This window comes from Salmo salar, chromosome 12 (assembly GCF_965601325.2).
Source record: "Salmo salar chromosome 12, fSalSal1, whole genome shotgun sequence".
NCBI lineage: Eukaryota > Metazoa > Chordata > Actinopteri > Salmoniformes > Salmonidae > Salmo > Salmo salar.
Window position 1 is genome coordinate 21,513,702 of NC_138302.1, and position 71,370 is coordinate 21,585,071.

A 71,370-nucleotide genomic window follows, 5' to 3' on the forward strand; every position below is an offset into this window, starting at 1 on the left:
CGTACTAAATCAGCAGGGGATCAAATACTTTTTCCCCCCACTGTAATAATTTTCAATTGGTTGTATTGCTACCTCATTTGCTACCTCAAAATTAGTCTACCTCTGTAAATGTTCTTTCTGTCTTTCTTTCTTTCTCTTTCTCTCTCTCTCTCTCTTTCTTTCTTTCTCTCTTTTCTTCTTTCTTTCTTTCTTTCTCTCTTTCTTTCTTTCTTTCTCTCTTTCTTTCTTTCTCTCTTTCTCTCTTTCTTTCTTTCTCTCTTTCTCTCTTTCTTTCTTTCTTTCTTTCTTTCTTTCTCTCTTTCTTTCTTTCTTTCTTTCTTTCTTTCTCTCTCTTTCTTTCGATGTATTTTCTATCTATGTTTACTTTCCCCTTCTTCCTGTCTGTCCTCCAGGACACCCTGCGTGAGTGCCCTCCAGGTCCAAGTGACTACCCGTGCCACGCTGGACTCCAGTTCATCTCTCCCATGTACTTTGTCTCCTTCGTCCTCACCGCCCAGTTTGTCCTCATCAACGTGGTGGTGGCCGTGCTCATGAAGGTACTGTATGGGGGACACGCAGCGCAGACCAGTCCGTCCTCATAAAACACACACACACACACACACCACTGTGCAATACTGTGGAACTGAATGTCTAAACGTAGAACAAGATTCCAAATATCACTGGAAGGATTAATAGGATGCTCAAAGACGCTGAGATGGCAGAAGAGTCAATTAACATGTTGGATAACTAAAGTCATATTATCTGTTTTCCTTGAAGCACCTGGACGACTCAAACAAAGAGGCCCAGGAGGATGCTGAGATGGATGCAGAGATTGAGCTGGAGCTTGCCCAGGGACAACTCCAACTACCCACCTGCTGCATGGGGGGGCTGGGCACTGGGCTGGTCGTGGCTGGGGCCTCTGGAGCGCCTGGATGTAGGGGTGATTTGATTAGATTTTTTCAATTAATATTAATATGATTTATTTATTTTATCTACCTGCCCTGGGACCACTAGCTAGCCTGCTAAATCTGACACATTTACAGATATGTTGATTGATGTGCATTGTCGCTGTCAAATAAATGTAACAAATTTAATGAAAATTGGACAATTTAAAAACACATCTCAACCAATCATGTGGATACAATGCATTTTAAAATCATTAATGAGAACACAAACATTGTTTATTGTTTATTTCCATTGTGGCCCCCTTCTATCCATTGTGGTCCTCTTCTATCCATTGTGGTCCTCTTCTATCCATTGTGGTCCTCTTCTATCCATTGTGGTCCTCTTCTATCCATTGTGGACCCCTTCTATCCATTGTGCCCCCCTTCTATCCATTGTGGTCCTCTTCTATCCATTGTGGTCTTCTTCTATCCATTGTGGTCCTCTTCTATCCATTGTGGTCCCCTTCTATCCATTGTGGTCCCCTTCTATCCATTGTGGTCTTCTTCTATCCATTGTGGTCCTCTTCTATCCATTGTGGTCCTCTCCTATCCATTGTGGTCCTCTTCTATCCATTGTGGTCCCCCTCTTTCCATTGTGGTCCTCTCCTATCCATTGTGGTCCCCTTCTATCCATTGTGGTCCCCTTCTTTCCATTGTGGTCCGCTTCTATCCATTGTGGTCCGCTTCTATCCATTGTGGTCCGCTTCTATCCATTGTGGTCCCCTTCTATCCATTGTGGTCCCCTTCTTCCCATTGTGGTCCCCTTCTATCCATTGTGGTCCTCTCCTATCCATTGTGGTCCTCTCCTATCCATGTGGTCCTCTCCTATCAATTGTGGTCCTCTCCTATCCATTGTGGGTCCTCTTCTATCAATTGTGGTCCTCTTCTATCCATTGTGGTCTTCTTCTTTGCATTGTGGTCCCCTTCTATCCATTGTGGTCCCCTTCTATCCATTGTGGTCCCCTTCTATCCATTGTGGTCCTCTTCTATCCATTGTGGTCCTCTCCTATCCATTGTGGCCCTCTCCTATCCATTGTGGCCCTCTTCTATCCATTGTGGTTCCTCTTCTATCCATTGTGGTCCTCTCCTATCCATTGTGGTCCTCTTCTATCCATTGTGGTCTTCTTCTTTCCATTGTGGTCCCCTTCTATCCATTGTGGTCCTCTTCTATCCATTGTGGTCCCCTTCTATCCATTGTGGTCTTCTTCTATCCATTGTGGTCCTCTTCTATCCATTGTGGTCCTCTCCTATCCATTGGGGGTCCTCTTCTATCCATTGTGGTCCCCTTCTTTCCATTGTGGTCCTCTCCTATCCATTGTGGTCCCCTTCTTTCCATTGTGGTCCTCTCCTATCCATTGTGGTCCCCTTCTATCCATTGTGGTCCCCTTCTATCCATTGTTGTCCCCTTCTATCCATTGTGGTCCTCTCCTATCCATTGTGGTCCCCTTCTATCCATTGTGGTCCTCTCCTATCCATTGTGGTCCCCTTCTATCCATTGTTGTCCCCTTCTTTCCATTGTGGTAATCTCCTCTCCATTGTGGTCCCCTTCTATCCATTGTGGTCCCCTTCTATCCATTGTGGTCCCCTTCTATCCATTGTGGTCCCCTTCTATCCATTGTGGTCCCCTTCTATCCATTGTGGTCCTCTTCTATCCATTGTGGTCCCCTTCTATCCATTGTGGTCCCCTTCTATCCATTGTGGTCCCCTTCTATCCATTGTGGTCCTCTCCTATCCATTGTGGTCCTCTCCTATCCATTGTGGTCCTCTTCTATCCATTGTGGTCCCCTTCTATCCATTGTGGTCCCCTTCTATCCATTGTGGTCCTCTCCTATCCATTGTGGCCCTCTTCTATCCATTGTGGCCCTCTTCTATCCATTGTGGTCCTCTTCTATCCATTGTGGTCCTCTCCTATCCATTGTGGTCCCCTTCTATCCATTGTGGTCCTCTCCTATCCATTGTGGTCCTCTCCTATCCATTGTGGTCCTCTTCTATCCATTGTGGTCCTCTCCTATCCATTGTGGCCCTCTTCTATCCATTGTGGTCCTCTTCTATCCATTGTGGTCCTCTTCTATCCATTGTGGTCTTCTTCTTTCCATTGTGGTCCTCTCCTATCCATTGTGGTCCCCTTCTATCCATTGTGGTCCCCTTCTATCCATTGTGGTTCCTCTTCTTTCCATTGTGCTCCCCTTCTTTCCATTGTGGTCCTCTCCTATCCATTGTGGTCCTCTCCTATCCATTGTGGTCCTCTCCTATCCATTGTGGTCCCCTTCTTTCCATTGTGGTTCCTCTTCTATCCATTGTGGTCCTCTCCTATCCATTGTGGTCTTCTTCTATCCATTGTGGTCTTCTTCTATCCATTGTGGTCTTCTTCTATCCATTGTGGTCCTCTTCTATCCGTTGCGGTCCTCTTCTTTCCATTGTGGTCTTCTTCTTTCCATTGTGGTCTTCTTTCCATTGTGGTCTTCTTTCCATTGTGGTCTTCTATCCATTGTGGTCTTCTTTCCATTGTGGTCTTCTTTCCATTGTGGTCTTCTTTCCATTGTGGTCCTCTCCTATCCATTGTGGTCCCCTTCTTTCCATTGTGGTTCCTCTTCTATCCATTGTGGTCCTCTCCTATCCATTGTGGTCTTCTTCTATCCATTGTGGTCTTCTTCTATCCATTGTGGTCTTCTTCTATCCATTGTGGTCCTCTTCTATCCGTTGCGGTCCTCTTCTTTCCATTGTGGTCTTCTTCTTTCCATTGTGGTCTTCTTTCCATTGTGGTCTTCTTTCCATTGTGGTCTTCTATCCATTGTGGTCTTCTTTCCATTGTGGTCTTCTTCTATCCATTGTGGTCTTCTTTCCATTGTGGTCCTCTTCTATCCATTGTGGTCTTCTTTCCATTGTGGTCTTCAGGTGGAGGTGGAGGGTTGGAAGGCGGGACCAGGCCGGGTCAGGGGGTAGGGCTGATGACAGGGGCCGTAGTGGATCACAGTGGAGTGACCCCTCCCCATAGAGGAGCAGAAAGACATGAGGGACACAGACGGCATCACAGACAGAAGCTGTACTCACCTGCACAGGTTTGTGCACAGGTTAGTGTACTGGGATTCTGTTCTGTTCTATTTAGGTTTTACTCTACTATACTCCACTCGAATCTGCTCTACTTTACTGTAATCTAATCTACTCTACGATAATGTACTTTAATCTAATCTGCTCTACTTTACTGTAATCTAATCTACTCTACTATAATGTATTTTAATCTAATCTGCTCTACTTTACTGTAATCTAATCTACTCTACTCTACTGTAATCTAATCTACTCTACTTTACTGTAATCTATTCTACTCTTTACTTTACTATACTATACTCTACTGTAATATACTATACTCTACTCTACTACACTGTAATCTAATATACTATACTAAACCTACAGAGGTGTAAATCTATAGATATGTTCCATCTGAGTCCACTTACTAGTTGCTTACGGTATACACAAGTACACACTGCCAATAATAGTGTTCTCCAAACACAACCTTTCATACACACACACATCACCACTCCTCTCCTCATCCCCTTTCCTCTGTCTAAAAAGAACCATCTGTTTTAAACACAGGACCATCAGCAAGTCCAATCTAGTCTTGCTATCAGTGTTAGCTACGTAATTAAAACACCTAGAGACAAGAACACACACACTTACTTATAGAACTAAAGCCTGCCTGAGCAAAATGTCATTTCCTAAGCCGAGAGAGAGAGAGAGAGAGAGAGAGAGAGAGAGAGAGAGAGAGAGAGAGAGAGAGAGAGAGAGAGAGAGAGAGACTACTTAGGATGTAGAATGACAGTGGGTGGTGATATACTGTCTAGATTATTGTCTCTCAGCCCACTGGTATTTTTAAACTGGAGGAGGAGGAGAAAAAAGGGAGAGAATCTCTCCATCTTCCTGTATCTCTCTCCAGCATCTCTTTATTTCTCAGTACCTTTCCCTGTAGCTCTATCTTTCCTATCTGTCTCTGAGATATCGCTCTCTCTCTCTGTCTCTCTCTCTGAGATATCTCTCTCACTCTCTCACTCACTCACTCACTGTCTCTCTGTCTGTCTGTCTGTCTGTCTGTCTGTCTGTCTGTTCTGTTCTGTTTGTCTGTCTCTCTGTTCTGTTTGTCTGTCTCTCACTCTGTCTGTCTCTCTCTCTGTCTGTCTCTCTCTCTGTCTGTCTCTCTCTCTGTTCTGTCTCTCTCTCTGTTCTGTGTCTGTCACGTAGAGTAGGCCAGAAGGCTAAACTGGAAAACCTAACCTCTATCAAAATAAAAAGATGGCGGAGCCGCAAAAGTTCTTCTGTGCTTCTGGGTGTTTATTTACATAGTGATTCCGGAACAAAAACAACAGTACTGCCATCAAACGTATACCTTATGGGACAGCTAAAAACAATGCTGCCCCACCCACAGCTCAATCCAAAATGCCTCTCCTTGAACTGAAAGAGAGGCTCCTTTTGTAGGGGTAGCCCCTCCCCTCAGAACAATTAACACTAATTAATTAAGCAATTACCTATTCAAACCTACATTTTCCATTCAACTAAACATACTAAAGTATATACATTGCAACACGTTTTTTTATGAAACAATATCACAACATAACATTTACAAAATTACATCACTGACAGTGTCTTTCAATATGCCCATTTACATTAATGAGCCATTCGGGACAGGCACTACAAAGTAAGCCCAATTCCCTTAGCTCGGGTCCTTATCCAACATACACGGAAGCTACAGCGATGGAGAGAGAGAGGAACAGAACAAACAAACAACGCACTCATCCATAACATCTAAGTATAATAAATATTGCTTATATTAAATATGAACACTTGTCTGTTTATTTCTTTATACCATAACCGGGTTACTGACGTAAGTGTGGAATGTATGTGCTAAGATAGAGAAGTTAACTTGTGTGTCGACCCACATTGTTAACTTATCTGATAACGGAGCAGGGAGGAGTGATGAATGTGTGCGTGCCTTAAAGTACCAAATTCTACCCACGGCCAGTGACGGACTTCTACGTCACAGTCTCTCTCTCTGTTCTGTCTGTTCTGTCTGTTCTGTCTCTCTGTCTCTGTCTCTCGCTCTGTTCTGTCTCTGTCTCTGTCTCTGTCTCTCTGTCTCTGTCTGTGCATGTGTGTTTGAGTAAGAGAAGACTTCCCAGGCCCCAGAGTACATGTTATTGTTTGAAGCAGTATTTGAGACAGTTGGACTATTGAACCAACCAATAGGGGGTTCATAGTAGACTCGGGGGGGGGTAACAGTGGGGTGTGATTGGCTATGGTGCAGTGGTGGATGGGAGGCCAGCTGGGAGGGCAGCCAATCAAATGAGGTCAGCGCCAACACTTACCCACCCAGGACCTCCGAGCTAGCCAATCGTTGAGCCCCTGCTGAGTTGTATGCCCGCCTGTAACCTTTCTGTGTGTATCGGTGTGTGTGTGTGCGTGTCTCTCTGTGTGTGTCCATCTCTCTGAGGGTAGTGGAGAGAGTGAGGTGAGGAGGGCAGACTGCCAGTCAATAGCTGGAGCTTGGCAGTGCCCACAGAGAAAGACAGCAGACAGGACCACACACACACTCTCACACGGACACACAAACACCAGCTCTTATCTAATTGAAACTCCAACCTCTACTTGACAGACTTGCTATTTTAGTTAGAAACAGAACCTCTCGATGCAGCACATTGAATATAGAATATCTGTACAATATCCATTCACTGGAATTCTATTCAATGGAATATCTTGTTGAATGAAAGTTGCCAATGCTCATTAGCTCTCAAAACACCCCAAAAATGTAATTAGGTAGCATTTGTCTTGGATCTCCCCTGCCTTGTGCCATGGAGTCTATATGGGGAAGGGTGTGTATGTATGTATGTATGTATGTGTGTGTGTGTGTGTGTGTGTGCGTGCGTGTGCGTGCGTGGCTTTACCTATGAGAGTTAGAAATAACAGGACGCGTACCAGATAATGTTTAATTGAACAACAGAACAGAATGAATCATCTTCACTATGGGTTATGAAAAGAAGAAGCATGACGAGGGAATGAGAGAGATGAGAGGGAGATGGCTTGGGAGAGAGTGTGAAAGAGAGAGAAAGCGAGAAAGCCCTGTAATACCATAGAAACGGCCAGTCCTAGAATGAGAATCTCTGTAGGAGGGCTGACTACAGGAAGTGGAGTGCCAAGATGTTGAGTTTGACAGACAGGAAATCAAACACACTGACAGGGACAGGCCCCGGGGTTAGACGTCACACACACAAACACACACACACACACACACACACACACACACACACACACAGAGAGAGATCAACGAGGTGTGTTAACACCGTGTGTGTTCATACAGAGCGCTAGACGATGTCTGGATCTTCTGTCTTCAGGCTTGATGATGTGAATCACCATCACACTGAGAAGCTAAAACACACAGCAGGAATGATCATCACAGGCTGCTTCTGTCAAACCACCAACGCTTTCTTTATGAAGGGCAGAGTTTGGTCTTGTTAAACCTAGTCTGGTTAAACCTAGTCTGGTTAAACCTAGTCAAAATGTTAATTTGCTTCAGATGTAAGAAGGTTTTATAGAGTGGATCTTCATATTTCTTACTGGCGTTCACCAAAGTCCCAAGTACAGTATGTACCCTTGTGTGAGGAACGGCCCACAGCAACAGGAGCCTACTTCCTGTTTCTGTAGCGTGAGGCAGCTTGATGTACAAGTACGCCCCCTGGATAGGACACTAGACTACGTGTCTCAGGGCCTTACTCCCAATCTATTTCCTTAATGCTGAGTGCCAAGCAGTATGCCTTAGCTGTGCATAGGATGCCTCAACCAGGGACCAAACTTCCAACCTTTCAATCTCCAGGCGCACGCTCTAACCACAAGTCCACTGTATTGTAGGTAAATGTATGAGTTGGTCTATAATGAGTTGTATACAGTACCAGTCAAAAGTTTGGACACACCTACTCATTCAATGGTTTTTCTTTATTTTTACTATTTTCTACATTGAAGAATAATAGTGAAGACATCAAAACTATGAAATAACACATATGGAATCATGTAGTAACCCAAAAAAGTGTATTTTATATTTGAGATTCTTCAAAGCAGCCACCCTTTTCCTTGATGACAGCTTTGCACACTCTTGGCATTCTCTCCACCAGCTTCATGAGGTAGTCACCTGGAATGCATTTCAATTAACAGGTGTGCCTTGTTAAAAGTTCATTTGTAGAATTTATTTCCTTTGAGCCAATCAGTTGTATTGTCAAATCAAATCAAATTGTATTGGTCACATACACATGGTTAGCAGATGTTATTGTGAGTGTAGTGAAATGTTTATGCTTCTAGATCTGACAGTGCAGCAGTATCTAACAGGTAATATTTAACAATTCCATAACAAAACCTAATACACACAATCTAGTAAAGGAATGGGATGAGAATATATACACTACTGTTCAAAAGTTTGGGGTCACTTAGAAATGTCTGTGTTTTTTAAAGAAAAGCTACTTTTTGTCCAGTAAAATAACATCAAATTGATCAGAAATACATTGTAGACATTGTTACTGTTGTAAATTACTATTGTAGCTGGAAACAGCTGATTTTTAATGGAATATCTACATAGGCGTACAGAGGCCCATTATCAGCAACCATCACACCTGTGTTCCGATGGCACGTTGTGTTAGCTAATCCAAGTTTCTAATTTTAAAAGGCTAATTGATCATTAGAAAAACCTTTTTTTAATTATGTTAGCACAGCTGAAAACTGTTGTTCTGATTAAAGAAGCAATAAAACTGGCCTTCTGTAGACTAGTTGAGTATCTGGAGCATCAGCATTTGTGGGTTTTATTACAGGCTCAAAATGGCCAGAAACAATGAACTTTCTTCTGAAACTCGTCAGTCTATTCTTGTTCTGAGAAATTAAGGCGAGAAATTGCCATGCGAGAAATTGCCAAGAAACTGAAGAACTCGCACAATGCTGTGTACTGCTCCCTTCACAGAACAGCGCAAACTGTCTCTAACCAGAATAGAAAGAGGAGTGGGAGGTCCCGGTGCACAACTGAGCAAGAGGACAAGTACATTAGTGTCTAGTTTGAGAAACAGACGCCTCACAAGTCCTCAACTGGCAGCTTCGTTAAATAGCACCCGCGAAACACCAGTCTCAATGTCAACAGTGAAGAGGCGACACCGGGATGCTGGCCTTCTAGGCAGAGTTGCAAAGAAAAAGCCATATCTCAGATTGGCCAATTAAAAATAAAAATGAAGATGGGCAAAAGAACACAGACACTGGACAGAGGAACTCTGCATAGAAGGCCAGCATCCCGGAGTCGCCTCTTCATTGTTGACGTTGAGACTGGTGTTTCGCGGGTACTATTTAATGAAGCTGCCAGTTTTCTAATGATCAATTAGCCTTTTAAAATGATAAACTTGGATTAGCTAACACAACGTGCCATTGGAACACAGGAGTGATGGTTGCTGATAATGGGCCTCTGTACGCCTATGTAGCTATTCCATTAAAAATCAGCCGTTTCCAGCTACAATAGTCATTTACAACATTAACGATGTCTACACAGTATTTCTGATCAATTTTATGTTATTTTAATGGACAGAAAAAAATGTTTTTCTTTCATAAACAAGGAAAATTCTAAGTGAACCCAAACTATTGAACTGTAGTGTAAGTATAAAATATATGGATGAGCAGTGACAGAGCAGCTAAGATGCAATAGATAGTAAAGAATAGAGAGTGAAGGATACAGTATACATTATATACATATGAGATGAGTAATGCGAGATTTCGAAACATTCTTAAAGTGGCATTATTAAAGTGACTAGTGATCCATTTATTAAAGTGGCCAATGATATCAAGTCTGTAGGTAGGTAGCCGCCTTTCTGTGCTAGTGGTGGCTGTTTAACAATCTGATGGCCTTGAGATAGAAACTGTTTTTCAATCTCTCTGTCCCTGCTTTGATGCACCTGTACTGACCTTGCCTTCTGGATGGTAGCGGGGTGAACAGGCAGTGGCTCGGGTGGTTGTTGTCCTTGATGATCTTTTGGCCTTCTTGTGACATCAGGTGCTGTAGGTGTCCTGGAGGGCAGGTATTTTGCCCCCGGTGATGCGTTGTGCAGACCGCACCACCCTCTGGAGAGCCTTGCGGTTGTGGGCAGTGCAGTTGCCATACCAGGCGGTGATACAGCCCGACACGATGCTCTCAATTGTGCACCTGTAAAAGTTAGTGAGGGTTTTCGGTGACAAGCCACATTTTTTCAGGATCCTACACTGTCTGTGTGCGTGGAGCATTTCAGTTTGTCGGTGATATGTACACCGAGGAACTTAAAACTTTCCACCTTCTCCACTGCTGTCCCGTCAATGTGGATAGGGGGGTGCTCTGTTTGCTGTTTCCTGAAGTCCATGATCATCTCTTCAGTTTTCTGCTGACATTGAGTGAGAGGTTATTTTCCTGACACCACACCTCCTCCCTGTAGGCCGTCTCGTCGTTGTTGGTAATCAAGCCTACCACTGTAGTGTCGTCTGCAAACTTGATGAGTTGGAGGCGTGCATGGCCATGTAGTCGTGGGTGAACAGGGTGTACAGGAGAGGGCTGAGAATGCACCCTTGTGGGGCCCCAGTGTTGAGGATCAGCAGAGTGGAGATGTTGTTTCCTACCTTCACCACCTTGGGGTGGTCCTTCAGGAAGTCCAGGACCCAGTTACACAGGGCGGGGTTGAGACCCACGGTCTCAAGCTGTGACAAGGTAGGGGTGGTACACAGAATATAGCCCTATTTGGTAAAAGACCAAGTCCATATTATGGCAAGAACAGCTCAAATAAGCAAAGAGAAATGACAGTCCATCATTACATTTTAAGACCTGAAGGTCAGTCAATCCGGAAAATGTCAAGAACTTTGAAAGTTTCTTCAAGTGCAGTAGAAAAAAACATCAAGCGCTATGATAAAACTGGCTCTCATGAGGACCGCCACAGGAAGGAAGACCCAGAGTTACCTCTGCTGCAGAGGATAAGTTCATTAGAGTTACCAGCATCAGAAAATGCAGGCCAAATAAATGCTTCACAGAGTTCAGACACATGTGAACATCAACTGTTCAGAGGAGACTGCGTGAACCAAGTCTTCATGGTCAAATTGCTTCAAAGAAACCACTACTAAAGGACTCCAATAAGAAGAAGAGACTTGCTTGGGCCAAGAAACATGAGACTGGTGGAAATCTGTCCTTTGGTGTGATGAGTCCAAATTAGAATTTTTTGGTTCCAACTGCCGTGTCTTTGTGAGGCGCAGAATATGTGAACGGATGACCTCTGCATGTGTGGTTCCCACCAGGAAGTATGGAGGAGGAGGTGTGATGGTGTAGGGGTGCCTTGTTGGTGACACTGTCATTAATTTATTTAGAATTCAAGGCACACTTAACCAGCATGGCTACCACAGCATTCTGCAGCGATACGCCGTCCCATCTGGTTTGCCCTTAGTGGGACTATCATTTGTTTTTCAACAGGACAAAAACCCAGCACACCTCCAGGCTGTGTAAGGGCTATTTGACCAAGAATGAGAGTGACAGAGTGCTACATCAGATGACCTGGCCTCCACAATAACCCAACCTCAACCCAATTGAGATGGTTTGGGACCACAGAGTGAAGGAAAAGCAGCCAAGAAGTGCTCAGCATATGTGGGAACTCCTTCAAGACTATTGGAAAAGCATTCCAGGTGAAGCTGGTTGAGAGAATGCCAAGAGTGTGCAAAGCTGTCATCAAGGCAAATGGGGCCTACATTGAAGAATCTAAAATAAAAAAATATATTTTGATTTGTTTAACACTTTTTTGGTTACTACATGATTCCAAACATTTTACTTCATAGTTTTGATGTCTTCACTATTATTCTACAATGTAGAAAATAGTAAAAATAAAGAAAAACCCTTGAATGAGGTGTGTCCAAACTTTTGACTGGTACTGCATATATCCTCTGTGGGTCTCCAGGAGAGTCAGTGGACAGTGTTTAATGTATATATCCTCTGTGTGTCTCCAGGAGAGTAAGTGGACAGTGTTTAATGTATATATCCTCTGTGGGTCTCCAGGAGAGTCAGTGGACAGTGTTTAATGTATATATCCTCTGTGGGTCTCCAGGAGAGTAAGTGGACAGTGTTTAATGTATATATCCTCTGTGGGTCTCCAGGAGAGTCAGTGGACAGTGTTTAATGTATATATCCTCTGTGGGTCTCCAGGAGAGTAAGTGGACAGTGTTTAATGTATATATCCTCTGTGGGTCTCCAGGAGAGTAAGTGGACAGTGTTTAATGTATATATCCTCTGTGGGTCTCCAGGAGAGTCAGTGGACAGTGTTTAATGTATATATCCTCTGTGGGTCTCCGGAGAGTCAAATGGGTCAGGGGAGAAATGGGTCAGGGGAGAAAGAGAGAATGTCCACTTGGGAGAGATGAGGATTCTCGCATACCCCAGATTCTCTCGGGGTATGCGAGAACACGTGGGCAGACGAGGAGAGAGCAGAAGGAGTAGCAGTGTTATCTGTGGTAATCCATGTTTCCGTCAGCGCCAAGAAGTCAAGGGACTGGAGGGTAGCATAGGCTGAGATGAACTCTGCCTTGTTGGCCGCAGACCGGCAGTTCCAGAGGCTGCCGGAGACCTGTAACTCCACGTGGGTCGTGCGCGCTGGGACCACCAGGTTAGAGTGGCAGCGGCCACGCGGTGTGAAGCGTTTGTATGGCCTGTGCAGAGGGGAGAGAACAGGGATAGACCGACACATAGTTGACAGGCTACAGAAGAGGTTACGCTAATGCAAAGGAGATTGGAATGACAAGTGGACTACACGTCTCGATAGTTCAGAAAGTTAAGCTTACGTTGCAAAAATCTTATTGACTAAAAAGACTAAAATGACACAGTACTGCTGGCTGGTGAAGTAGGCTAGCTAGCAGTGGCTGCGTTGTTGACTTTGTTTGAAAGTGTAGCTGGCTAGGTAACCTCGATAGTTTCAGTACTACACCATTATCATGATACAAAGGCAACTATGTAGCTAGCTAACATAACACTAATCAAGACGTTCCTTTGTAATGTATTTAGTTTCTACAATGCTGCTCGTCGGTAATAGTTGGCTAGGTTTGGAAGATGGTGTCGCGGGGGACGAAAATAGCTGGCTAGCTAACCTCGATAATTACTCTAAACTACACAATTATCAAACTATGACAAAGACAACTATGTAGCTAGCTAACACTACACTAGTCAAATCGTTCCGTTGTAATGTATTAGTTTCTACAGTGCTGTTAGTCGGTAAAGGTTGGCTAGCTAGCAGTTGGTTTGATGATGACTAGGTGTGTTGACTAAGTCTGGAGAACGGCGTCGCGTCGCGGCGGACGAAAATAGCTGGCTAGCTAACCTCGATAATTACTCTAAACTACACAATTATCTTAGATACAAAGACAGCAAAGACAACTATGTAGCTAGCTAACACTACTCTAATCAAATCGTTTCGTTGTAATGTATTAGTTTCTACAGTGCTGCTAGTCGGTAGAAGTTGGCTAGCTAGCAGTGTTGACTGAGTGTGTCTCCAGGAGAGTCAGTGGACAGTGTTTAATGTATATATCCTCTGTGTGTCTCCAGGAGAGTCAGTGGACAGTGTTTAACCTGTCTGGGAACGTGGGACGGTTGCGTCCCACCCTAGTCAACAGCCAGTGGAATCGCATTGCACGAAATACAAATACCTCTATATGCTATAACTTCAATTTCTCAAACATATTACTATTTTACACCATTTTATAGATACACCTCTCCTGAATCGAACCACGTTGTCCGATTTCAAAAAGGCTTTACAGCAAAAGCAAAACATTAGATTATGTTAGGAGAGTACCCTGCTAAAAACAATCACACTGCCATTTTCAAAGCAACTAGCATGCATCACAAATACCCAAAACACAGCTAAATGCAGCACTAACCTTTGACAATCTTCATCAGATGACACTCCTAGGACATCATGTTACACAATGCATGCATTTTTTGTTCGATAAAGTTCATATTTATATATAAAAACAGCATTTTACATCGGCGCGTGACGTTCAGAAAATATTTTCCCTCAAATGCTTCCGGTGAATCAGCACTACAATTTACAAAATTACTATGTAATATTGTCATTCAAAGAATTATAGATGAACATCTCGTGAATGCAACCGCATTGCCATATTTAAAAATAACTTTACTAGGAAATCGATAAACGACGTGGTATGCTCAGAAAAATAGGCTAGGTGATATATGTTAGCGCCATCTTGGAATCATCTAAAATCAAATATACTACTGTAAATATTCCCTTACCTTTGATTATCTTCATCAGAAGGCACTTCCAGTAATCCCAGGTCCACAACAAATGTAGTTTTGTTTGAAAAAGTTAATAATTTATGTCCCAATAGTTCCTTCTTGTTAGCGCGTTCCGAAGGCTACTCATAATGTACTGAAGCACGCGGGACTTGTTGTCACTAATGTGCAAAAAATATATATTTACGTTCATTCAAACATGTCAAACGTTGTATAACATAAATCTTTAGGGCCTTTTTCAACCAGAGCTTCAATAATATTCAAGGCGGACGATTGCATTGTTTTACTAAACGTTTCGGAACAAACGGGTTCCCATGGGCGCCCGTGTCATAGTAGTAATGGCCCTCCCCCTGTGACCAACTTCCCAAGCCTCTCTTTGGGTCAGTTTCTACCATAGAAGACTCAAACCACTTTGTAAAGACTGTTGACATCTAGTGGAAGCCTTAGGAAGTGCTAAATGATTAATAAGTCCCTGTGTGTTTCAATGGCAAAGGCTTGAAAGTGATTTCACACATCAGATTTCCACTTCCTGTTAGGATTTGTCTCAGGGTTTTGACTGCCATATGAGTTCTGTTATACTCACAGACACCATTCAAACAGTTTTAGAAACTTTAGAGTGTTTTCTATCCAAATCTACTAATTATATGCATATTCTAGTTACTGGGCAGGAGTAGTAACCAGATTAAATCGGGTAAGTTTTTTATCTGGCCGTGCAAATACTGCCCCCTATCCCCAACAGGTTAATGTATATATCCTCTGTGTGTCTCCAGGAGAGTCAGTGGACAGTGTTTAATGTATATATCCTCTGTGGGTCACCAGGAGAGTCAGTGGACAGTGTTTAACCTCTCTGGGCTAGGTGGGACGAATTCGTCCCACCTACGCAACAGCCAGTTGAATCCCGTGGCGCGATTTTCAAATACCTTAGAAATGCTATTACTTCAATTTCTCAAACATATGACTATTTTACAGCATTTTAAAGACAAGACTCTCGTTAATCTAACCACACTGTCCGATTTCAAAAAGGCTTTACAACGAAAGCAAAACATTAGATTATGTCAGCAGAGTACCCAGCCAGAAATAATCAGACACCCATTTTTCAAGCTAGCATATAATGTCACATAAACCCAAACCACAGCTAAATGCAGCACTAACCTTTGATGATCTTCATCAGATGACACACCTAAGACATTATGTTATACAATACATGCATGTTTTGTTCAATCAAGTTCATATTTATATCAAAAACCAGCTTTTTACATTAGCATGTGACGTTCAGAACTAGCATACCCCCCGCAAACTTCCAGGGAAATTACTAACAATTTACTAAATTACTCACGATAAACGTTCACAAAAAACATAACAATTATTTTAAGAATTATAGATACAGAACTCCTTTGTGCAATCGAGGTGTCCGATTTTAAAATAGCTTTTCGGTGAAAGCACATTTTGCAATATTCTCAGTAGATAGCCCAGCCTTCACGGCTAGCCATTTAGACATCCACCAAGTTTAGCCCTGACCAAAGTCAGATTTACTATTACAAAAGTTTGATTACCTTTGTTGTCTTCGTCAGAATGCACTCCCAGGACTGCTACTTCTATAACAAATGTTGGTTTGGTCCAAAATAATCCATCGTTATATCCAAATAGCGGCGTTTTGTTCGTGCGTTCCAGACACTATCCGAAATGGTACATCAGGGTCACGAGCATTGCGCAATTCGTGACAAAATAATTCTAAATATTCCATTACCGTACTTCGAAGCATGTCAACCGCTGTTTAAAATCAATTTTTATGCCATTTTTCTCGTAAAAAAGCGATAATATTCCGACCGGGAATCTCCGTTTAGGTAAACAGAGGAAAGAAAACAAAGCATTCGGTCGACGCGGGCACGCGCCTGAGTCTCACAGTACTGTAACCAGCCACTACCCAAACGCGCACCTTTTTTTCAGCCAGAGCCTGCAAAGCCACGATTCAGCTTTTTGCCGCCTTCTGAGAGACCATGTGAGCCGTAGGAAGTGTCACGTAACAGCAGAGATCCTTTGTAATGGATAGAGATGGCAAAGAAGGCCAAGAAATGGTCAGACAGGGTACTTCCTGTACAGAACCTTCTCAGGTTTTGACCTGCCATTTGAGTTCTGTTATACTCACAGACACCATTCAAACAGTTTTAGAAACTTTGGAGTGTTTTCTATCCAAAGCCAATAATTATATGCATATTCTAGTTACTGGGCAGGAGTAGTAACCAGATTAAATCGGGTACGTTTTTTATCCAGCCGTGTCAATACTGCCCCCTAGCCCTAACAGGTTAACCTCTCTAGGGAAGGTGGGACGAAATCGCCAGTGGAATCCCGTGGCGCGTTATTCAAATACCTTAGAAATGCTATTACTTCAATTTCTCAAACGTGACTATTTTACACCATTTTAAAGACAAGACTCTCGTTAATCTAACCACACTGTCCGATTTCAAAAAGGCTTTACAACGAAAACAAAACATTAGATTATGTCAGCAGAGTACCCAGCCAGAAATAATCAGACACCCATTTTTCAAGCTAGCATATAATGTCACATAAACCCAAACCACAGCTAAATGCAGCACTAACCTTTGATGATCTTCATCAGATGACACACCTAGGACATTATGTTATACAATACATGCATGTTTTGTTCAATCAAGTATCAAAAACCAGCTTTTTACATTAGCATGTGACGTTCAGAACTAGCATACCCCCCGCAAACTTCCGGTGAATTTACTAAATTACTCACGATAAACGTTCACAAAAAACATAACAATTATTTTAAGAATTATAGATACAGAACTCCTCTATGCACTTGCTATGTCCGATTTTAAAATAGCTTTTCGGTGAAAGCACATTTTGCAATATTCTAAGTAGATAGCCCGGCATCACAGGGCTAGCTATTTAGACACCCACCAAGTTTAGCCCTCACCAAAGTCAGATTTACTATAAGAAAAATGTTATTACCTTTGCTGTTCTTCGTCAGAATGCACTCCCAGGACTTCTACTTCAATAACAAATGTTGGTTTGCTTCAAAATAATCCATAGTTATGTTCAAATATCCTCTGTTTTGTTTGTGCGTTAGACACTATCCGAAGTGTAAAGAAGGGTAATGCGCCCGATGCGTTTCGTGACAAAAAATGTCTAAATATTCCATTACCGTACTTCGAAGCATGTCAACTGCTGTTTAAAATCAATTTTTATGCCATTTTTCTCGTAAAAAGCGATAATATTCCGACCGGGAATCTGTGTTTTAGCTCAAAGAGAGAGAAAATAAAAACATGGGGTCGCCTCGTGCACGCGCCTCAGTCTCATTGTCCTCTGATAGACCACTTACCAAAGGCGCTAATGTTTTTCAGCCAGGGGCTGCAAAGACGTCATTCAGCTTTTTCCCGGGTTCTGAGAGCCTATGGGAGCCGTAGGAAGTGTCATGTTACAGCAAAGATCCTAAGTTTTCAATAAAAAGAGTCAAGAAGCCCAAGGAATGGTCAGAGAGGGCACTTCCTGTACAGAATCTTCTCAGGTTTTTGCTGCCATATGAATTCTGTTATACTCACATACACCATTCAAACAGTTTTAGAAACTTTAGGGTGTTTTCTATCGAAAGCCAATAATTATATGCATATTCTAGTTTCTGGGCAGTAGTAATAACCAGATTAAATCGGGTACGTTTTTTATCCGGCCGTGTAAATACTGCCCCCTAGCCCTAACAGGTTAATGTATATATCCTCTGTGGGTCTCCAGGAGAGTCAGTGGACAGTGTTTAATGTATATATCCTCTGTGGGTCTCCAGGAGAGTCAGTGGACAGTGTTTAATGTATATATCCTCTGTGGGTCTCCAGGAAAGTCAGTGGTTGGACAGTATATCTCTGCTGATAAAGGACTCATTTGAAGGAGAGATGCTGATGATTGACAACCTCTCTGGATCTGTCTTCCATCACTACTCCTCTACCTCTTCTCCTGTCTGGAAGGACTACAAGGGAAATCTGCAAGAGGTACACATGCACACACATACACACACAATATGAATGCACAAACACACACAGGAGCACACAAACATGCACACACACATACAATACACATATCACACATACTGTACACACACACACACACACACACACACACACACACACACACACACACACACACACACACACACACACACAGACACAATACATCGATATGGGATTAACATCTCATGTCAATCATCCCGCTGTACAACTCAAAGGCAGCTATAGTGGTAGCTGTCAATCAAACAGACTGAGGAAACAGTGGTTTCCCTCCATACCTTACATTAATGTTCTTCTGAATGTTGACACACACTTATATACAAACGTTTAATATGTGTGTGTATGATACACTTTGTGTGTGTACATGTGTGTGCTTGTGTGTGTGTGTGTGTGTGTGTAATTCATCTCTTTATGTTAATGTAATCTGCATGGTAGTTTGTTAAAATCACAAACAGAAAGAAATGCTCATGACTAGGCTGTACCATTCCCTGGAGAATCCAGTTCTGTTGGTTCAGTATGAGAACAACTCATCTACATATCTGTTGTTGGCCAATCACATTCAACCTCCCTCTAACTTTGTTGCTTTTTACTCAACAAAAGTATTTAATTCAGGACTATGTTGAGTTGACTTTCAAATACGGATGACACGCACACACACACACATTCCCTATCTATCCATCATATTGTTATTGTGATGCTATATTCATATGCATTATTTATATGCAGTGTGTGTGTGTGTGTGTGTGTGTGTGTGTGTGTGTGTGTGTGTGTGTGTGTGTGTGTGTGTGTGTGTGTGTGTGTGTGTGTGTGTGTGTGTGTGTGTGTGTGTGTGTGTGTGTGTGTGTGTGTGTGTGTGTGTGCGTGCGTGTGTGTGCGTGTGTGTGTGTGTGTGTGCGTGTGTGTGCGTGTGTGTGTTTGCATCACTACCAGATGTAACCTTTGGGAATAATATGATGATGAGCATTCGCTGCTGCGTTTGATCTTTCTAAACTTAGCAAAAAAAGAAACGTCCTCTCACTGTCAACTGCGTTTATTTTCAGCAAACTTAACATGTGTAAATATTTGTATGAACATAAGATTCAACAACTGAGACATAAACTGAACAAGTTCCACAGACATGTGACTAACAGAAATGGAATAATGTGTCCCTGAACAAAGGGGGGGTCATAATCAAAAGTAACAGTCAGTATCTGGTGTGGCCACCAGCTGCATTAAGTACTGCAGTGCATCTCCTCCTCATGGACTGCACCAGATTTGCCAATTCTTGCTGTGAGATGTAATCCCACTCTTCCACCAAGGCACCTGCAAGTTCCCGGACATTTCTGGGGGGGAATGGCCCTAGCCCTCACCCTCCGATCCCAGACATGCTCAATGGGATTGAGATCCGGGCTCTTCGCTGGCCATGGCAGAACACTGACATTCCTGTCTTGCAGGAAATCACACACAGAACGAGCAGTATGGCTGGTAGCATTGTCATGCTGGAGGGTCATGTCAGGATGAGCCTGCAGGAAGGGGACCACATGAGGGAGGAGGATGTCTTCACTGTAACGCACAGCGTTGAGATTGCCTGCAATGACAACAAGCTCAGTCCGATGATGCTGTGACACACCGCCCCAGACCATGACGGACCCTCCACCTCCAAATTGATCCCGCTCCAGAGTACAGGCCTCGGTGTAACGCTCATTCCTTCAACGATAAATGCGAATGTGACCATCACCCCTGGTGAGACAAAACCGCGACTCGTCAGTGAAGAACACTTTTTGCCCGTCCTGTCTGGTCCAGCAACGGTGGGTTTGTGCCCATAGGTGACGTTGTTGTGTGTGGCAAAGGTGGCATACTTTACATACTATGCTACATGTAGTGCAGTACACACAGAGAGAACAGTAGTGAGAGGTCAAGCCTTAACCCGACATCATCTGTCCATCCATCTACCTCTCTCTCTCTCCATCTTTCTCTCTCTCTCTCTTTCTTCATTTTTCTTATTTTCTCTCTCTTTATTTCTCTTTCTATCTCTTTACTTCTCTCTCTCTCTCCCTTTCTCTCTTTCTCCCATCCCTCCCTCTTTTCCATTATATTGATGGGCTCAGACCAGCTGACAGGGAGATTCCTCAGAGTCGGTCTAATGGTCCAGATATAACCCATACTGCCATATTACCATACCAACCTGTCACTACCACCTCCATTTTCTCCTTCATTACCTTCAACTTCCTGACTGTCAGCCAATCAGCCGCTCAACTTTTTGACAGTCCACCTAGAGAGCAGGTTGTCAATTACTTACATCACTGTGGGAGTTAGAACTTTAGTCAGTTACAACTTTAGTCCGTTTGCACTTTAGTCAGTTACAACTTTAGTCAGCTACAAATGTAGTCAGTTTCTACTTTAGTCAGTTAATACATTAGTCCGTTACTACTTTAGTCAGTTACTACTTTATTCAGTTGCTACTTTAGTCCGTTACTACTTTAGTCAGTTACAACTTTAGTCAGTTACAACTTTAGTCCGTTTCTACTTTAGTCAGTTACTACTTTAGTCAGTTACTACTTTAGTCAGTTACTACTTTAGTCAGTTACTACTTTATTCAGTTACTACTTTAGTCAGTTAGTACTTTAGTCAGTTGCTACTTTATTCAGTTACTACTTTAGTCAGTTACTACTTTAGTCCGTTACTACTTTAGTCAGTTTTTCCTTTAGTCAGTTACTACTTTATTCAGTTACTACTTTAGTCAGTTACTACTTTATTCAGTTACTACTTTAGTCAGTTACTACTTTAGTCAGTTACTACTTTATTCAGTTACTACTTTAGTCGGTTACTACTTTATTCAGTTAGTACTTTAGTCAGTTACTACTTTATTCAGTTACTACTTTATTCAGTTAGTACTTTAGTCAGTTGCTACTTTAGTCAGTTACTACTTTAGTCAGTTAATACTTTAGTCAGTTACTACTTTAGTCAGTTACAAATCAATTTTTGCTGTAGTAGTAGATTTACCTTGTGATTTAATGAGGACTGAATACAGGGCAACACATTTGAACTCTATGAGTTGTTATGACAGCTTATAGCAAGTGTTATTATGCACTGTATATGCATTATTTGGCATTTTAAATGCGCTTATAATGCATCATAATATTTTTACCATAAAGAAAGTGTTTCTCACACTTTCACATAAGAAATTGGGTGTATTGAATAACATAATGTGCTCTGTTGGAATTCTGTGTGTCTGTATCGCAGATCAGATTGGCTGAGGTGGAGCAGGCATCTCTGATGTCAGAGCAGCTGTCTGACAAGTCGTCATCACCGGCCCTTCCTGATGATCTTAGTCTGGACGACCACAGTGACTACCAGCTACTGGTAAGGGACGGCAAGGTGGGGCGTACACACGCGCATAGTTAGTCTCATTGACACAAAACATGTGCACACACTGAGAAACGATATATTTTTTATTTTTGCATAATTCAGCTAACACACATGAACACATTCTATCACACACTGCATCCCACTGCATTAACTGCTTGATTAGCCAATCAATGTTCCCGTGTGTGTTTCACCATGTGCCGTGGGCAGGCTAGGGCGACGGGTCTGTGTTTGTGTCTGTGTGCCTGTGTGTGTGCATGTGTGCGTGTGTGTGTGAGCATGATCGTGATGTGTGTGTGTGTCTATGGATCTCATCCCGTCTCCTCTAAGCCGTTTCATCTCGTTTACCTTATTGCTTTTCTCTATTGAAACTAATTTGATATCCAATCTAAAACGAGGCACTGTGGAGCTTGCAATTACTTTAGTTTGGAAAAATATATTAGAAATCAACAGATGTGTTGACTGAAGAGAGATGAAGTATCAAATAGTAGGAAATATCAAAATGTATAAAATTCTCTAAATAGGAAAAATATCCCATGATGGTTTTTATAACAATTATATTTCATTGGGGTCAATATTTCATTTGGTCATTTAATTTCACAGTTAACACTATTTTCATTGAGACTTTTGCTTTACCACAGACAATGCTTTTGTTGTTGTTATTGTTGTTGTTGTTGCTGATGTTGGCGAGTTAGCTAGCGTGCTAGCCTAACCCCCAATGAATGATGCTATCAGCTAACAAAATGCTAGTCTTTCCAAAATATTGACAACAAGATCAAGCATTCAAGTACAACCACCTTTGGCTCTAAGTTATGCCTATTTCAATGCTAATATGCTAGTGTGGTAGTTTAACTCTTTTAACATACTACACCAGGGGTAGCCTAATTTGGTTAATACACTTAAAATGCTAATAGATCTTAGCTGCCCGGAGATAGAATGTTAAATGGTAATTCACGCTAGATAGGGCTAGCCCTAATAGCCATAGCAACAGATGCTTATGGGATTCTAATAATGCTAGCAGTAGTACCTGGAACTTTACAGATTATATGTGAGTGTTAATTGAAGTCATCCTGAATGCTTATATTTGTTATAGGATAACTCTGAGGTACTCTCTCCCCCCCATCTCTCTCTCTCTCTATAGGAGGAGAGAGGGAGCAGTGACTCCCACAGTTCTGAGGAATTGAGGGGGATTCAGGCTGGGTGTGGAGGGCGTTGGGGGCACGGAGGTTCTCGACCCCACAGCAGAGGCCCTGAAGATGGGGTAGGATTCCTGCTAGAGGTGGGCGTCCAGCCCCAGTTCCAGAGCCAGTCTCTCCAGTTCCTCCACCACAACAGAGGTAACGGTGTTCTCCTTTATCTTCCCATCTCATTAGCACTTGTGAAATCTGATGGATATGTGTGCATACATTACCAGTTGACATTGTCATCTTGTGTCCTTGGTTTATGCTCTTGGTATTTAGCTGACTGTGTTTAATGATGATCACATGACTTTGCAATGACATTGAAATGATCATTTCAATCAGAAGGTTTTCCTTCCCGTCTCTCACGCTCAGATGTGTGAGAGAGAAAATTATGTTTTGCTCCGTATTCACACAGTTGATTACACCGACATCCCGATGTTAATTAACTAAAAGACAGATGGGCTGGCATACACAAAGACATTGATTAATGACATTCAATGATATGCCTATCCTTCCTCCCACCATAACATTAGCGTTATACAGCTGGATGGATGAATAGATGTATGGATGGATGGATGGATGGATGGATGGATGGATGGATGGATGGATGGATGGATGGATGGATGGATGACTGGATGAATGGATGGATGGATAAATGGATAGATAGCTCATGTTCATTCAACACGCAACATTTCTATCTTTCTATAGATAATAACTGTATGTCAGCAGATGGTGATGGCCATCACAGTGACCAGGTTGGCAGTGTCGGATGTAGAGGTTCCTCCTCTCCTCTCTTCCATCTCCCCGTGGAGTTCTTTCACCCCGCCACAGCCACAGCGGTCCCCCCACCCATCCCCAGGACCGGGGTAGACCCAGGGGGGAGAGAGGCATCCAGGCTGCCTTCCCCAGCCTCCTGGGCCTCTCTGCGCTCCCCAGGGGCCAACAGCAGGGTCCTAGCCTCCCCAGGGGCCAACAGCAGGGTCCTAGCCTCCCCAGGGGCCAACAGCAGGGTCCTAGCCTCCCCAGGGGCCAACAGCAGGGTCCTAGACTCCCCAGGGGCCAACAGCAGGGACCTAGACTCCTCAGGGGCCAACAGCAGGGACCTAGACTCCTCAGGGGCCAACAGCAGGGTCCTAGACTCCCAGGTAAGAGGTCATGGGGTCATATAGGTAGAGGGAGTATTCATGTAGTGAAATGTACACTGGGTGTACAAAATATTAAGAACACCTTCCTAATATTGAGTTGCACCCCCAGTTGTGTCAGGTTGGCTGGATGTCCTTTGGGTGATGGACCATTCTTGATACACACAAATCAAATAAAAATTGTATTGGTCACATACACATGGTTAGCAGATGTTATTGCGAGTGTAGCGAAATGCTTGTGCACAGGAAACTGTTGAGCGTGAAAAACCCTGCAGAGTTGCAGTTCTTGACAAACTCAAACCGGTGCACCTGGCACTTACTACCATACCCCACTGACACTGAAAAAAGGACACCGTCTTCCAACTGATCGCACCTCAACATGCAAAAATTCATGTTGTTACTCCTATGAACAGAGAAAGTGAACTATTCCTCGATATTAAAAAAGACCCAAGCTGCTAATAATAACAACGCAGGCCTATCAATAAACTTTCCCACTCATTCATTACAGCTGCAGTGCTGGTTGTAGCGAGAGCGGAAGTACTAAGAAAACAACATATTACGTCTGCTTCATTATTGCAGACACGGTAATCTGAGCCATCCGATTGGCCAGCGGTAGGCCTATAGCGCAGTTGATTTGCTCACCGGCCCACCAGGCAGGAAGAGTTTGTACCTTTTAGACACATGAAATGGTTCAAAAACGGCATGCAGTGCAGCTGAAAGGGGTGCCCCTACAAATAAAACATAAAAATAGGAACACAAGGCTTTATCGTTTATTTTTACCCTTTTCTCTCTCCAATTGGTAGTTACACTCTTGTCCCATTGTTGAAACTCCTGTACGGAGGTGAAGGTCTAGAGCCATGCGTCCTCCGAAACATGACCCTGCCAAGCCGCAATGCTTCTTGACACACTGCTCACTTAACCCGCACCAATGTGTCAGAGGAAACACCGTACAACTGGGGACTAAGGTCAGCTTGCAGGCGCCCGGCCCGCCACAAGGAGTCGCTAGAGCGTGAATGGACAAGGACATCCCGGCAGTCCAAACCCTCTCCTAACCTGGACAATGCTGGGCCAATTGTGTGTCGCTTCATGGGTCTCCCGGTCACAGCCGGTGACACAGCCTGGGATCGAACCTGGGTCTGTAGTGATGCCTTAGACCGCTGCACCACTTGGGAGGCCGTATCGTTGGTTTTTTTACATAAATATTTGCCGATCAACTATAAATGCCTTGGAGATCGACCGTATATTCAGGTGTGTGCTATCATATTGATAATTGTATTACATCGTGTGGTATATAAACTTCAGTGTAACAGCCATGGGTGTTACAATGGTAGAAGAAGTAATGGATTGACTTTATGGGGTGAAATACCCATCAGATTCAGTTGTTTTCCACTCATTGGTAAGAGCTACACTCCACTAGAGTTAAGGTCCATGGGGATGCTTGCTATAAGAGATTACATTTACAATATACTGTAGCTAACTCTTTTATATTCTCAGAAGGGGAAGTATCCAGGTGATGCACAGCAGCCATTTTGTTCCAGAAAGCTCACTATGGTTGAGACAGTTATTATAGAATAAAACAAAATAAATGGGCATATCTGTAAGGAGTGAGTGCATCAACGTTGAATTATTCATCTTCTCATGCAGACCTTTATATCTTCCCATTTAGACTTTAGAGCACCATATTTTTCATTTAAATCGTCTTCTACGGTGCTAAGTGTGCATTTTCTGTTCATGGCACACAAAACAAGCAATATTCTTCTTCTGCTTCAGCGGTAACCATGGCAACAGCATGTAACTGACCTTTTCTGTATATATTTGTTTTGTTTATGTCATTTCCAGGAGTGCTTTGTGAGATTCTATTCCAGTACATTTCTACAGCACTACACTAATTAGCTAGGTCATCTCTCACTTCTCTCTCTCTCTCTCCTTACTGCTCTCTCTCCTTTTCCCCCTTGCTATCCCTCCACCCCACCACCCCCTCTATCCTTCCTCAGCACCTGTCCCACAGTGACTCGTCCCTGGCCACAGGCAGCTCCGAGGGCAGCCTGCAGACCACCCTGGAGGAAGGTCTCAGCTTTAGCGTCTCCCCCCCTCGAAGAGACCTGGGACTCTCCCTGGCCCTGCCTCTCCTCTGCCCTCTCCCCCTCCCTCACCTCGACGAATCCCGACAAACCCCCAGATCGCTGGGTCACCCCTCAATGAGAGGCCGCAGTACCGCATTCAACCTCCAAGCCACTAGAGGGCAACAGAGGAGCCAGAGCAGCTGTGGCAGCAGCACCAGTCCCGGCTGCCCAAGGCAAGACTCTATGGACCCTTCAGATGACGATTGTGGGATAGGAACAGGAGGCGAAGGATCCAGTCAGGCTTTTAACAGTGAACATTTATCAGAGACACTTAGTAGTTTGTCTCTGACGTCACTGCTGTCACCTAGCTCCCTGGCACCCCCGCTGGTGAAAAAGTGTAATAGCACTGGGAGTTTGGACCAAGCAAATCTTTCTGTCAGGAATAAAGATGGACAACAGTACTATGAGATAGATGCTCATGGGTACCTCACCAACCCTTGGACTGAGAAGAGGGGTGGACAGGAAGGGGAGACGGGGTTTGGAGTTAAAAGTACGAGTCAGATGATGGATGCCGGCTCGAGGAAAAACAGATGAAACTTTAACTATCGGTTGGAACTTTTTTTTCTTCTCAAGAGGTGTTTGATTGATATCTGTTCAGTGAACTCATCTCCTCCCTCTTTCTCTCTCTCTTTTTCGTCAGTGAGGTGTCCATGTTCTCATCCTTCCATGACGATTGGGTGAAAATTGAAGCTGAGGGATTGGTATACATTTTGTGGAGGATTACAATGACTTCTGGGTAATGGAGTTTAATCAAGGCATCTCATTTTCCGAGACATAGGGATATTCTTTGAGAGGACTACAGCAATGACAGGACCCTTGAAAAACATGCTAATTCTGGGCTTGCATGGAGCATAGTCACCCTCATCCATACACCAAAAGAAAATCAACAACAAAAAAGTACCAAAATGTGAATTTCGTGTGAGCGTTGTCGGAAACAATGATGAAACTCCAAACATTGATGAAACTCCAAAAGAAAACAATTGGGTTCTCCTTGACTAACAGGGCTAGCTTAGCTTAGCGGCTAATGCTAACGCTCCTGTGACTGACAACAGGGCTAGCATAGCCCAGTGGCTAATGGTAGTCTAATGCTTTTGTCTTCTTGAAAAAAGACAATGCTTATTATTAAGATAAGCAGATTGTAGTCCTTTCGATGAGACTTTGTACAGAGTTGTTTTTTTATTCACATCTATAAGGTAGCATTGATTACCAACTTTTCCTTTTAGCTAACTAACATTTGATAGGTGAAAGAAAATCAAGGTTGCATATTTGATGGGTTTTCTAATTATAAAACAAATTGGATCTGTATGAATGCAGATGTGTCCCTCTGTGTGTGTTAGGGTGAGATATAAAGGCTAATCTAGAAATACTAGAAATAGCAAAAGGGCACCTTTGAATGGAAAAAAATCAATATGTGAGAGCTATAGTGAAGAGACGTGGGGAGTGAATGAGAACATATGCCGTACCATAGAGGAATAGGCCATGTTCTCATGAATCCCCCATGAACCAAGGGCTTCAGAGAAGATGATGCTCTCCTGTCCCTACTGGATAGGTGCACCATATTCAATGAGAGATCGAGATCAGACACCATCTTGGTTGGTGAAACACAAAGTAAAACGAAGTCCCGGTCAGTTTCACAAAATGGAGTTCTTGTCTCTTGTCCCCCCCCTTGTTGACATTTGTGCAGCGTTGTGTATCGACGTTTTGAAGGAAAATTGTATACCTCAGGTGGATTACAGAAAACACTGAAGTGGATCTATAAAATATTTTTTTCAACGCTCACACTCAGATGGTCACATAAATACACACGCGCACACACACCACAACCACAAAGATGTCAAAGATGTCACCTTAACTGCAGTGTTTTGGTTTTTCTTGAAGACAGGAAGAGATCAGAGAGGAACAAATCTCTCACTCGATCGCTCGTCGTCCAACTTATCCCCCTTTCATTCTTTCTCATTATCCATTTGAATTAAAGGGGCACTCCACTATTTTCTAACGTCATATTCAATATCTCCATGTGGACACTGGCATGTTGCAGGAAGGACATTAGGAATATCAGGTTAAATAAGTAGCGAAGTGCCACTTTAAAAAACCCACGTTGGAAAAGCCCGTTTATTTAACATATTATTTCCCCCGTGTATGAGATATGCAATATTTGAAGCATACAGATATATATGACACAGGTATAGGTAGAAGACAGGCAAGAGGGTTCAAATATATCGCTATTATGTATTACAGTAAAATGTCAATAGGCTCCAATGAGATTCAATGGTCATTCAATTATGATGTGTTAGAATGTCTGTGTATTCCAAGATGGTAGGATGAGGATGTCTTTTGTTCTTGTCTTTTCCCCCGCCCCCTAAGTTGCATGTTGTTATTCTTTTGTGAAATGTCATTTTAGAGTCATAAAAGTGGATTAGCTTCTCAACCTCTGCAGATTCTTGATTCTTTAACATGATGACTTGTCCTATTTATAGGACGCGTCATCATTCATTGGAATGTCGGACCCTTTTCATCTTCCCATGTTAACCGTTGAACCTTTTCGTGAGGCACCCAAAGTCTCATTCCCTCCCAAATGTTAATTGATTACGTTACTGATTCGTCGTAGTAGCGGCTGTGTGGGAACCCTAGCAAATGATAACTCTGTTTCAATGCATAATTCCTAGTGATGACTTAATGAAGGTATACTCTTGCACAGGGGATGTTGTATGTTTTGATTGTGAGGACAAAGTGCAGGTTTGTTAGTGCTGCCTACATGTGTATGTCATTTTGAGAGTAGATTTGTAAGGATAGAATATCACAATTAGAAAAGAACACAAACCCAACCCGTGTATTCATGCATATTCATCAGTGTCAGTGTTGAACTCTATATCTGGTGTTCTTCTTCTCTCTCGCTAAACATAACGGGCTCCAAACTACTCCAGCTATTTAAAAAGCCTTCTTCATTTACCTTGGGCCTTCCTCTTGGTTGTTCTAGCTCAACAAACAGACAGGCCAAGTCAGAGACATAAGCTAAAAGATAATCAAATCAAATAGAAACTTCAGTGTCTCTTAGGACCCTGACGTGTGTGTGTGTGTGGAAACAAGTGTAATATCTTTGACAAATATTTGAAATGAGAAACCGTGGGTTTGGCACTTGTAGTTGGCTTCAGATTTAATCACTTGGTCCACACAAATGTAAATGTCATATTGGTTAATTAAAAAAAACTGCAGATTTTTCTTTGCCGGCTTTTTAAAGCCCCTTATCATTCCATGATGCTAACACCATGTTAAAATACAAACTTGACAAGACTACATATGTTCAAACATATTTTGTTCTCAGACATTTCAAAAGATTTGAGGCCAGAAGAGATGTTTTTTACTACAAAAGGCTGCTATTCAACTAACTGGCTGTTTAGTAAGCCTTTGAAACAGTATCTGAAATGAACACATCTCTTATCTCTTCACGTCAGATTAGATGCTGTTTAGTCTCACAGAGATATATCAGATGACAGTTTATCTTCTCTTTTATTTTCTCCCCTCTCTTTCCTCTGTTTTTCATGTCCTGCTGTCTTCAGAGCCGTGTCTCACTGTTTAGTGTCTTAAATGATGAACCGTAGCATCACAGTCTTCCTCACACAGCTTCTAACACTAGAGTGTGTTTGACATCTATAAGTAACAAAGAGAAGCGTATGACTCTTAGCAGCAGGTGTGTTTGTCTGCTTGAATGAGTGTGTGTGTTTGTGAATGTTCGTCCCTCTGCCCGAGATATGGCCTACTACACCATTGTAGGAAACGGCTGCAATTGAAGAAAAAAAATAGATGTATGAAAGTCATTGATCCCAGTCACAATCTTTCCTGTGGGTTTCTTGGTATTCAGCAGCAACATGCACATTATCAGCTAGCCTAGCCTAGCCTAGCCTAGCCTTCATTCAAACACTATTAAGTGCTAACAACACTAGCTTTCTGTGACTGGGTCTCGTCCTCTAAATTTGAAAGGGTTTTTAACATCAATCTATGGTTGCATTGCAAATGGCCCTCTATTCCCTATAACACCCTGAGGTTAAAAGTAGTGCACTATATTGGGAAAAGGGGGCCATTTGGGACAAGTCTAACACTTGTACACCTGGGGTTTACCTCCCTTGGAGAGAACCAGACTGATCAAAAAGCACACGCACTCACTCACACACGCACACACGCACGCACATTGACACACACGCACACACACACACACACACACACATACAGACACACACACACACACACACACACACACACACAGCTTGATACGCTGGTACACCTGCGGCTCCCTCCTCCCCCTGGAGAGAGCCTGTCTGATCAAAAGACTGCTTACGTGAACAGGCATTTAACCACTAACACACAGCTGTCCACAGCAATCTACAAGCCCTTGATGTACTGTACTCACATTCTATTGAATTAGATGAAGACAGAGAGACAGACAGAGAGACAGACAGAGAGACAGACAGAGCAGCACAAAGGTTACTAGGTGTGTTTGATCAGACTAACACAAGAGAAGGAAGAATAGAAATGAATAGGATGAATGAGAGTGAAAGGATGGTGATGGTGATAGGTGTGTAGTGTGTATACACACACACACACACACACACACACACACACACACACCTTCGCTGGCATGGCCCCAGCCTTAGCTTGTTAGATGTTGGCCAGCAGTGGAGAGGGTTGATGTTGAATCGTGTTCTGGGTAAGTATGGACATCTGGGATACACAGAGGGAGGGAGGGAGGGAGGGAGGGGGGGGGGGGGGGGGGTAGCGAGTGAGAGAGAGATGAGGGAGGGAGGGATGGTCCTTTGAAGTTGTCACCCTCAGGATACACAGGTTCTCTCTTCTCTCACATCTCAGAACAGTTGATATAATGGAATAGATATGCAGTTTAACACTGTGCAAAGTGCCATCACCTCAGAGTAAAGAGAGATAGAGTGGGGGGGGGGAGACAGTGCATGTGATGTGTGAATTCATGCTGTCATTGCTGTGTGTGTCACTCAGTTATAGGACCCTTCGGCAGCAACGCAGCATATGGAGGTGTCTATTCACCTGCCATTTGAACACAGGCAGTGACAAGACCACCCGTGGGGTCCTAATGTGTCAACAGTAATTAAGCATTGTTCAAGCCAACGTCCCCATCTCCCTACACTGTTAGTGCTGCGGCTAACGCTAACCTGTAATCTAGCGTGTCTTGATTGATTTAGCTTGACAAGTAGCGTAGAGGTGATGCGACTTCCGTCTGACAGACAGATTGAGCCGTCACATTGACTTAATTGAACACTAATTAAGATGGTAGGCGCCTGTTATAGACTACTTCTGTCACGTCGGTTATAATGGATGGAGTTCAGACGGCTTTACACAGTGTGATACAATAGGCTGATTTAAAGCTACAGTCTGACTGGTCTTCTCAAACCAATGGGAATATATCACTGATTTCCAAAAACACTTGCAAATATTCCAGTTTGCGCCTTTATGTGATTGTCTTCATATTGTGTTCCGTTGAATGAAACCTGGGTGGTTTTTAAATGATCATGTAGAAAAGGTGGGATGAATCTATTCACATTTCATAATCCAAAAGCAGTTTTCATAACAAAGTGGGGAAATGAGAACTGAATAAAAATGGATCATTATGAACTGTAGAGAATGCATTCATGTGGGAACATAATGTGATTTTGTAAATGGTTCATGTTTTGTTGCAGGGGAATGTGGATTATACGTACATGCACACAAATTAAGACCAAACTTAAGAGCTTTACTACTTGATAGCATTGTTTACAGAAATAAAAACTCTCTCAATTTAATTGGAATTCCTCAACCCAAAAAATATTGCAATGCAACTCTAGTGGGTTTTAGAAACTGGTGGGCTCAGATAGCCAATTAATCACTGAAGCCTCAACGTGTTTTGTTTTTGTCACAGATTTCTTCGTCGTCAGACGATATGGCGAAATCATCGTCGGAAAAGGAGGACCAATATGCAGCAGGATCGAGATTGTTCATCTTGAACATTTAATAAACTCAAAATGAACATACAAAAATAACTACACGAACTCACGATTTACAGACAGTCTTCTCAGGCTCACATAAGCTAGACAAGGAACAATCTCCCACAAATGACAAACACAAATACACCCTAATATATGGGACTCTCAATCAAAGGCAAATAGACCACACCTGCCTTCAATTGAGAGTCCCCACCCCAATTAACTAAACATAGAACCAGACTACCTAGACTAAACATAGAATTACATGAATCTCAAACAGTGCCCAAAAACCCCGGAATACTTCAATCAAATGCCCTTACTACAAAAACACCACCCCGAACCACATAAACCAAATACCCTCTGCCACGTCCTGACCAAACTACAATGACAATTAACCCTTATACTGGCCACGACGTGACAGTTTTGCTGTCTCGGAGTCTTTGTTTAATGGAGGTGAATGACAACGAAGAGCCTGTAGATGAAGACATGCAATTACCAGCCTATTTCCTTATCTAGGCTTAGGGTTTATGACCATATAAGGACCATATCCCGTCGCCTAAAGTACTGTACATGAATAGTGCAAGGAGTTAATGAGTACAGTCTGTGTGTGTGTGTGTGTGTGTGTGTGTGTGTGTGTGTGTGTGTGTGTGTGTGTGTGTGTGTGTGTGTGTGTGTGTGTGTGTGTGTGTGTGTGTGTGTGTGTGTGTGTGTGTGTGTGTGTGTCTGTATGCTTTTCATTAGCCAAATAGCCAGTCAAAGTGGTATTAGTACAGCCCAATAAGATACTTGATATCCCCTCCCCTATTTCAATTACTGAAACCACAGTGAAGAGAAATATAATGGAAAGCAAATTATTGTCATTATTGATGAGGTTTCCTCTCTCATCTGGTCTGTGTGTGGTGTCAGTGTGTGTCTGATTGAGGTTGGAGGGAGAGGTGCTGTGTGTGTGTGTGTGTGTGTGTGTGTGTGTGTGTGTGTGTGTGTGTGTGTGTGTGTGTGTGTGTGTGTGTGTGTGTGTGTGTGTGTGTGTGTGTGTGTGTGTGTGTGTGTGTGTGTGTGTGTGTGTGTGTGTGTGTGTGTTTCGACTCGTTCAGCGTAATGAAGCTGCCATTTGTGACTGAGACTTGTAAACGTGTGCTTTAAACAATGTACATTTGTTGATTGCTAGGCATACAAATGAGATGATTTCTTGGTACATTTGAAATGAGGTGTAGATGTGGCCGCAGCCGGACTAGATTGTGAACGACTCTTGGCGGAATGCTTTGCTTGACTGCCGTGAGGGTGATCAGCACAATATCGTTGGAGAACTGCTGCCCCCCAAACGATTCTCTAGATTGAGTTTGTTGAGCAGAGGCTGTGCATGTTTTTGGTTCTACAAATCAGTGTCCATTGAAACATTAAATAATCAATGAATTGCAGTCATTGTTGCATCATGCGATCATTTATCAGTTCTGATGTCTTTGTATTCTCTACGCTGACTGCAGAGTAATCTGTTGAGCCTGCGCTCATATATGACAGACAGGTGTGGTGCGCTCATATATGACAGACAGGTGTGGTGCGCTCATATATGACAGACAGGTGTGGTGAGCTCATATATGACAGACAGGTGTGGTGAGCTCATATATGACAGACAGGTGTGGTGAGCTCATATATGACAGACAGGTGTGGTGAGCTCATATATGACAGACAGGTGTGGTGAGCTCATATATAACAGACAGGTGTGGTCCGCTCATATATGACAGACAGGTGTGGTGAGCTCGTATATGACAGACAGGTGTGGTGAGCTCGTATATGACAGACAGGTGTGGTGAGCTCGTATATGACAGACAGGTGTGGTGAGCTCATATATAACAGACAGGTGTGGTGAGCTCATATATATAGCAGACAGGTGTGGTGAGCTCATATATATAGCAGACAGGTGTGGTGAGCTCATATATATAGCAGACAGGTGTGGTGCGCTCATATATAACAGACAGGTGTGGTGAGCTCATATTTGACAGACAGGTGTGGTGAGCTCATATATGACAGACAGGTGTGGTGAGCTCATATATGACAGACAGGTGTGGTGAGCTCATATATATAGCAGACAGGTGTGGTGCGCTCATATATGACAGACAGGTGTGGTGAGCTCATATATAACAGACAGGTGTGGTGAGCTCATATATGACAGACAGGTGTGGTGAGCTCATATATGACAGACAGGTGTGGTGAGCTCATATATGACAGACAGGTGTGGTGAGCTCATATATAACAGACAGGTGTGGTGCGCTCATATATAACAGACAGGTGTGGTGCGCTCATATATAACAGACAGGTGTGGTGCGCTCATATATAACAGACAGGTGTGGTGAGCTCATATATGACAGACAGGTGTGGTGCGCTCATATATAACAGACAGGTGTGGTGCGCTCATATATAACAGACAGGTGTGGTGCGCTCATATATAACAGACAGGTGTGGTGCGCTCATATATAACAGACAGGTGTGGTGAGCTCATATATAACAGACAGGTGTGGTGCGCTCATATATAACAGACAGGTGTGGTGCGCTCATATATGACAGACAGGTGTGGTGAGCTCATATATAACAGACAGGTGTGGTGCGCTCATATATGACAGACAGGTGTGGTGAGCTCATATATGACAGACAGGTGTGGTGAGCTCATATATAACAGACAGGTGTGGTGAGCTCATATATGACAGACAGGTGTGGTGAGCTCATATATGACAGACAGGTGTGGTGAGCTCATATATGACAGACAGGTGTGGTGAGCTCATATATGACAGACAGGTGTGGTGAGCTCATATTTGACAGACAGGTGTGGTGAGCTCATATATGACAGACAGGTGTGGTGAGCTCATATATGACAGACAGGTGTGGTGAGCTCATATATATAGCAGACAGGTGTGGTGCGCTCATATATGACAGACAGGTGTGGTGAGCTCATATATAACAGACAGGTGTGGTGAGCTCATATATGACAGACAGGTGTGGTGAGCTCATATATGACAGACAGGTGTGGTGAGCTCATATATGACAGACAGGTGTGGTGAGCTCATATATAACAGACAGGTGTGGTGCGCTCATATATAACAGACAGGTGTGGTGCGCTCATATATAACAGACAGGTGTGGTGCGCTCATATATAACAGACAGGTGTGGTGAGCTCATATATGACAGACAGGTGTGGTGCGCTCATATATAACAGACAGGTGTGGTGCGCTCATATATAACAGACAGGTGTGGTGCGCTCATATATAACAGACAGGTGTGGTGCGCTCATATATAACAGACAGGTGTGGTGAGCTCATATATAACAGACAGGTGTGGTGCGCTCATATATAACAGACAGGTGTGGTGCGCTCATATATGACAGACAGGTGTGGTGAGCTCATATATAACAGACAGGTGTGGTGCGCTCATATATGACAGACAGGTGTGGTGAGCTCATATATGACAGACAGGTGTGGTGAGCTCATATATAACAGACAGGTGTGGTGAGCTCATATATGACAGACAGGTGTGGTGAGCTCATATATTACAGACAGGTGTGGTGAGCTCATATATGACAGACAGGTGTGGTGAGCTCATATATGACAGACAGGTGTGGTGAGCTCATATATAACAGACAGGTGTGGTGAGCTCATATATGACAGACAGGTGTGGTGAGCTCATATATAGCAGACAGGTGTGGTGCGCTCATATATAACAGACAGGTGTGGTGAGCTCATATATGACAGACAGGTGTGGTGAGCTCATATATGACAGACAGGTGTGGTGAGCTCATATATGACAGACAGGTGTGGTGAGCTCATATATATAGCAGACAGGTGTGGTGCGCTCATATATGACAGACAGGTGTGGTGAGCTCATATATAACAGACAGGTGTGGTGAGCTCATATATGACAGACAGGTGTGGTGAGCTCATATATGACAGACAGGTGTGGTGAGCTCATATATGACAGACAGGTGTGGTGAGCTCATATATAACAGACAGGTGTGGTGCGCTCATATATAACAGACAGGTGTGGTGCGCTCATATATAACAGACAGGTGTGGTGCGCTCATATATAACAGACAGGTGTGGTGAGCTCATATATAACAGACAGGTGTGGTGCGCTCATATATGACAGACAGGTGTGGTGCGCTCATATATGACAGACAGGTGTGGTGAGCTCATATATAACAGACAGGTGTGGTGAGCTCATATATGACAGACAGGTGTGGTGAGCTCATATATGACAGACAGGTGTGGTGAGCTCATATATAACAGACAGGTGTGGTGAGCTCATATATGACAGACAGGTGTGGTGAGCTCATATATAGCAGACAGGTGTGGTGCGCTCATATATAACAGACAGGTGTGGTGAGCTCATATATGACAGACAGGTGTGGTGAGCTCATATATGACAGACAGGTGTGGTGAGCTCATATATGACAGACAGGTGTGGTGAGCTCATATATATAGCAGACAGGTGTGGTGCGCTCATATATGACAGACAGGTGTGGTGAGCTCATATATAACAGACAGGTGTGGTGAGCTCATATATGACAGACAGGTGTGGTGAGCTCATATATGACAGACAGGTGTGGTGAGCTCATATATAACAGACAGGTGTGGTGCGCTCATATATAACAGACAGGTGTGGTGCGCTCATATATAACAGACAGGTGTGGTGCGCTCATATATGACAGACAGGTGTGGTGCGCTCATATATAACAGACAGGTGTGGTGCGCTCATATATAACAGACAGGTGTGGTGCGCTCATATATAACAGACAGGTGTGGTGCGCTCATATATAACAGACAGGTGTGGTGCGCTCATATATGACAGACAGGTGTGGTGAGCTCATATATAACAGACAGGTGTGGTGCGCTCATATATAACAGACAGGTGTGGTGCGCTCATATATAACAGACAGGTGTGGTGCGCTCATATATAACAGACAGGTGAGGAGCGCATCATTCCTCTTGTTGTAGGACTCATTGAGGCCAGCAGGTCAAACCAACGACTTAAATGAATGAGTCACTCAGAAATGACTCTCGAGTCAGTAAAAGGAGTTGTTCGAAAAGAACGACTCAAATGAATGAGTCACTCAGAAATGACTCCCGAGTCAGTAAAAGAAGTTGTCCGAAAAGAACGACTCAAATGAATGAGTCACCTAGATATGACTTTCGGGTCAGTAAAAGGAGTTGTTCGAAAATAACCACTCAAATGAATAAGTCATTCAGATAACGACTCTCGAGTCAGTAAACTGAGTTGTTTAAAAAATAACGACTCAAATGAATGAGTCACAAACATACAAACACACACACACACACAAACACACACAGCAGTAAATCTGTAGAACAAGTGTCTAGGCTACTGACTGTGAGTGTATTGGTGTGACTGAGGACTGTGAGTGTATTGGTGTTACTGAGGACTCAGAGTGTATTGGTGTGACTGTGCCATAAGCACCTAGGGTAGGCTATACTGTCATCTCCAAGAACTTAGTGGTTGTTCTGGTATATAGTGGTTGTTCTGTATAGTGGTTGTTCTGGTTTCTACAGTAACACAGGTGTTAAAGGAGATGTGAGTGAAAGAACATCTATTCTTCTCCTCAACCCTTCACTCCTCCTCCCCCATCCTCTCTTCTACCCATGTACTCCTCCGTTTCTGTCACCCCTCCTCCCCCATCCTCTCTTCTTCTCCTCTACCCATGTACTCCTCCATTTCTGTCACTCCTCCTCCCCCATCCTCTCTTCTTCTCCTCTACCTATGTACTCCTCCGTTTCTGTCACGCCTCCTCCCCATCCTCTCTTCTTCTCCTCTACCTATGTACTCCTCCGTTTCTGTCACTCCTCCTCCCCATCCTCTCTTCTTCTCCTCTACCCATGTACTCCTCCGTTTCTGTCACTCCTCCTCCCCATCCTCTCTTCTTCTCCTCTACCCATGTACTCCTCCGTTTCTGTCACTCCTCCTCCCCCATCCTCTCTTCTTCTCCTCTACCCATGTACTCCTCCGTTTCTGTCACTCCTCCTCCCCCATCCTCTTAACGATCTTCCTGAATCCATCTGAACATGTTTTTCTAAGATAAGTCAATGGCTCATCCACAATTGGATAACTATTTATTTTTGTAGGGGAGAGGAATCAGAGGAAAGAGTCTATAGAGGGAGAGAGAGACAGAGAGAAAGAGTCTATAGAGGGAAAGAGAGACAGAGTTTATAGAGGGAGAGAGAGACAGAGAGAAAGAGTCTATAGAGGGAGAGAGAGACAGAGAGACAGAGTCTATAGAGGGAGAGAGAGACAGAGAGAAAGAGTCTATAGAGGGAGAGAGAGACAGAGTTTATAGAGGGAGAGAGAGACAGAGAGACAGAGTCTATAGAGGGAGAGAGAGACAGAGAGAAAGAGTCTATAGAGGGAGAGAGAGACAGAGAGACAGAGTCTATAGAGGGAGAGAGAGACGGAGAGAAACAGAGTCTATAGAGGGAGAGAGAGACGGAGAGAAAGAGTCTATAGAGGGAGAGAGAGACAGAGTTTATAGAGGGAGAGAGAGACGGAGAGAAAGAGTCTATAGAGGGAGAGAGAGACAGAGTCTATAGAGGGAGAGAGAGACGGAGAGAAAGAGTCTATAGAGGGAGAGAGACAGAGTTTGTAGAGGGAGAGAGAGACAGAGAGAAAGAGTCTATAGAGGGAGTGAGAGACAGAGAGAAAGTCTATAGAGGGAGAGAGAGACAGAGAGAATGAGTCTATAGAGGGAGAGAGAGACAGAGTTTATAGAGGGAGAGAGAGACGGAGAGAAAGAGTCTATAGAGGGAGAGAGAGACAGAGTCTATAGAGGGATAGAGAGATGGAGAGAAAGAGTCTATAGAGGGAGAGAGAGACAGAGTTTATAGAGGGAGAGAGAGACAGAGTCTATAGAGGGAGAGAGAGAGACGGAGAGAAAGAGTCTATAGAGGGAGAGAGAGACAGAGAGAAAGAGTCTATAGAGGGAGAGAGAGACAGATAGAAAGAGTCTATAGAGGGAGAGAGAGAGACAGAGTCTATAGAGGGAGAGAGAGACGGAGAGAAAGAGTCTATAGAGGGAGAGAGAGACAGAGAGAAAGAGTCTATAGAGGGAGAGAGAGACAGAGAGAAAGAGTCTATAGAGGGAGAGAGAGAGAGAGAGAAAGAGTCTATAGAGGGAGAGAGAGAGAGAAAGAGTCTATAGAGGGAGAGAGAGACAGAGTCTATAGAGGGAGAGAGAGACAGAGAGAAAGAGTCTATAGAGGGAGAGAGAGAGAGAGAAAGAGTCTATAGAGGGAGAGAGAGAGAGAGAGTCTATAGAGGGAGAGAGAGACAGAGAGAAAGAGTCTATAGAGGGAGAGAGAGACAGAGTCTATAGAGGGAGAGAGAGATAGAGAGAAAGAGTCTATAGAGGGAGAGAGAGACAGAGTCTATAGAGGGAGAGAGAGAGACAGAGAGAAAGAGTCTATAGAGGGAGAGAGAGATAGAGAGAAAGAGTCTATAGAGGGAGAGAGAGACAGAGAGAAAGAGTCTATAGAGGAGAGAGAGACAGAGAGGAAGAGTCTATAGAGGGAGAGAGAGACAGAGAGAAAGAGTCTATAGAGAGAGAGAGAGACAGAGTCTATAGAGGGAGAGAGAGACAGAGAGAAAGAGTCTATAGAGGGAGAGAGAGACAGAGAGAAAGAGTCTATAGAGGGAGAGAGAGACAGAGTCTATAGAGGGAGAGAGAGACAGAGAGAAAGAGTCTATAGAGGGAGAGAGAGATAGAGAGAAAGAGTCTATAGAGGGAGAGAGAGACGGAGAGAAAGAGTCTATAGAGGGAGAGAGAGACGGAGAGAAAGAGTCTATAGAGGGAGAGAGAGACAGAGTCTATATAGGGAGAGAGAGACAGAGAGAAAGAGTCTATAGAGGGAGAGAGTGACAGAGTCTATATAGCGAGAGAGAGACAGAGAGAAAGAGTCTATAGAGGGAGAGAGAGACAGAGAGAAAGAGTCTATAGAGGGAGAGAGAGACAGAGAGAAAGAGTCTATAGAGGGAGAGAGAGACAGAGAGAAAGAGTCTATAGAGGGAGAGAGCGATAGAGTCTATAGAGGGAGAGAGAGACGGAGAGAAAGAGTCTATAGAGGGAGAGAGAGACAGAGTCTATAGAGGGAGAGAGAGACGGAGAGAAAGAGTCTATAGAGAGAGAGAGAGACGGAGAGAAAGAGTCTATAGAGGGAGAGAGAGACAGAGAGAAAGAGTCTATAGAGCGAGAGAGAGACAGAGTCTATAGAGGGTTGAGAGACGGAGAGAAAGAGTCTATAGAGGGAGAGAGAGACAGAGTCAATAGAGGGAGAGAGAGACGGAGAGAAAGAGTCTATAGAGGGAGAGAGAGACAGAGTCTATAGAGGGAGAGAGAGACGGAGAGAAAGAGTCTATAGAGGGAGAGAGAGACAGAGTTTGTAGAGGGAGAGAGAGACAGAGAGAAAGAGTCTATAGAGGGAGAGAGAGACAGAGAGAAAGTCTATAGAGGGAGAGACAGACAGAGAGAAAGAGTCTATAGAGGGAGAGAGAGACAGAGTTTATAGAGGGAGAGAGAGACGGAGAGAAAGAGTCTATAGAGGGAGAGAGAGACAGAGTCTATAGAGGGAGAGAGAGACGGAGAGAAAGAGTCTATAGAGGGAGAGAGAGACAGAGTTTATAGAGGGAGAGAGAGACAGAGTCTATAGAGGGAGAGAGAGAGATGGAGAGAAAGAGTCTATAGAGGGAGAGAGAGACAGAGTTTATAGAGGGAGAGAGAGACAGAGAGAAACAGTCTATAGAGGGAGAGAGAGACAGAGAGAAAGAGTCTATAGAGCGAGAGAGAGACGGAGAGAAAGAGTCTATAGAGGGAGAGAGAGACGGAGAGAAAGAGTCTATAGAGGGAGAGAGAGACAGAGAGAAAGAGTCTATAGAGGGAGAGAGAGACGGAGATAAAGAGTCTATAGAGGGAGAGAGAGACAGAGAGAAAGAGTCTATAGAGGGAGAGAGAGACAGAGTCTATAGATGGAGAGAGAGACAGAGAGAAAGAGTCTATAGAGGGAGAGAGAGACAGAGAGAAAGAGTCTATAGAGCGAGAGAGAGACGGAGAGAAAGAGTCTATAGAGGGAGAGAGAGACAGAGAGAAAGAGTCTATAGAGGGAGAGAGAGACGGAGAGAAAGAGTCTATAGAGGGAGAGAGAGACAGAGTTTATAGAGGGAGAGAGAGAGAGTCTAAAGAGGGAGAGAGAGAGACGGAGAGAAAGAGTCTATAGAGGGAGAGAGAGACAGAGTCTATAGAGGGAGAGAGAGACGGAGAGAAAGAGTCTATAGAGGGAGAGAGACAGAGTTTGTAGAGGGAGAGAGAGACAGAGAGAAAGAGTCTATAGAGGGAGTGAGAGACAGAGAGAAAGTCTATAGAGGGAGAGAGAGACAGAGAGAATGAGTCTATAGAGGGAGAGAGAGACAGAGTTTATAGAGGGAGAGAGAGACGGAGAGAAAGAGTCTATAGAGGGAGAGAGAGACAGAGTCTATAGAGGGATAGAGAGATGGAGAGAAAGAGTCTATAGAGGGAGAGAGAGACAGAGTTTATAGAGGGAGAGAGAGACAGAGTCTATAGAGGGAGAGAGAGAGACGGAGAGAAAGAGTCTATAGAGGGAGAGAGAGACAGAGAGAAAGAGTCTATAGAGGGAGAGAGAGACAGATAGAAAGAGTCTATAGAGGGAGAGAGAGAGACAGAGTCTATAGAGGGAGAGAGAGACGGAGAGAAAGAGTCTATAGAGGGAGAGAGAGACAGAGAGAAAGAGTCTATAGAGGGAGAGAGAGACAGAGAGAAAGAGTCTATAGAGGGAGAGAGAGAGAGAGAGAAGAGTCTATAGAGGGAGAGAGAGAGAGAAAGAGTCTATAGAGGGAGAGAGAGACAGAGTCTATAGAGGGAGAGAGAGACAGAGAGAAAGAGTCTATAGAGGGAGAGAGAGAGAGAGAAAGAGTCTATAGAGGGAGAGAGAGAGAGAGAGTCTATAGAGGGAGAGAGAGACAGAGAGAAAGAGTCTATAGAGGGAGAGAGAGACAGAGTCTATAGAGGGAGAGAGAGATAGAGAGAAAGAGTCTATAGAGGGAGAGAGAGACAGAGTCTATAGAGGGAGAGAGAGAGACAGAGAGAAAGAGTCTATAGAGGGAGAGAGAGATAGAGAGAAAGAGTCTATAGAGGGAGAGAGAGACAGAGAGAAAGAGTCTATAGAGAGAGAGAGACAGAGTCTATAGAGGGAGAGAGAGACAGAGAGGAAGAGTCTATAGAGGGAGAGAGAGACAGAGAGAAAGAGTCTATAGAGAGAGAGAGAGACAGAGTCTATAGAGGGAGAGAGAGACAGAGAGAAAGAGTCTATAGAGGGAGAGAGAGACAGAGAGAAAGAGTCTATAGAGGGAGAGAGAGACAGAGTCTATAGAGGGAGAGAGAGACAGAGAGAAAGAGTCTATAGAGGGAGAGAGAGATAGAGAGAAAGAGTCTATAGAGGGAGAGAGAGACGGAGAGAAAGAGTCTATAGAGGGAGAGAGAGACGGAGAGAAAGAGTCTATAGAGGGAGAGAGAGACAGAGTCTATATAGGGAGAGAGAGACAGAGAGAAAGAGTCTATAGAGGGAGAGAGTGACAGAGTCTATATAGCGAGAGAGAGACAGAGAGAAAGAGTCTATAGAGGGAGAGAGAGACAGAGAGAAAGAGTCTATAGAGGGAGAGAGAGACAGAGAGAAAGAGTCTATAGAGGGAGAGAGAGACAGAGAGAAAGAGTCTATAGAGGGAGAGAGCGATAGAGTCTATAGAGGGAGAGAGAGACGGAGAGAAAGAGTCTATAGAGGGAGAGAGAGACAGAGTCTATAGAGGGAGAGAGAGACGGAGAGAAAGAGTCTATAGAGAGAGAGAGAGACGGAGAGAAAGAGTCTATAGAGGGAGAGAGAGACAGAGAGAAAGAGTCTATAGAGCGAGAGAGAGACAGAGTCTATAGAGGGTTGAGAGACGGAGAGAAAGAGTCTATAGAGGGAGAGAGAGACAGAGTCAATAGAGGGAGAGAGAGACGGAGAGAAAGAGTCTATAGAGGGAGAGAGAGACAGAGTCTATAGAGGGAGAGAGAGACGGAGAGAAAGAGTCTATAGAGGGAGAGAGAGACAGAGTTTGTAGAGGGAGAGAGAGACAGAGAGAAAGAGTCTATAGAGGGAGAGAGAGACAGAGAGAAAGTCTATAGAGGGAGAGACAGACAGAGAGAAAGAGTCTATAGAGGGAGAGAGAGACAGAGTTTATAGAGGGAGAGAGAGACGGAGAGAAAGAGTCTATAGAGGGAGAGAGAGACAGAGTCTATAGAGGGAGAGAGAGACGGAGAGAAAGAGTCTATAGAGGGAGAGAGAGACAGAGTTTATAGAGGGAGAGAGAGACAGAGTCTATAGAGGGAGAGAGAGAGATGGAGAGAAAGAGTCTATAGAGGGAGAGAGAGACAGAGTTTATAGAGGGAGAGAGAGACAGAGAGAAACAGTCTATAGAGGGAGAGAGAGACAGAGAGAAAGAGTCTATAGAGCGAGAGAGAGACGGAGAGAAAGAGTCTATAGAGGGAGAGAGAGACGGAGAGAAAGAGTCTATAGAGGGAGAGAGAGACAGAGAGAAAGAGTCTATAGAGGGAGAGAGAGACGGAGATAAAGAGTCTATAGAGGGAGAGAGAGACAGAGAGAAAGAGTCTATAGAGGGAGAGAGAGACAGAGTCTATAGATGGAGAGAGAGACAGAGAGAAAGAGTCTATAGAGGGAGAGAGAGACAGAGAGAAAGAGTCTATAGAGCGAGAGAGAGACGGAGAGAAAGAGTCTATAGAGGGAGAGAGAGACAGAGAGAAAGAGTCTATAGAGGGAGAGAGAGACGGAGAGAAAGAGTCTATAGAGGGAGAGAGAGACAGAGTTTATAGAGGGAGAGAGAGAGAGTCTAAAGAGGGAGAGAGAGAGACGGAGAGAAAGAGTCTATAGAGGGAGAGAGAGACAGAGTCTATAGAGGGAGAGAGAGACAGAGAGAAAGAGTCTATAGAGGGAGAGAGAGACGGAGAGAAAGAGTCTATAGAGGGAGAGAGAGACAGAGTTTATAGAGGGAGAGAGAGACAGAGAGAAAGAGTCTATAGAGGGAGAGAGAGATGGAGAGAAAGCGTCTATAGAGGGAGAGAGAGACAGAGTTTATAGAGGGAGAGAGAGAGAGAGAAAGAGTCTATAGAGGGAGAGAGAGACAGAGTCTATAGAGGGAGAGAGAGACGGAGAGAAAGAGTCTATAGAGGGAGAGAGAGACGGAGAGAAAGAGTCTATAGAGGGAGAGAGAGACAGAGTCTATAGAGGGAGAGAGAGACAGAGAGAAAGAGTCTATAGAGGGAGAGAGAGACGGAGAGAAAGAGTATATAGAGGGAGAGAGAGACAGAGTCTATAGAGGGAGAGAGAGACGGAGAGAAAGAGTCTATAGAGGGAGAGAGAGAAAGAGTCTATAGAGGGAGAGAGAGAGACAGAGAGAAAGAGTCTATAGAGGGAGAGAGAAACGGAGAGAAAGAGTCTATAGAGGGAGAGAGAGACAGAGAGAAAGAGTCTATAGAGGGAGAGAGAGACGGAGAGAAAGAGTCTATAGAGGGAGAGAGAGACAGAGTTTATAGAGGGAGAGAGAGACAGAGAGAAAGAGTCTATAGAGGGAGAGAGAGACAGAGTCTATAGAGGGAGAGAGACGGAGAGAAACAGAGTCTATAGAGGGAGAGAGAGACGGAGAGAAAGAGTCTATAGAGGGAGAGAGAGACAGAGTTTATAGAGGGAGAGAGAGACAGAGAGAAAGAGTCTATAGAGGGAGAGAGAGAGACAGGGAGAAAGAGTCTATAGAGGGAGAGAGAGACAGAGAGAAAGAGTCTATAGAGGGAGAGAGAGACAGAGAGAAAGAGTCTATAGAGGGAGAGAGAGACAGAGTTTATAGAGGGAGAGAGAGACGGAGAGAAAGAGTCTATAGAGGGAGAGAGAGACAGAGTCTATAGAGGGAGAGAGAGACGGAGAGAAAGAGTCTATAGAGGGAGAGAGAGACAGAGTTTATATAGGGAGAGAGAGACGAGAGAAAGAGTCTATAGAGGGAGAGAGAGACAGAGAGAAAGAGTCTATAGAGCGAGAGAGAGACGGGGAGAAAGAGTCTATAGAGGGAGAGAGAGACGGAGATAAAGAGTCTATAGAGGGAGAGAGAGACAGAGAGAAAGAGTCTATAGAGGGAGAGAGAGACAGAGTCTATAGTGGGAGAGAGAGACAGAGAGAAAGAGTCTATAGAGGGAGAGAGAGACAGAGAGAAAGAGTCTATAGAGCGAGAGAGAGACGGAGAGAAAGAGTCTATAGATGGAGAGAGAGACAGAGAGAAAGAGTCTATAGAGGGAGAGAGAGACAGAGTCAATAGAGGGAGAGAGAGACGGAGAGAAAGAGTCTATAGAGGGAGAGAGAGACAGAGTCTATAGAGGGAGAGAGAGACGGAGAGAAAGAGTCTATAGAGGGAGAGAGAGACAGAGTTTGTAGAGGGAGAGAGAGACAGAGAGAAAGAGTCTATAGAGGGAGAGAGAGACAGAGAGAAAGTCTATAGAGGGAGAGAGAGACAGAGAGAAAGAGTCTATAGAGGGAGAGAGAGACAGAGTTTATAGAGGGAGAGAGAGACGGAGAGAAAGAGTCTATAGAGGGAGAGAGAGACAGAGTCTATAGAGGGAGAGAGAGACGGAGAGAAAGAGTCTATAGAGGGAGAGAGAGACAGAGTTTATAGAGGGAGAGAGAGACAGAGTCTATAGAGGGAGAGAGAGAGATGGAGAGAAAGAGTCTATAGAGGGAGAGAGAGACAGAGTTTATAGAGGGAGAGAGAGACAGAGAGAAACAGTCTATAGAGGGAGAGAGAGACAGAGAGAAAGAGTCTATAGAGCGAGAGAGAGACGGAGAGAAAGAGTCTATAGAGGGAGAGAGAGACGGAGAGAAAGAGTCTATAGAGGGAGAGAGAGACAGAGAGAAAGAGTCTATAGAGGGAGAGAGAGACGGAGATAAAGAGTCTATAGAGGGAGAGAGAGACAGAGAGAAAGAGTCTATAGAGGGAGAGAGAGACAGAGTCTATAGATGGAGAGAGAGACAGAGAGAAAGAGTCTATAGAGGGAGAGAGAGACAGAGAGAAAGAGTCTATAGAGCGAGAGAGAGACGGAGAGAAAGAGTCTATAGAGGGAGAGAGAGACAGAGAGAAAGAGTCTATAGAGGGAGAGAGAGACAGAGAGAAAGAGTCTATAGAGGGAGAGAGAGACAGAGAGAAAGAGTCTATAGAGGGAGAGAGAGACGGAGAGAAAGAGTCTATAGAGGGAGAGAGAGACAGAGTCTATAGAGGGAGAGAGAGACGGAGATAAAGAGTCTATAGAGGGAGAGAGAGACAGAGTTTATAGAGGGAGAGAGAGAGAGTCTAAAGAGGGAGAGAGAGAGACGGAGAGAAAGAGTCTATAGAGGGAGAGAGAGACAGAGTCTATAGAGGGAGAGAGAGACAGAGAGAAAGAGTCTATAGAGGGAGAGAGAGACGGAGAGAAAGAGTCTATAGAGGGAGAGAGAGACAGAGTTTATAGAGGGAGAGAGAGACAGAGAGAAAGAGTCTATAGAGGGAGAGAGAGATGGAGAGAAAGCGTCTATAGAGGGAGAGAGAGACAGAGTTTATAGAGGGAGAGAGAGACAGAGAGAAAGAGTCTATAGAGGGAGAGAGAGACAGAGTCTATAGAGGGAGAGAGAGACGGAGAGAAAGAGTCTATAGAGGGAGAGAGAGACGGAGAGAAAGAGTCTATAGAGGGAGAGAGAGACAGAGTCTATAGAGGGAGAGAGAGACAGAGAGAAAGAGTCTATAGAGGGAGAGAGAGACGGAGAGAAAGAGTATATAGAGGGAGAGAGAGACAGAGTCTATAGAGGGAGAGAGAGACGGAGAGAAAGAGTCTATAGAGGGAGAGAGAGAAAGAGTCTATAGAGGGAGAGAGAGAGACAGAGAGAAAGAGTCTATAGAGGGAGAGAGAAACGGAGAGAAAGAGTCTATAGAGGGAGAGAGAGACAGAGAGAAAGAGTCTATAGAGGGAGAGAGAGACGGAGAGAAAGAGTCTATAGAGGGAGAGAGAGACAGAGTTTATAGAGGGAGAGAGAGACAGAGAGAAAGAGTCTATAGAGGGAGAGAGAGACAGAGTCTATAGAGGGAGAGAGACGGAGAGAAACAGAGTCTATAGAGGGAGAGAGAGACGGAGAGAAAGAGTCTATAGAGGGAGAGAGAGACAGAGTTTATAGAGGGAGAGAGAGACAGAGAGAAAGAGTCTATAGAGGGAGAGAGAGAGACAGGGAGAAAGAGTCTATAGAGGGAGAGAGAGACAGAGAGAAAGAGTCTATAGAGGGAGAGAGAGACAGAGAGAAAGAGTCTATAGAGGGAGAGAGAGACAGAGTTTATAGAGGGAGAGAGAGACGGAGAGAAAGAGTCTATAGAGGGAGAGAGAGACAGAGTCTATAGAGGGAGAGAGAGACGGAGAGAAAGAGTCTATAGAGGGAGAGAGAGACAGAGTTTATAGAGGGAGAGAGAGACAGAGAGAAAGAGTCTATAGAGGGAGAGAGAGACAGAGAGAAAGAGTCTATAGAGCGAGAGACAGACGGGGAGAAAGAGTCTATAGAGGGAGAGAGAGACGGAGATAAAGAGTCTATAGAGGGAGAGAGAGACAGAGAGAAAGAGTCTATAGAGGGAGAGAGAGACAGAGTCTATAGTGGGAGAGAGAGACAGAGAGAAAGAGTCTATAGAGGGAGAGAGAGACAGAGAGAAAGAGTCTATAGAGCGAGAGAGAGACGGAGAGAAAGAGTCTATAGATGGAGAGAGAGACAGAGAGAAAGAGTCTATAGAGGGAGAGAGAGACGGAGAGAAAGAGTCTATAGAGGGAGAGAGAGACAGAGTTTATAGAGGGAGAGAGAGACAGAGAGAAAGAGTCTATAGAGGGAGAGAGAGATGGAGAGAAAGTCTATAGAGGGAGAGAGAGACAGAGTTTATAGAGGGAGAGAGAGACAGAGAGAAAGAGTCTATAGAGGGAGAGAGAGACAGAGAGAAAGAGTCTATAGAGGGAGAGAGAGACAGAGTTTATAGAGGGAGAGAGAGACGGAGAGAAAGAGTCTATAGAGGGAGAGAGAGACAGAGTCTATAGAGGGAGAGAGAGACGGAGAGAAAGAGTCTATAGAGGGAGAGAGAGACAGAGTTTATAGAGGGAGAGAGAGACAGAGAGAAAGAGTCTATAGAGGGAGAGAGAGACAGAGAGAAAGAGTCTATAGAGCGAGAGAGAGACGGGGAGAAAGAGTCTATAGAGGGAGAGAGAGACGGAGATAAAGAGTCTATAGAGGGAGAGAGAGACAGAGAGAAAGAGTCTATAGAGGGAGAGAGAGACAGAGTCTATAGTGGGAGAGAGAGACAGAGAGAAAGAGTCTATAGAGGGAGAGAGAGACAGAGAGAAAGAGTCTATAGAGCGAGAGAGAGACGGAGAGAAAGAGTCTATAGATGGAGAGAGAGACAGAGAGAAAGAGTCTATAGAGGGAGAGAGAGACAGAGTCTATAGAGGGAGAGAGAGACAGAGAGAAAGAGTCTATAGAGGGAGAGAGAGACGGAGAGAAAGAGTCTATAGAGGGAGAGAGAGACAGAGTCTATAGAGGGAGAGAGAGACGGAGATAAAGAGTCTATAGAGGGAGAGAGAGACAGAGTTTATAGAGGGAGAGAGAGAGAGTCTAAAGAGGGAGAGAGAGAGACGGAGAGAAAGAGTCTATAGAGGGAGAGAGAGACAGAGTCTATAGAGGGAGAGAGAGACAGAGAGAAAGAGTCTATAGAGGGAGAGAGAGACGGAGAGAAAGAGTCTATAGAGGGAGAGAGAGACAGAGTTTATAGAGGGAGAGAGAGACAGAGAGAAAGAGTCTATAGAGGGAGAGAGAGATGGAGAGAAAGTCTATAGAGGGAGAGAGAGACAGAGTTTATAGAGGGAGAGAGAGACAGAGAGAAAGAGTCTATAGAGGGAGAGAGAGACAGAGTCTATAGAGGGAGAGAGAGACGGAGAGAAAGAGTCTATAGAGGGAGAGAGAGACGGAGAGAAAGAGTCTATAGAGGGAGAGAGAGACAGAGTCTATAGAGGGAGAGAGAGACAGAGAGAAAGAGTCTATAGAGGGAGAGAGAGACGGAGAGAAAGAGTCTATAGAGGGAGAGAGAGACAGAGTTTATAGAGGGAGAGAGAGACAGAGAGAAAGAGTCTATAGAGGGAGAGAGAGACAGAGTCTATAGAGGGAGAGAGACGGAGAGAAACAGAGTCTATAGAGGGAGAGAGAGACGGAGAGAAAGAGTCTATAGAGGGAGAGAGAGACAGAGTTTATAGAGGGAGAGAGAGACAGAGAGAAAGAGTCTATAGAGGGAGAGAGAGAGACAGGGAGAAAGAGTCTATAGAGGGAGAGAGAGACAGAGAGAAAGAGTCTATAGAGGGAGAGAGAGACAGAGTTTATAGAGGGAGAGAGAGACGGAGAGAAAGAGTCTATAGAGGGAGAGAGAGACAGAGTCTATAGAGGGAGAGAGAGACGGAGAGAGGGAGTCTATAGAGGGAGAGAGAGACAGAGTTTATAGAGGGAGAGAGAGACAGAGTCTATAGAGGGAGAGAGATAGACGGAGAGAAAGAGTCTATAGAGGGAGAGAGAGACAGAGTTTATAGAGGGAGAGAGAGACGGAGAGAAAGAGTCTATAGAGGGAGAGAGAGATAGAGAGAAAGAGTCTATAGAGGGAGAGAGAGACAGAGTCTATAGAGGGAGAGAGAGACAGAGAGAAAGAGTCTATAGAGGGAGAGAGAGAGGGAGAGTCTACAGAGGGAGAGAGAGACAGAGAGAAAGAGTCTATAGAGGGAGAGAGAGACAGAGTCTATAGAGGGAGAGAGAGACAGAGAGAAAGAGTCTATAGAGGGAGAGAGAGATAGAGAGAAAGAGTCTATAGAGGAAGAGAGGGACAGAGTCTATAGAGGGAGAGAGAGACAGAGAGAAAGAGTCTATAGAGGGAGAGAGAGAGACAGAGTCTATAGAGGGAGAGAGAGATAGAGAGAAAGAGTCTATAGAGGGAGAGAGAGACAGAGTCTATAGAGGGAGAGAGAGACAGAGAGAAAGAGTCTATAGAGGGAGAGAGAGATAGAGAGAAAGAGTCTATAGAGGGAGACAGAGACAGAGAGAAAGAGTCTATAGAGAGAGAGAGACAGAGTTTATAGAGGGAGAGAGAGACAGAGAGAAAGAGTCTATAGAGGGAGAGAGAGATGGAGAGAAAGTCTATAGAGGGAGAGAGAGACAGAGTTTATAGAGGGAGAGAGAGACAGAGAGAAAGAGTCTATAGAGGGAGAGAGAGACAGAGAGAAAGAGTCTATAGAGGGAGAGAGAGACAGAGTTTATAGAGGGAGAGAGAGACGGAGAGAAAGAGTCTATAGAGGGAGAGAGAGACAGAGTCTATAGAGGGAGAGAGAGACGGAGAGAAAGAGTCTATAGAGGGAGAGAGAGACAGAGTTTATAGAGGGAGAGAGAGACAGAGAGAAAGAGTCTATAGAGGGAGAGAGAGACAGAGAGAAAGAGTCTATAGAGCGAGAGAGAGACGGGGAGAAAGAGTCTATAGAGGGAGAGAGAGACGGAGATAAAGAGTCTATAGAGGGAGAGAGAGACAGAGAGAAAGAGTCTATAGAGGGAGAGAGAGACAGAGTCTATAGTGGGAGAGAGAGACAGAGAGAAAGAGTCTATAGAGGGAGAGAGAGACAGAGAGAAAGAGTCTATAGAGCGAGAGAGAGACGGAGAGAAAGAGTCTATAGATGGAGAGAGAGACAGAGAGAAAGAGTCTATAGAGGGAGAGAGAGACAGAGTCTATAGAGGGAGAGAGAGACAGAGAGAAAGAGTCTATAGAGGGAGAGAGAGACGGAGAGAAAGAGTCTATAGAGGGAGAGAGAGACAGAGTCTATAGAGGGAGAGAGAGACGGAGATAAAGAGTCTATAGAGGGAGAGAGAGACAGAGTTTATAGAGGGAGAGAGAGAGAGTCTAAAGAGGGAGAGAGAGAGACGGAGAGAAAGAGTCTATAGAGGGAGAGAGAGACAGAGTCTATAGAGGGAGAGAGAGACAGAGAGAAAGAGTCTATAGAGGGAGAGAGAGACGGAGAGAAAGAGTCTATAGAGGGAGAGAGAGACAGAGTTTATAGAGGGAGAGAGAGACAGAGAGAAAGAGTCTATAGAGGGAGAGAGAGATGGAGAGAAAGTCTATAGAGGGAGAGAGAGACAGAGTTTATAGAGGGAGAGAGAGACAGAGAGAAAGAGTCTATAGAGGGAGAGAGAGACAGAGTCTATAGAGGGAGAGAGAGACGGAGAGAAAGAGTCTATAGAGGGAGAGAGAGACGGAGAGAAAGAGTCTATAGAGGGAGAGAGAGACAGAGTCTATAGAGGGAGAGAGAGACAGAGAGAAAGAGTCTATAGAGGGAGAGAGAGACGGAGAGAAAGAGTCTATAGAGGGAGAGAGAGACAGAGTTTATAGAGGGAGAGAGAGACAGAGAGAAAGAGTCTATAGAGGGAGAGAGAGACAGAGTCTATAGAGGGAGAGAGACGGAGAGAAACAGAGTCTATAGAGGGAGAGAGAGACGGAGAGAAAGAGTCTATAGAGGGAGAGAGAGACAGAGTTTATAGAGGGAGAGAGAGACAGAGAGAAAGAGTCTATAGAGGGAGAGAGAGAGACAGGGAGAAAGAGTCTATAGAGGGAGAGAGAGACAGAGAGAAAGAGTCTATAGAGGGAGAGAGAGACAGAGTTTATAGAGGGAGAGAGAGACGGAGAGAAAGAGTCTATAGAGGGAGAGAGAGACAGAGTCTATAGAGGGAGAGAGAGACGGAGAGAAAGAGTCTATAGAGGGAGAGAGAGACAGAGTTTATAGAGGGAGAGAGAGACAGAGTCTATAGAGGGAGAGAGATAGACGGAGAGAAAGAGTCTATAGAGGGAGAGAGAGACAGAGTTTATAGAGGGAGAGAGAGACGGAGAGAAAGAGTCTATAGAGGGAGAGAGAGATAGAGAGAAAGAGTCTATAGAGGGAGAGAGAGACAGAGTCTATAGAGGGAGAGAGAGACAGAGAGAAAGAGTCTATAGAGGGAGAGAGAGAGGGAGAGTCTACAGAGGGAGAGAGAGACAGAGAGAAAGAGTCTATAGAGGGAGAGAGAGACAGAGTCTATAGAGGGAGAGAGAGACAGAGAGAAAGAGTCTATAGAGGGAGAGAGAGATAGAGAGAAAGAGTCTATAGAGGAAGAGAGGGACAGAGTCTATAGAGGGAGAGAGAGACAGAGAGAAAGAGTCTATAGAGGGAGAGAGAGAGACAGAGTCTATAGAGGGAGAGAGAGATAGAGAGAAAGAGTCTATAGAGGGAGAGAGAGACAGAGTCTATAGAGGGAGAGAGAGACAGAGAGAAAGAGTCTATAGAGGGAGAGAGAGATAGAGAGAAAGAGTCTATAGAGGGAGACAGAGACAGAGAGAAAGAGTCTATAGAGAGAGAGAGACAGAGTCTATAGAGGGAGAGAGAGACAGAGAGGAAGAGTCTATAGAGGGAGAGAGAGACAGAGAGAAAGAGTCTATAGAGAGAGAGAGAGACAGAGTCTATAGAGGGAGAGAGAGACAGAGAGAAAGAGTCTATAGAGGGAGAGAGAGACAGAGAGAAAGAGTCTATAGAGGGAGAGAGAGACAGAGTCTATAGAGGGAGAGAGAGACAGAGAGAAAGAGTCTATAGAGGGAGAGAGAGATAGAGAGAAAGAGTCTATAGAGGGAGAGAGAGACGGAGAGAAAGAGTCTATAGAGGGAGAGAGAGACAGAGAGAAAGAGTCTATAGAGGGAGAGAGAGACAGAGTCTATATAGGGAGAGAGAGACAGAGAGAAAGAGTCTATAGAGGGAGAGAGAGACAGAGTCTATATAGCGAGAGAGAGACAGAGAGAAAGAGTCTATAGAGGGAGAGAGAGACAGAGAGAAAGAGTCTATAGAGGGAGAGACAGAGAGAAAGAGTCTATAGAGGGAGAGAGTGATAGAGTCTATAGAGGGAGAGAGAGACGGAGAGAAAGAGTCTATAGAGGGAGAGAGAGACAGAGTCTATAGAGGGAGAGAGAGACGGAGAGAAAGAGTCTATAGAGAGAGAGAGATACGGAGAGAAAGAGTCTATAGAGGGAGAGAGAGACAGAGAGAAAGAGTCTATAGAGCGAGAGAGAGACAGAGTCTATAGAGGGTTGAGAGACGGAGAGAAAGAGTCTATAGAGGGAGAGAGAGACAGAGTCAATAGAGGGAGAGAGAGACGGAGAGAAAGAGTCTATAGAGGGAGAGAGAGACAGAGTCTATAGAGGGAGAGAGAGACGGAGAGAAAGAGTAATAGAGGGAGAGAGAGACAGAGTTTGTAGAGGGAGAGAGAGACAGAGAGAAAGAGTCTATAGAGGGAGAGAGAGACAGAGAGAAAGTCTATAGAGGGAGAGAGAGACAGAGAGAAAGAGTCTATAGAGGGAGAGAGAGACAGAGTTTATAGAGGGAGAGAGAGACGGAGAGAAAGAGTCTATAGAGGGAGAGAGAGACAAAGTCTATAGAGGGAGAGAGAGACGGAGAGAAAGAGTCTATAGAGGGAGAGAGAGACAGAGTTTATAGAGGGAGAGAGAGACAGAGTCTATAGAGGGAGAGAGAGAGATGGAGAGAAAGAGTCTATAGAGGGAGAGAGAGACAGAGTTTATAGAGGGAGAGAGAGACAGAGAGAAAGAGTCTATAGAGGGAGAGAGAGACAGAGAGAAAGAGTCTATAGAGCGAGAGAGAGACGGAGAGAAAGAGTCTATAGAGGGAGAGAGAGACGGAGAGAAAGAGTCTATAGAGGGAGAGAGAGACAGAGAGAAAGAGTCTATAGAGGGAGAGAGAGACGGAGATAAAGAGTCTATAGAGGGAGAGAGAGACAGAGAGAAAGAGTCTATAGAGGGAGAGAGAGACAGAGTCTATAGATGGAGAGAGAGACAGAGAGAAAGAGTCTATAGAGGGAGAGAGAGACAGAGAGAAAGAGTCTATAGAGCGAGAGAGAGACGGAGAGAAAGAGTCTATAGAGGGAGAGAGAGACAGAGAGAAAGAGTCTATAGAGGGAGAGAGAGACAGAGAGAAAGAGTCTATAGAGGGAGAGAGAGACAGAGAGAAAGAGTCTATAGAGGGAGAGAGAGACGGAGAGAAAGAGTCTATAGAGGGAGAGAGAGACAGAGTCTATAGAGGGAGAGAGAGACGGAGATAAAGAGTCTATAGAGGGAGAGAGAGACAGAGTTTATAGAGGGAGAGAGAGAGAGTCTAAAGAGGGAGAGAGAGAGACGGAGAGAAAGAGTCTATAGAGGGAGAGAGAGACAGAGTCTATAGAGGGAGAGAGAGACAGAGAGAAAGAGTCTATAGAGGGAGAGAGAGACGGAGAGAAAGAGTCTATAGAGGGAGAGAGAGACAGAGTTTATAGAGGGAGAGAGAGACAGAGAGAAAGAGTCTATAGAGGGAGAGAGAGATGGAGAGAAAGAGTCTATAGAGGGAGAGAGAGACAGAGTTTATAGAGGGAGAGAGAGACAGAGAGAAAGAGTCTATAGAGGGAGAGAGAGACAGAGTCTATAGAGGGAGAGAGAGACGGAGAGAAAGAGTCTATAGAGGGAGAGAGAGACGGAGAGAAAGAGTCTATAGAGGGAGAGAGAGACAGAGTCTATAGAGGGAGAGAGAGACAGAGAGAAAGAGTCTATAGAGGGAGAGAGAGACGGAGAGAAAGAGTATATAGAGGGAGAGAGAGACAGAGTCTATAGAGGGAGAGAGAGACGGAGAGAAAGAGTCTATAGAGGGAGAGAGAGAAAGAGTCTATAGAGGGAGAGAGAGAGACAGAGAGAAAGAGTCTATAGAGGGAGAGAGAAACGGAGAGAAAGAGTCTATAGAGGGAGAGAGAGACAGAGAGAAAGAGTCTATAGAGGGAGAGAGAGACGGAGAGAAAGAGTCTATAGAGGGAGAGAGAGACAGAGTTTATAGAGGGAGAGAGAGACAGAGAGAAAGAGTCTATAGAGGGAGAGAGAGACAGAGTCTATAGAGGGAGAGAGACGGAGAGAAACAGAGTCTATAGAGGGAGAGAGAGACGGAGAGAAAGAGTCTATAGAGGGAGAGAGAGACAGAGTTTATAGAGGGAGAGAGAGACAGAGAGAAAGAGTCTATAGAGGGAGAGAGAGAGACAGGGAGAAAGAGTCTATAGAGGGAGAGAGAGACAGAGAGAAAGAGTCTATAGAGGGAGAGAGAGACAGAGAGAAAGAGTCTATAGAGGGAGAGAGAGACAGAGTTTATAGAGGGAGAGAGAGACGGAGAGAAAGAGTCTATAGAGGGAGAGAGAGACAGAGTCTATAGAGGGAGAGAGAGACGGAGAGAAAGAGTCTATAGAGGGAGAGAGAGACAGAGTTTATAGAGGGAGAGAGAGACAGAGAGAAAGAGTCTATAGAGGGAGAGAGAGACAGAGAGAAAGAGTCTATAGAGCGAGAGAGAGACGGGGAGAAAGAGTCTATAGAGGGAGAGAGAGACGGAGATAAAGAGTCTATAGAGGGAGAGAGAGACAGAGAGAAAGAGTCTATAGAGGGAGAGAGAGACAGAGTCTATAGAGGGAGAGAGAGACAGAGAGAAAGAGTCTATAGAGGGAGAGAGAGACAGAGAGAAAGAGTCTATAGAGCGAGAGAGAGACGGAGAGAAAGAGTCTATAGAGGGAGAGAGAGACAGAGAGAAAGAGTCTATAGAGGGAGAGAGAGACAGAGTCTATAGAGGGAGAGAGAGACAGAGAGAAAGAGTCTATAGAGGGAGAGAGAGACGGAGAGAAAGAGTCTATAGAGGGAGAGAGAGACAGAGTCTATAGAGGGAGAGAGAGACGGAGATAAAGAGTCTATAGAGGGAGAGAGAGACAGAGTTTATAGAGGGAGAGAGAGAGAGTCTAAAGAGGGAGAGAGAGAGACGGAGAGAAAGAGTCTATAGAGGGAGAGAGAGACAGAGTCTATAGAGGGAGAGAGAGACAGAGAGAAAGAGTCTATAGAGGGAGAGAGAGACGGAGAGAAAGAGTCTATAGAGGGAGAGAGAGACAGAGTTTATAGAGGGAGAGAGAGACAGAGAGAAAGAGTCTATAGAGGGAGAGAGAGATGGAGAGAAAGTCTATAGAGGGAGAGAGAGACAGAGTTTATAGAGGGAGAGAGAGACAGAGAGAAAGAGTCTATAGAGGGAGAGAGAGACAGAGTCTATAGAGGGAGAGAGAGACGGAGAGAAAGAGTCTATAGAGGGAGAGAGAGACGGAGAGAAAGAGTCTATAGAGGGAGAGAGAGACAGAGTCTATAGAGGGAGAGAGAGACAGAGAGAAAGAGTCTATAGAGGGAGAGAGAGACGGAGAGAAAGAGTCTATAGAAGGAGAGAGAGACAGAGTTTATAGAGGGAGAGAGAGACAGAGAGAAAGAGTCTATAGAGGGAGAGAGAGACAGAGTCTATAGAGGGAGAGAGACGGAGAGAAACAGAGTCTATAGAGGGAGAGAGAGACGGAGAGAAAGAGTCTATAGAGGGAGAGAGAGACAGAGTTTATAGAGGGAGAGAGAGACAGAGAGAAAGAGTCTATAGAGGGAGAGAGAGAGACAGGGAGAAAGAGTCTATAGAGGGAGAGAGAGACAGAGAGAAAGAGTCTATAGAGGGAGAGAGAGACAGAGAGATAGAGTCTATAGAGGGAGAGAGAGACAGAGTTTATAGAGGGAGAGAGAGACGGAGAGAAAGAGTCTATAGAGGGAGAGAGAGACAGAGTCTATAGAGGGAGAGAGAGACGGAGAGAAAGAGTCTAAAGAGGGAGAGAGAGACAGAGAGAAAGAGTCTAAAGAGGGAGAGAGAGACAGAGAGAAAGAGTCTATAGAGGGAGAGAGAGGGAGAGGGAAAGAGTCTATAGAGGGAGAGAGAGACAGAATTTATAGAGGGAGAGAGAGACAGAGAGAAAGAGTCTAAAGAGGGAGAGAGAGACAGAGAGAAAGAGTCTAAAGAGGGAGAGAGAGACAGAGAGAAAGAGTCTATAGAGGGAGAGAGAGGGAGAGGGAAAGAGTCTATAGAGGGAGAGAGAGACAGAGAGAAAGTCTATAGAGGGAGAGAGAGACAGAGTTTATAGAGGGAGAGAGAGACAGAGAGAAAGAGTCTATAGAGGGAGAGAGAGACAGAGTTTATAGAGGGAGAGAGAGACAGAGAGACAGAGTCTATAGAGGGAGAGAGAGACAGAGTCTATAGAGAGAGAGAGAGACAGAGAGAAAGAGTCTATAGAGGGATAGAGAGACAGAGAGAAAGAGTCTATAGAGAGAGAGAGACAGAGAGAAAGTGTCTATAGAGGGAGAGAGAGACAGAGTTTATAGAGGGAGAGAGAGACCGAGAGAAAGAGTCTATAGAGGGACAGAGAGACAGAGAGAAAGAGTCTATAGAGGGAGAGAGAGACAGAGAGAAAGAGTTTATAGAGGGAGAGAGAGACAGAGAGAAAGAGTCTATAGAGGGAGAGAGAGACAGAGAGAAAGAGTTTATAGAGGGAGAGAGAGACAGAGAAACAGAGTATATAGAGGGAGAGAGAGACAGAGAGAAAGAGTCTATAGAGGGAGAGAGAGACAGAGTCTATAGAGGGAGAGAGAGACAGAGAGAAAGAGTCTATAGAGGGAGAGAGAGAGACAGAGAGAACGAGTCTATAGAGGGAGAGAGAGACAGAGTCTATAGAGGGAGAGAGAGACAGAGAGAAAGAGTTTATAGACGGAGAGAGAGACAGAGAGACAGAGTCTATAGAGGGAGAGAGAGAGACAGAGAGACAGAGTCTATAGAGGGAGAGAGAGACAGAGAGAAAGAGTCTATAGAGGGAGAGAGAGACAGAGAGAAAGAGTTTATAGAGGGAGAGAGAGACAGAGAAACAGAGTATATAGAGGGAGAGAGAGACAGAGTCTATAGAGGGAGAGAGAGACGGAGAGAAAGAGTCTATAGAGGGAGAGAGAGACAGAGTTTATAGAGGGAGAGAGAGACAGAGAGAAAGAGTCTATAGAGGGAGAGAGAGACAGAGAGAAAGAGTCTATAGAGCGAGAGAGAGACGGGGAGAAAGAGTCTATAGAGGGAGAGAGAGACGGAGATAAAGAGTCTATAGAGGGAGAGAGAGACAGAGAGAAAGAGTCTATAGAGGGAGAGAGAGACAGAGTCTATAGAGGGAGAGAGAGACAGAGAGAAAGAGTCTATAGAGGGAGAGAGAGACAGAGAGAAAGAGTCTATAGAGCGAGAGAGAGACGGAGAGAAAGAGTCTATAGAGGGAGAGAGAGACAGAGAGAAAGAGTCTATAGAGGGAGAGAGAGACAGAGTCTATAGAGGGAGAGAGAGACAGAGAGAAAGAGTCTATAGAGGGAGAGAGAGACGGAGAGAAAGAGTCTATAGAGGGAGAGAGAGACAGAGTCTATAGAGGGAGAGAGAGACGGAGATAAAGAGTCTATAGAGGGAGAGAGAGACAGAGTTTATAGAGGGAGAGAGAGAGAGTCTAAAGAGGGAGAGAGAGAGACGGAGAGAAAGAGTCTATAGAGGGAGAGAGAGACAGAGTCTATAGAGGGAGAGAGAGACAGAGAGAAAGAGTCTATAGAGGGAGAGAGAGACGGAGAGAAAGAGTCTATAGAGGGAGAGAGAGACAGAGTTTATAGAGGGAGAGAGAGACAGAGAGAAAGAGTCTATAGAGGGAGAGAGAGATGGAGAGAAAGTCTATAGAGGGAGAGAGAGACAGAGTTTATAGAGGGAGAGAGAGACAGAGAGAAAGAGTCTATAGAGGGAGAGAGAGACAGAGTCTATAGAGGGAGAGAGAGACGGAGAGAAAGAGTCTATAGAGGGAGAGAGAGACGGAGAGAAAGAGTCTATAGAGGGAGAGAGAGACAGAGTCTATAGAGGGAGAGAGAGACAGAGAGAAAGAGTCTATAGAGGGAGAGAGAGACGGAGAGAAAGAGTCTATAGAAGGAGAGAGAGACAGAGTTTATAGAGGGAGAGAGAGACAGAGAGAAAGAGTCTATAGAGGGAGAGAGAGACAGAGTCTATAGAGGGAGAGAGACGGAGAGAAACAGAGTCTATAGAGGGAGAGAGAGACGGAGAGAAAGAGTCTATAGAGGGAGAGAGAGACAGAGTTTATAGAGGGAGAGAGAGACAGAGAGAAAGAGTCTATAGAGGGAGAGAGAGAGACAGGGAGAAAGAGTCTATAGAGGGAGAGAGAGACAGAGAGAAAGAGTCTATAGAGGGAGAGAGAGACAGAGAGATAGAGTCTATAGAGGGAGAGAGAGACAGAGTTTATAGAGGGAGAGAGAGACGGAGAGAAAGAGTCTATAGAGGGAGAGAGAGACAGAGTCTATAGAGGGAGAGAGAGACGGAGAGAAAGAGTCTAAAGAGGGAGAGAGAGACAGAGAGAAAGAGTCTAAAGAGGGAGAGAGAGACAGAGAGAAAGAGTCTATAGAGGGAGAGAGAGGGAGAGGGAAAGAGTCTATAGAGGGAGAGAGAGACAGAATTTATAGAGGGAGAGAGAGACAGAGAGAAAGAGTCTAAAGAGGGAGAGAGAGACAGAGAGAAAGAGTCTAAAGAGGGAGAGAGAGACAGAGAGAAAGAGTCTATAGAGGGAGAGAGAGGGAGAGGGAAAGAGTCTATAGAGGGAGAGAGAGACAGAGAGAAAGAGTCTATAGAGGGAGAGAGAGACAGAGTTTATAGAGGGAGAGAGAGACAGAGAGAAAGAGTCTATAGAGGGAGAGAGAGACAGAGTTTATAGAGGGAGAGAGAGACAGAGAGACAGAGTCTATAGAGGGAGAGAGAGACAGAGTCTATAGAGAGAGAGAGAGACAGAGAGAAAGAGTCTATAGAGGGATAGAGAGACAGAGAGAAAGAGTCTATAGAGAGAGAGAGACAGAGAGAAAGTGTCTATAGAGGGAGAGAGAGACAGAGTTTATAGAGGGAGAGAGAGACAGAGAGAAAGAGTCTATAGAGGGAGAGAGAGACAGAGAGAAAGAGTCTATAGAGGGAGAGAGAGACAGAGAGAAAGAGTTTATAGAGGGAGAGAGAGACAGAGAGAAAGAGTCTATAGAGGGAGAGAGAGACAGAGAGAAAGAGTTTATAGAGGGAGAGAGAGACAGAGAAACAGAGTATATAGAGGGAGAGAGAGACAGAGAGAAAGAGTCTATAGAGGGAGAGAGAGACAGAGTCTATAGAGGGAGAGAGAGACAGAGAGAAAGAGTCTATAGAGGGAGAGAGAGAGACAGAGAGAACGAGTCTATAGAGGGAGAGAGAGACAGAGTCTATAGAGGGAGAGAGAGACAGAGAGAAAGAGTTTATAGACGGAGAGAGAGACAGAGAGACAGAGTCTATAGAGGGAGAGAGAGAGACAGAGAGACAGAGTCTATAGAGGGAGAGAGAGACAGAGAGAAAGAGTCTATAGAGGGAGAGAGAGACAGAGAGAAAGAGTTTATAGAGGGAGAGAGAGACAGAGAAACAGAGTATATAGAGGGAGAGAGAGACAGAGTCTATAGAGGGAGAGAGAGACGGAGAGAAAGAGTCTATAGAGGGAGAGAGAGACAGAGTTTATAGAGGGAGAGAGAGACAGAGAGAAAGAGTCTATAGAGGGAGAGAGAGACAGAGAGAAAGAGTCTATAGAGCGAGAGAGAGACGGGGAGAAAGAGTCTATAGAGGGAGAGAGAGACGGAGATAAAGAGTCTATAGAGGGAGAGAGAGACAGAGAGAAAGAGTCTATAGAGGGAGAGAGAGACAGAGTCTATAGAGGGAGAGAGAGACAGAGAGAAAGAGTCTATAGAGGGAGAGAGAGACAGAGAGAAAGAGTCTATAGAGCGAGAGAGAGACGGAGAGAAAGAGTCTATAGAGGGAGAGAGAGACAGAGAGAAAGAGTCTATAGAGGGAGAGAGAGACAGAGTCTATAGAGGGAGAGAGAGACAGAGAGAAAGAGTCTATAGAGGGAGAGAGAGACGGAGAGAAAGAGTCTATAGAGGGAGAGAGAGACAGAGTCTATAGAGGGAGAGAGAGACGGAGATAAAGAGTCTATAGAGGGAGAGAGAGACAGAGTTTATAGAGGGAGAGAGAGAGAGTCTAAAGAGGGAGAGAGAGAGACGGAGAGAAAGAGTCTATAGAGGGAGAGAGAGACAGAGTCTATAGAGGGAGAGAGAGACAGAGAGAAAGAGTCTATAGAGGGAGAGAGAGATGGAGAGAAAGTCTATAGAGGGAGAGAGAGACAGAGTTTATAGAGGGAGAGAGAGACAGAGAGAAAGAGTCTATAGAGGGAGAGAGAGACAGAGTCTATAGAGGGAGAGAGAGACGGAGAGAAAGAGTCTATAGAGGGAGAGAGAGACGGAGAGAAAGAGTCTATAGAGGGAGAGAGAGACAGAGTCTATAGAGGGAGAGAGAGACAGAGAGAAAGAGTCTATAGAGGGAGAGAGAGACGGAGAGAAAGAGTCTATAGAAGGAGAGAGAGACAGAGTTTATAGAGGGAGAGAGAGACAGAGAGAAAGAGTCTATAGAGGGAGAGAGAGACAGAGTCTATAGAGGGAGAGAGACGGAGAGAAACAGAGTCTATAGAGGGAGAGAGAGACGGAGAGAAAGAGTCTATAGAGGGAGAGAGAGACAGAGTTTATAGAGGGAGAGAGAGACAGAGAGAAAGAGTCTATAGAGGGAGAGAGAGAGACAGGGAGAAAGAGTCTATAGAGGGAGAGAGAGACAGAGAGAAAGAGTCTATAGAGGGAGAGAGAGACAGAGAGATAGAGTCTATAGAGGGAGAGAGAGACAGAGTTTATAGAGGGAGAGAGAGAGAGTCTAAAGAGGGGAGAGAGAGACGGAGAGAAAGAGTCTATAGAGGGAGAGAGAGACAGAGTCTATAGAGGGAGAGAGAGACAGAGAGAAAGAGTCTATAGAGGGAGAGAGAGATGGAGAGAAAGTCTATAGAGGGAGAGAGAGACAGAGTTTATAGAGGGAGAGAGAGACAGAGAGAAAGAGTCTATAGAGGGAGAGAGAGACAGAGTCTATAGAGGGAGAGAGAGACGGAGAGAAAGAGTCTATAGAGGGAGAGAGAGACGGAGAGAAAGAGTCTATAGAGGGAGAGAGAGACAGAGTCTATAGAGGGAGAGAGAGACAGAGAGAAAGAGTCTATAGAGGGAGAGAGAGACGGAGAGAAAGAGTCTATAGAAGGAGAGAGAGACAGAGTTTATAGAGGGAGAGAGAGACAGAGAGAAAGAGTCTATAGAGGGAGAGAGAGACAGAGTCTATAGAGGGAGAGAGACGGAGAGAAACAGAGTCTATAGAGGGAGAGAGAGACGGAGAGAAAGAGTCTATAGAGGGAGAGAGAGACAGAGTTTATAGAGGGAGAGAGAGACAGAGAGAAAGAGTCTATAGAGGGAGAGAGAGAGACAGGGAGAAAGAGTCTATAGAGGGAGAGAGAGACAGAGAGAAAGAGTCTATAGAGGGAGAGAGAGACAGAGAGATAGAGTCTATAGAGGGAGAGAGAGACAGAGTTTATAGAGGGAGAGAGAGACGGAGAGAAAGAGTCTATAGAGGGAGAGAGAGACAGAGTCTATAGAGGGAGAGAGAGACGGAGAGAAAGAGTCTAAAGAGGGAGAGAGAGACAGAGAGAAAGAGTCTAAAGAGGGAGAGAGAGACAGAGAGAAAGAGTCTATAGAGGGAGAGAGAGGGAGAGGGAAAGAGTCTATAGAGGGAGAGAGAGACAGAATTTATAGAGGGAGAGAGAGACAGAGAGAAAGAGTCTAAAGAGGGAGAGAGAGACAGAGAGAAAGAGTCTAAAGAGGGAGAGAGAGACAGAGAGAAAGAGTCTATAGAGGGAGAGAGAGGGAGAGGGAAAGAGTCTATAGAGGGAGAGAGAGACAGAGAGAAAGAGTCTATAGAGGGAGAGAGAGACAGAGTTATAGAGAGAGGGAGAGAGAGACAGAGAGAAAGAGTCTATAGAGGGAGAGAGAGACAGAGAGAAGAGTCTATAGAGGGAGAGAGAGACAGAGAGACAGAGTCTATAGAGGGAGAGAGAGACAGAGTCTATAGAGGGAGAGAGAGACAGAGAGAAAGAGTCTATAGAGGGAGAGAGAGACAGAGAGAACAGAGTCTATAGAGGGAGAGAGAGACAGAGAGAAAGAGTCTATAGAGGGAGAGAGAGACAGAGTTTATAGAGGGAGAGAGAGACAGAGAGAAAGAGTCTATAGAGGGAGAGAGAGAGACAGGAGAAGAGTCTATAGAGGGAGAGAGAGACAGAGTCTATAGAGGGAGAGAGAGACAGAGAGAAAGAGTCTATAGAGGAGAGAGAGACAGAGAGACAGAGAAGAGGGAGAGAGAGAGAAGAGAGACAGAGTCTATAGAGGGAGAGAGAGACGAGAGAAAGAGTTTATAGAGGGAGAGAGAGACAGAGAAACAGAGTATATAGAGGGAGAGAGAGACAGAGAGAAAGAGTCTATAGAGGGAGAGAGAGACAGAGTCTATAGAGGGAGAGAGAGACAGAGAGAAAGAGTCTATAGAGGGAGAGAGAGAGACAGAGAGAACGAGTCTATAGAGGGAGAGAGAGACAGAGTCTATAGAGGGAGAGAGAGACAGAGAGAAAGAGTTTATAGACGGAGAGAGAGACAGAGAGACAGAGTCTATAGAGGGAGAGAGAGAGACAGAGAGACAGAGTCTATAGAGGGAGAGAGAGACAGAGAGAAAGAGTCTATAGAGGGAGAGAGAGACAGAGAGAAAGAGTTTATAGAGGGAGAGAGAGACAGAGAAACAGAGTATATAGAGGGAGAGAGAGACAGAGTCTATAGAGGGAGAGAGAGACGGAGAGAAAGAGTCTATAGAGGGAGAGAGAGACAGAGTTTATAGAGGGAGAGAGAGACAGAGAGAAAGAGTCTATAGAGGGAGAGAGAGACAGAGAGAAAGAGTCTATAGAGCGAGAGAGAGACGGGGAGAAAGAGTCTATAGAGGGAGAGAGAGACGGAGATAAAGAGTCTATAGAGGGAGAGAGAGACAGAGAGAAAGAGTCTATAGAGGGAGAGAGAGACAGAGTCTATAGAGGGAGAGAGAGACAGAGAGAAAGAGTCTATAGAGGGAGAGAGAGACAGAGAGAAAGAGTCTATAGAGCGAGAGAGAGACGGAGAGAAAGAGTCTATAGAGGGAGAGAGAGACAGAGAGAAAGAGTCTATAGAGGGAGAGAGAGACAGAGTCTATAGAGGGAGAGAGAGACAGAGAGAAAGAGTCTATAGAGGGAGAGAGAGACGGAGAGAAAGAGTCTATAGAGGGAGAGAGAGACAGAGTCTATAGAGGGAGAGAGAGACGGAGATAAAGAGTCTATAGAGGGAGAGAGAGACAGAGTTTATAGAGGGAGAGAGAGAGAGTCTAAAGAGGGAGAGAGAGAGACGGAGAGAAAGAGTCTATAGAGGGAGAGAGAGACAGAGTCTATAGAGGGAGAGAGAGACAGAGAGAAAGAGTCTATAGAGGGAGAGAGAGATGGAGAGAAAGTCTATAGAGGGAGAGAGAGACAGAGTTTATAGAGGGAGAGAGAGACAGAGAGAAAGAGTCTATAGAGGGAGAGAGAGACAGAGTCTATAGAGGGAGAGAGAGACGGAGAGAAAGAGTCTATAGAGGGAGAGAGAGACGGAGAGAAAGAGTCTATAGAGGGAGAGAGAGACAGAGTCTATAGAGGGAGAGAGAGACAGAGAGAAAGAGTCTATAGAGGGAGAGAGAGACGGAGAGAAAGAGTCTATAGAAGGAGAGAGAGACAGAGTTTATAGAGGGAGAGAGAGACAGAGAGAAAGAGTCTATAGAGGGAGAGAGAGACAGAGTCTATAGAGGGAGAGAGACGGAGAGAAACAGAGTCTATAGAGGGAGAGAGAGACGGAGAGAAAGAGTCTATAGAGGGAGAGAGAGACAGAGTTTATAGAGGGAGAGAGAGACAGAGAGAAAGAGTCTATAGAGGGAGAGAGAGAGACAGGGAGAAAGAGTCTATAGAGGGAGAGAGAGACAGAGAGAAAGAGTCTATAGAGGGAGAGAGAGACAGAGAGATAGAGTCTATAGAGGGAGAGAGAGACAGAGTTTATAGAAGTCTATAGAGGGAGAGAGAGAGACAGGGAGAAAGAGTCTATAGAGGGAGAGAGAGACAGAGAGAAAGAGTCTATAGAGGGAGAGAGAGACAGAGAGATAGAGTCTATAGAGGGAGAGAGAGACAGAGTTCATAGAGGGAGAGAGAGACGGAGAGAAAGAGTCTATAGAGGGAGAGAGAGACAGAGTCTATAGAGGGAGAGAGAGACGGAGAGAAAGAGTCTAAAGAGGGAGAGAGAGACAGAGAGAAAGAGTCTAAAGAGGGAGAGAGAGACAGAGAGAAAGAGTCTATAGAGGGAGAGAGAGGGAGAGGGAAAGAGTCTATAGAGGGAGAGAGAGACAGAATTTATAGAGGGAGAGAGAGACAGAGAGAAAGAGTCTAAAGAGGGAGAGAGTGACAGAGAGAAAGAGTCTAAAGAGGGAGAGAGAGACAGAGAGAAAGAGTCTATAGAGGGAGAGAGAGGGAGAGGGAAAGAGTCTATAGAGGGAGAGAGAGACAGAGAGAAAGAGTCTATAGAGGGAGAGAGAGACAGAGTTTATAGAGGGAGAGAGAGACAGAGAGAAAGAGTCTATAGAGGGAGAGAGAGACAGAGTTTATAGAGGGAGAGAGAGACAGAGAGACAGAGTCTATAGAGGGAGAGAGAGACAGAGTCTATAGAGAGAGAGAGAGACAGAGAGAAAGAGTCTATAGAGGGATAGAGAGACAGAGAGAAAGAGTCTATAGAGAGAGAGAGACAGAGAGAAAGTGTCTATAGAGGGAGAGAGAGACAGAGTTTATAGAGGGAGAGAGAGACAGAGAGAAAGAGTCTATAGAGGGAGAGAGAGACAGAGAGAAAGAGTCTATAGAGGGAGAGAGAGACAGAGAGAAAGAGTTTATAGAGGGAGAGAGAGACAGAGAGAAAGAGTCTATAGAGGGAGAGAGAGACAGAGAGAAAGAGTTTATAGAGGGAGAGAGAGACAGAGAAACAGAGTATATAGAGGGAGAGAGAGACAGAGAGAAAGAGTCTATAGAGGGAGAGTGAGACAGAGTCTATAGAGGGAGAGAGAGACAGAGAGAAAGAGTCTATAGAGGGAGAGAGAGAGACAGAGAGAACGAGTCTATAGAGGGAGAGAGAGACAGAGAGACAGAGTCTATAGAGGGAGAGAGAGAGACAGAGAGACAGAGTCTATAGAGGGAGAGAGAGACAGAGAGAAAGAGTCTATAGAGGGAGAGAGAGACAGAGAGAAAGAGTCTATAGAGGGAGAGAGAGACAGAGAGAAAGAGTCTATAGAGGGAGAGAGAGACAGAGTCTATAGAGGGAGAGAGAGACAGAGAGAAAGAGTTTATAGAGGGAGAGAGAGACAGAGAAACAGAGTATATAGAGGGAGAGAGAGACAGAGAGAAAGAGTCTATAGAGGGAGAGAGAGACAGAGTCTATAGAGGGAGAGAGAGACAGAGAGAAAGAGTCTATAGAGGGAGAGAGAGAGACAGAGAGAACGAGTCTATAGAGGGAGAGAGAGACAGAGTCTATAGAGGGAGAGAGAGACAGAGAGAAAGAGTTTATAGACGGAGAGAGAGACAGAGAGACAGAGTCTATAGAGGGAGAGAGAGAGACAGAGAGACAGAGTCTATAGAGGGAGAGAGAGACAGAGAGAAAGAGTCTATAGAGGGAGAGAGAGACAGAGAGAAAGAGTCTATAGAGGGAGAGAGAAACAGAGAGAAAGAGTCTATAGAGGGAGAGAGAGACAGAGTCTATAGAGGGAGAGAGAGACAGAGAGAAAGAGTCTATAGAGGGAGAGAGAGACAGAGAGAAAGAGTCTATAGAGGGAGAGAGAGACAGAGTTTATAGAGGGAGAGAGAGACAGCGAGAAAGAGTCTATAGACTTGTTTACGCTGCTGTGCGTTTTTGTTGCCGATCTTACTTTGATACCTGACGGTTTTTTACTTTTTCATTACCGTATATTTTTACTTTTTCCCTCACTCAACTTTTTTCCTCACTCAACTTTTTTCATTCATCCCCGGAGGTTTTATCTGGACATGGTTCGTCAGGACTTCAAACAGCCGAAGCTAAGTAACATTAACATGATGCCTTCTAATTGCAGTCGTTGTACTTATAATATACAGGAGAACGATCGCCTTACGGCAAGGATAGCTGTGCTGCAAGCCCAGCTTCAGACGCGATCGTTAGGCAAGGGTAATTTCAGTGTAGGAAAGGATGAAACAGCGTCTGTGCCACCAGTAAGTACAGATAGTAACGTTAGTATAAACCCCCTCGCACGGTCCCCGCAGCCGGACATCTTTCTCATGGCTTCTGGAGGGAAACGCTGTAGGAATGCTCAACCGGTGTCGCTTATTCAGCCGACAGAAACTTTCAACCGGTTCTCCCCATTAAGCGAGTCGGGGTCGGAGGCCGAGACTTCTCTGGTCTCTACTCCTCCCGTTGTGGGGTCTGAGACGCCGACGGCTCCCACCATTAGCTCTGACAAATTGAAAACCCTAGTCATTGGCGACTCCATTACCCGCAGTATTAGACTTAAAACTAATCATCCAGCGATCATACACTGTTTACCAGGGGGCAGGGCTACCGACGTTAAGGCTAATCTAAAGACGGTGCTGGCTAAAGCTAAAACTGGCGAGTGTAGAGAGTATAGAGATATTGTTATCCACGTCGGCACCAACGATGTTAGGATGAAACAGTCAGAGGTCACCAAGCGCAACATAGCTTCAGCGTGTAAATCAGCTAGAAAGATGTGTCGGCATCGATTAATTGTCTCTGGCCCCCTCCCAGTTAGGGGGAGTGATGAGCTCTACAGCAGAGTCTCACAACTCAATCGCTGGTTGAAAACTGTTTTCTGCCCCTCCCAAAAGATAGAATTTGTAGATAATTGGCCCTCTTTCTGGGACTCACCCACAAACAGGACCAAGCCTGGCCCGTTGAGGAGTGACGGACTCCATCCTAGCTGGAGGGGTGCTCTCATCTTATCTACGAACATAGACAGGGCTCTAACTCCTCTAGCTCCACAATGAAATAGGGTGCAGGCCAGGCAGCAGGCTGTTAGCCAGCCTGCCAGCTTAGTGGAGTCTGCCACTAGCACAGTCAGTGTAGTCAGCTCAGCTTCCCCCATTGAGACCGTGTCTGTGCCTCGATCTAGGTTGGGCAAAATTAAAAATGGCGGTGTTCGCTTTAGCAATCTCACTAGTATAAAGACCTCCTCCATTCCTGCCATTATTGAAAGAGATTGTGATACCTCACATCTCAAAATTGGGTTACTTAATGTTAGATCCCTCACTTCCAAGGCAGTTATAGTCAATGAACTAATCACTGATAATAATCTTGATGTGATTGGCCTGACTGAAACATGGCTTAAGCCTGATGAATTTACTGTGTTAAATGAGGCCTCACCCCCAGGTTACATTAGTGACCATACCCCCCGTGCATCCGGCAAAGGCGGAGGTGTTGCTAACATTTACGATAGCAAATTTCAATTTACAAAAAAAAAAACAACAATGACGTTTTCGTCTTTTGAGCTTCTAGTCATGAAATCTATGCAGCCTACTCACTCACTTTTTATAGCTACTGTTTATAGGCCTCCTGGGCCATATGCAGTGTTCCTCACTGAGTTCCCTGAATTCCTATCGGATCTTGTAGTCATAGCAGATAATATTCTAATTTTTGGTGACTTTAACATTCACATGGAAAAGTCCACAGACCCACTCCAAAAGGCTTTCGGAGCCATCATCGACTCAGTGGGTTTTGTCCAACATGTCTCTGGACCTACTCACTGCCACAGTCATACTCTGGACCTAGTTTTGTCCCATGGAATAAATGTTGTGGATCTAAATGTTTTTCCTCATAATCCTGGACTATCGGACCACCATTTTATTACGTTTGCAATTGCAACAAATAATCTGCTCAGACCCCAACCAAGGAGCATTAAAAGTCGTGCTATAAATTCTCAGACAACCCAAAGATTCCTTGATGCCCTTCCAGACTGCCTCTGCCTACCCAAGGACGTCAGAGGACAAAAATCAGTTAACCACCTAACCGAGGAACTCAATTTAACCTTGCGCAATACCCTAGATGCAGTTGCACCCCTAAAAACTAAAAACATCTGTCATAAGAAACTAGCTCCCTGGTATACAGAAAATACACGAACTCTGAAGCAAGCTTCCAGAAAATTGGAACGGAAATGGCGCCACACCAAACTGGAAGTCTTCCGACTAGCTTGGAAAGACAGTACCGTGCAGTATCGAAGAGCCCTTACTGCTGCTCGATCATCCTATTTTTCCAACTTAATTGAGGAAAATAAGAACAATCCGAAATTTCTTTTTGATACTGTCGCAAAGCTAACTAAAAAGCAGCCTTCGCAAATGGAGGATGGCTTTCACTTCAGCAGTAATAAATTTATGAACTTCTTTGAGGAAAAGATCATGATCATTAGAAAGCAAATTACAGACTCCTCTTTAAATCTGGGTATTCCTCCAAAGCTCCATTGTCCTGAGTCTGCACAACTCTGCCAGGACCTAGGATCAAGGGAGATACTAAAGTGTTTTAGTACTATATCTCTTGACGCAATGATGAAAATAATCATGGCCTCCAAACCCTCAAGCTGCATACTGGACCCTATTCCAACTAAACTACTGAAAGAGCTGCTTCCTGTGCTTGGCCCTCCTATGTTGAACATAATAAACGGCTCTCTATCCACCGGATGTGTACCAAGCTCACTAAAAGTGGCAGTAATAAAGCCTCTCTTGAAAAAGCCGAATCTTGATCCAGAAATTATAAAAAACTATCGGCCTATATCGAATCTTCCATTCCTCTCCAAAATTTTAGAAAAAGCTGTTGCACAGCAACTGACTGCCTTCCTGAAGACAAACAATGTATACGAAACGCTTCAGTCTGGTTTTAGACCCCATCATAGCACTGAGACTGCACTTGTGAAGGTGGTAAATGACCTTTTAATGACGTCAGACCGAGGCTCTGCATCTGTCCTCGTGCTCCTAGATCTTAGTGCCGCTTTTGATACCATCGATCACCACATTCTTTTGGAGAGATTGGAAACCCAAATTGGTCTACATGGACAAGTTCTGGCCTGGTTTAGATCTTATCTGTCGGAAAGATATCAGTTTGTCTCTGTGAATGGTTTGTCCTCTGACAAATCAATTGTAAATTTCGGTGTTCCTCAAGGTTCCGTTTTAGGACCACTATTGTTTTCACTATATATTTTACCTCTTGGGGATGTCATTCGAAAACATAATGTTAAATTTCACTGCTATGCAGACGACACACAGCTGTACATTTCAATGAAACATGGTGAAGCCCCAAAATTGCCCTCGCTAGAAGCCTGTGTTTCAGACATAAAGAAGTGGATGGCTGCAAACTTTCTACTTTTAAACTCGGACAAAACAGAGATGCTTGTTCTAGGTCCCAAGAAACAAAGAGATCTTCTGTTGAATCTGACAATTAATCTGGATGGTTGTACAGTCGTCTCAAATAAAACTGTGAAGGACCTCGGCGTTACTCTGGACCCTGATCTCTCTTTTGAAGAACATATCAAGACTGTTTCAAGGACAGCTTTTTTCCATCTACGTAACATTGCAAAAATCAGAAATTTTCTGTCCAAAAATGACGCAGAAAAATTAATCCATGCTTTTGTTACTTCTAGGCTGGACTACTGCAATGCTCTACTTTCCGGCTACCCGGATAAAGCACTAAATAAACTTCAGTTAGTGCTAAATACGGCTGCTAGAATCCTGACTAGAACCAAAAAATTTGATCATATTACTCCAGTGTTAGCCTCCCTACACTGGCTTCCTGTTAAGGCAAGGGCTGATTTCAAGGTTTTACTGCTAACCTACAAAGCATTACATGGGCTTGCTCCTACCTATCTTTCCGATTTGGTCCTGCCGTACATACCTACACGTACGCTACGGTCACAAGACGCAGGCCTCCTAATTGTCCCTAGAATTTCTAAGCAAACGGCTGGAGGTAGGGCTTTCTCCTATAGAGCTCCATTTTTATGGAATGGTCTGCCTACCAATGTGAGAGACGCAGACTCAGTCTCAACCTTTAAGTCTTTACTGAAGACTTATCTCTTCAGTAGGTCCTATGATTAAGTATAGTCTGGCCCAGGAGTGTGAAGGTGAACGGAAAGGCTGGAGCAACGAACCGCCCTTGCTGTCTCTGCCTTGCCGGTTCCCCTCTTTCCACTGGGATTCTCTGCCTCTAAC

General features: G+C 44.5%; 2 protein-coding genes across 2 annotated transcripts in view; both read left to right on the top strand.

Moving 5' to 3' along the window:
* LOC106593365 (voltage-dependent T-type calcium channel subunit alpha-1I) overlaps window positions 1-957 on the top strand; it is a 131,645-nt gene extending 130,688 nt beyond the window's left edge. Inside the window, exons 35-36 of the mRNA XM_082958442.1 lie at window positions 393-536; window positions 757-957. Coding sequence (XP_082814568.1) covers window positions 393-536; window positions 757-957 — 345 coding nt within the window. The remainder of the gene's footprint in view (window positions 1-392; window positions 537-756) is intronic.
* A 19,368-nt stretch (window positions 958-20,325) lies between these two features.
* Window positions 20,326-28,467, top strand: LOC106564420 (uncharacterized). Its single transcript, XM_082958443.1, has 5 exons — window positions 20,326-20,361; window positions 21,471-21,605; window positions 22,735-22,930; window positions 23,483-23,919; window positions 25,911-28,467. Exons 1-5 carry the CDS (start codon window positions 20,326-20,328, stop codon window positions 26,571-26,573), a joined length of 1,467 nt encoding a protein of 488 aa, XP_082814569.1. The 3' UTR covers window positions 26,574-28,467.
* Window positions 28,468-71,370: the final 42,903 nt, after the last annotated feature.

What these genes read in the sequence shown, in the direction of transcription:
- LOC106564420 (XM_082958443.1), top strand. Translation starts at nt 20,326, where the DNA reads ATGGGCTCAGACCAGCTGACAGGGAGATTCCTCAGA. An exon ending in TACTGGTAAGGGACGGCAAG is followed by an intron (nt 21,606 to 22,734) that starts GTGGGGCGTACA and finishes CTCTCTCTATAG; the next exon opens with GAGGAGAGAGGGAGCAGTGA. An exon ending in GCAGGGTCCTAGACTCCCAG is followed by an intron (nt 23,920 to 25,910) that starts GTAAGAGGTCAT and finishes ATCCTTCCTCAG; the next exon opens with CACCTGTCCCACAGTGACTC.